Consider the following 72,089-nt stretch of genomic DNA (forward strand, 5'->3'; position numbering starts at 1 on the left):
CTACTAGAAATAAACTAAACAGACCGTCTGCTTGGGACTAGCAATCCCATATGCGTCGCACCTTTACTTACCACCGCTTCGGCACAAATACATACGGTCGTTCCTGAATATATGCCAGAGGACTGTCTGATTTAGAAACAGAGTGGAAGTATCAACGGAGATCTTGTGTGACATGCCGGAGGATCTCCTGGAAAATCAATAATAAATGTGTTTGACGATATTCAGATCTCCACACTGTTCCCTATCCCAGCCAAAGATCGATCTTGCGTTCTTTCAGACACGGGGGATGGGAGAGAGAGAGAGAGAGAGAACCAAGTTAATGAGAAATAATGTGAGAGAGGATAAAAGTAAGAGAACGAGAAAGAATGTGAGAGTGAGAGAGGAAGTATGTGTGAGAGCGGACCAAAGTTTGATTGGACCCACTACAATTATGAAGCAAGCGCGCACGCACACACACACACACACACACACACACACACACACACACACACACACACACACACACACACACACACACACACACACACACATACACTTTTCTCATACTGCTTTGTCCCACATCCTCAATCTCAGGTTGGAGATCCCGGTGGTCAGATCGGTAGTGTGTACGTCTGCCAATCCTCCTGACATGGGTTAAATTCCACTCGGGGGCAAACTAAAGAGGTTGCAGTAGTATGTCCTATCGTATGTTCTCCTGTGTATGCTCCCTGTCGAGGTTCTCCTAAGACTGGCCCTCATTTTCGTCGATTAAGGAAGCTCAGTAACACCTCCTCCTAAACGATTTGTTTTGCTTATTATACGTTACTGTTGTCATTTGTTTTGCTTAAATAATTGTAATATCGTCATATTCTGTATAGGTAAAGTACAAAATTATTTCAACAAGGCGGATCCAAAAATAAATCGCGGAGGAAGTGGTGCTAGGGAGCCTCCTTAACCGATAAGAATAAGGACCTCGACTCCCAGGCTTGTATTATCGTTCCTGAAAGAGGTTTCCCATCACCCCTTCATTAGCGATTTCTTCCTAGATACTGCCGGTAAATATCCTTTGGTACGTTATGTATGCAGAGTATGGTGATATTGGAAAGATTTATATAAAACAGAAGAGGACAGTAAGGTGTAATAAGCAAAATAAATCGCTTAAGAAAATGTGACTATGGGCCACAAACTTAGCCGCTCCTACACAGTTTTCTCATGCACTGCTTATTTTACACTCTAGAAGCCTTCACCTATACCCATGCATGAACCAGTGGGTGGGGGCGAGTTAGTTCTCCACTGATAGAAAGTGGTGTTCCCCGATCGTGTGGATTAGTTGCCCTTCAGGATCCATAACACAAGGTTTGAACGTGTATGGTGGAGATTCCTGCTCTTCCGAAGCGTGTGCAATTCGCCAGCTACATACATACATACATACGAGTACACACACACATACTGTCATACATACATACATTCATATATTTATTTCCAATCACTTTTTATTTTTGCCCACCAGTATCTCCCCGTGATGACAGGAGAGAGAGAGAAAGAGAGAGAGAGAGAGAGAGGGGGGGGGTTCTCTACCTTATTCTTTCATGTTATGTAAGACGATTTGAAAGGGTGGAGGTGGGAGCGTAGGGATACTGTAGTTCTCACACCTAAACTTGGCAGAGATTATAGTTCTTTTGCAACGTATTTCCCGTAGCTCAGTGGAAGAAAATGACAGTACTAAAGTTCTACATTCTTCCTATAACACCATATCATATTAATCCTACATTACAGCTCACCGTTCTAGATGTAGAGACGGCAGTTTTAGGCCAAAGTGGACAGAGCATAGTGTACCCAATGTCTTATGACTTACGGTAAAAGAGTCTCTCAGGTCACACAGCGTGCCCGAGAGAGATGGAAGCGTCGTGATTTAGGCCACCCTTCACCTTGTACACTCAGTATCTCTAGTTTCTCTACCCTCAGCTGGTGAGAGGGATGAGGAGGACAAGGTTGGAGAAAGGCCAGGGGAACAGATAATGGCGTTTCATCAGGTACATATATATAAGCAGAACTGAACCGCTAGTATCCATTCCCCTGGCCTTACACCAATTTCTTCTTACCCCTTTCTCTCGCCAGGGGTGTAAAGATACTGGTGAACATGACTGTACAGGTATGAAATATAAATGATATATGGATAATAATTTCAGAAAGATTGCAGGAGAGAGTTTTATATACTGTCCGCGAGTTTATTTGAGCTGAAGTCCTTCCCCCGCAGTCCCTCATAAACAGCACATAAAGAGTCGTGTTGACGTTAACATTAGTGGCATCGTAGCCCCTTTTTATTTGCAGTTTATTATTCATATTACTCCCTGATATTCTCTTTTATCTAATTTATATGTTCTTCATAACGACATAGTTTGCCTTAGTAACGCACAAGAGAGTAAAAAGGTGTAGCATGCAGTAAAAAATCGCTGAGGAAGAAGTGTTGCAAAGCCGCCTGTGTCACCTATATTACGGTCAAGACAGAAAAACCAGGACACCAAATTATGCTGGTGTTTAACCATTTTGGCGAGTAGGAAACCATTTAGGCGTGTTGGAAACCATTTTGGGCGTGTTGTAGGAAACCAGTTTAGGCGTGTAGGAAACCAGTTCGAAGTACTCGTATGTGAGAAACCATTTTATGCATGTAAGAAACTTCTGTAGGCTTGAACTAGACCATTTTTAGGCGCCTGGAAAACGGTTTTATTTATTATTTATTTATGTATTTTTTTTTTTTAGCCATACATGAAACTGCTGTAGGCGAGTGGTCTCTGTGAGGATGGGCGACTCCATTTTAAGACTTGGTTTCAAATATCTCCATCAATTTCGTGTCGCGACCAAGAATCGTTTTGTAGGAAAGAGAGGGCAAGGTGGGGACACAATCTTACCATGTATCTTGTTGAAAATCCCTGTGAAAATTAATATATATTGTAGGATGGAAAAGGGAGAGAGTGTACAGAAGCTACCCCATGCCTCTTGTTCTTCCTCTAAACAAAAATCTAAGTTACAGCAGGAAGTAATCGTAACTACCTTGTGAATCTGGGACGAGGACAACGAAGCTTTAGGATAGTGTTTTTTCGGCTTACACTTTTCTCCTCATTTATTGCTCTCTCTCTCTCTCTCTCTCTCTCTCTCTCTCTCTCTCTCTCTCTCTCTCTCTCTCTCTCTCGGTCGTTAGTAAAGAGGCATCCACTTTTACTGTAAGATGCAATATCACCCTCTACCATACCGTTTGAAATGTAGATGTAATACCGGGTACATCTTGAGAGAGAGAGAGAGAGAGAGAATTTTTGCTTTTTGTAGTTGCGGACAAGAAGTCTGATTCACTTCATTGAGAGAGAGAGAGAGAGAGAGAGAGAGAGAGAGAGAGAGAGAGAGAGTCTGTCTCGTTGTCAATTGCGGACATAAATTCTGATTCACTTCATTGCTTCATTGAGAGAGAGAGAGAGAGAGAGAGAGAGAGAATTTTTTACTTCTTGTACAGTCGCAGACATAAATTCTGATCATTTCCTCACGATATATAAACAGAGAGCTATGAATTTTGAAACCCAGCGATACAGTCACTGGAGATCATCTAACTTTCCACAATAATATGTACGAGTTTCATAATATTCCGAGTTAACCGTGGAGCGATATTTCTGCCAGTAATTGTACAGTCGGAGACAAAAGTTAGACAATTATTTTCCTGCGCCAACTTTAACTCATAGCTTATCCGACACTTTCCTCCCCGGTGTATTTGTGACATGAAAGATAATTAGGTGTGGACAGTGAAACAGACGCAGCCGCTCTCAGCTTGTGAATGTGATCCAGTTGAGGGGAGCGATAAGTGGAACAGGTGAAATATTGTCAGTTTTTGCCCTCAATTGTACCTCCCATCGCAAACAATTGGTCGGCAGGAAAACTGTGAGAAGTAGAAAGATTACGTGGAAAAAAGCCTGTAAGATGTGAAAAATATCTCAAACTGATAGGAATTAGGAACGTCGTATTTGGCTAGTTGGTTTGTAATTTTTTTTTTTTTTTAATAATTGGTTTTAGTTACTTCTTTGTTATTTTTTCTTGCCACTTCCTCTTTCCTTGTGTTTTATTGTATCATTTCGTTACCCCTTTCATTCCCCTTTCCTCTTCTCTTACTCTGGGCCCCTGTCTCCTTTTCTTTCCCTTCCTTATCCTTCCTCATTCGTTTCTCTCTTTCTTTTCCTCCTCCTCCTCCTCTCCTCTCCACTCCACTCCACTCCACTCCTCTCCTCCCCACTCCTCTCGTCTCTACTCTCCTCCTCCTCCTCCTCCTCCTCCTCCTCCTCTCTCCTCACCTCCTCCTCCTCCTCCTCCTCCTCCTCCTCCTCCTCAACTGCATTGCCGACCATTGGGTTATAGCGCCTCTCTGGAGACCGCATTACGACCACACTAAATGAACTTTTCTCTCACTCACTTGCGCCTGTTACCTCCCCCCGCCCCCCTCCTCTCTCTCTCTCTCTCTCTCTCTCTCTCTCTCTCTCTCACATTTCACCGTCACCAGCGCCTACTCACTCAGCCCTCCCTATCACTTCCACAAACGCTCACTCTTTTTATCATTCTCTCCTGTTCCTCCTCCTTGTATTTTCTTTGTTATTACCTTCACTGTGATGACACCCCTTTTTACAAACTTTTCTCGTTCCCTCGATATTATTCAGTTCACGGGAGACATTTTGTGATGAAAGGGTTAATTTAGGCAATATCTAACCTTATGAAGCAGGTAAGATATTTTCAGTGGTTCATTGTCGTTACCTGAAGACGATTTGACGCAGGTTAAATGGAGACTATTCGACACGTAGCAGGTTAAATGGAAACTGTTCGACACATACCAGGTTAAATGGAGACTATTCGACACGTACCAGGTTAAATGGAGACTATTCGACACGTTCCAGGTTAAATGGAGATTATTCGACACATAGCAGGTTTAATGGAGACTATTCGACACGTTCCAGGTTAAATGGAGACTATTCGACACATAGCAGGTTTAATGGAGACTATTCGACACACAAATGGCTGGTTATAGCCCTCATGAACCCAGCTCCTGTATCTTTTTTTTTTTTTTTTTTTTTTTTTTTTACCCTAACCTGCCCCAAAATTGTTATCGCTCTGTCTTGAATGTTGAGTTGTAACAAAAGATTAACTCAAGGATATGCTGCTAATCACGAAGAAGTGCAATGGATACTGTGTCGCTCAGCAGAAGTGTCTTTGCCACTGAACAACGAAAGATAAGGTGAATATGATGCCAGTCACGTGGAAGTGCTATAAAAAGGATTTTGGGATACAGTAATATCTTTTTCTGCCACTGAGTTACGCGAAATGAAGTTCAACAAGGATTGAAATCTAGGTCAAGTTAAGTGAAGAAATTATAGCTTATTTTCCTTCCTCCAGCGATATGGGGAGAAAAGATCGCACCCTCATTTCGCCTGTACTCTGTTCACTTTAACTAGGCATGAAATTGCCGTCTCTCCATCCTGAATATTGAGCTATAGCAAGAGGCATAATAGAACATGGTGCAGATTACGAAAATGTGCTATGGAAAGGATATCGAGCCGTAGTATTGTCTAAGCCTGCCATTGAGCTAGGGGAAATAAGCTACATAACAACAATAATCTCCGCCTGGTTGTAATAAGTGAACTATTGATTATTGTCTTGTAAGGGAAGAAAGAATCACACCTTCCTTCCACCACTGTATCTTAAACCCTTTCACCTTGAGGACAGATTTTTTTCATTTTATCATCCAGTTTACAGTCGATTCAGATTACGAATAGTTCAATATAGATTTCTCAAAGTGCACGACGGATTAGAAACAGCCTTCATTTAGTTCTTCTTTTGTAATTAATTTAATCTCCAGATCTGATGATAAATCGGGTGTTAGCAAAAAGAGTGAAATGTTATGATGTTGTCGAGGTGAAGTGGTTAATAAATCCGAAGTCTGAAAGCATAATCATCTCCTCCTCCTCCTCCTCCTCCTCCTCCTCCTCCTCCTTATCAGAGATCATAATGATTGTAATAATAAAGATTCGTCTCCTTGGGCTGCCCGTAACAGTTAGTTGGGGTCGCTGATAAGAGAGAGAGAGAGAGAGAGAGAGAGAGAGAGAGAGAGAGAGGTTGTGAACATAAGGCAGTAAGAAGGGAGAAATAAGAAGAGAGAAAGAAGAGAAAATGTAGAAATTAAAGGAGAGATATGAGGTGAAAAATATAGGAAAAATAAAGAATGTGGGAAGTAAGAGGGGAAGAGAAGGAAGAAAAGAGAAGAGGGGAGAAAGGGGAGCAAGAGAGAAGAAACGAGAGTGAGAGAAAATGTAATGGTAAGAGGAGAGAAAGGTGGGGTAGAGAGAATGTTAATGAAGAAGAGAACCAAAGACCCAGAGAGAGAGGAAAGGAAAGATGAGAAGAGGCGAAGAGGAGAAAATGGAGAAGGGAGATAAGAACCATAGAAAGAAGAAGAGATACGAGAGGCAGTTAGAAGAAGGGAGAGATAAGAGAAAAGAAAGAAGATGGAAGACAAGAAGATGATGATGATGATGATAATTTTGATGATGGGAGACACAGGCAAAGAAGAAGAAGTATATGATAATGATGATGATGATGATGATGGTTATGACTGATGATGAAAAGAAGATACGAAAGAGAGGAGGATGAAGAAAGAGATATATAAATGGAAAAAAAAGAAAAAGAGGAGTTGTGAACGAGAGACAGAGGAAAACGAAATAGGAGAAAAGAATTTGAGGGAGAGAGCAAAATGAGAAGAGGAAAAAAGAAGATGGAGAGAAGAGGACAGATAAGGGGAGAGAAAGGAGGAGGACAGGAGAGGAAGGGAGAGGTGTATAAGAAATAGAAGAGAGAGAGAAAGAGAGAGAGAGAGAGAGAGAGAGGCAGTGAAGGCGAGTGGGTAAGGTTCTCTGGAAGGTCCAATTGCCCATAACAGTTAAGACAAAAGTTGGGTATTAGAAGAGTTTGCTGTTGTGGCTCTGTGCTGAGAGAGAGAGAGAGAGAGAGAGAGGGGGGGGGAGGATGGGTGCCGGGAGAGGAGCAGGAGAAAAGATGGGCATGTGGAGGGCAAAAGGATGGAGAGAGGTGTAAGAAAGTTAGAGGAGGGATGGTTAGAGTGGTAGATGGGAGGAAGGGTGGAGAGATGGGAGAGGAGAGGAGGAAGAGTGGTGAGATGGAAGAGATTGGGGAAAGACTGAGGAAGAGAGAAATTAGAGATGCGGATATGAGATGGGAAATAATGGAGGAGGGATTTCGATAAGGGGAGATGGGGAATACAGGCAAATGAGAGAGAGAGAGAGAGAGAAAGCTATTGAGAGAAAGTGAGGCAGCAATTTAAAGGATTGGGAAGGTATTAAAGTTTAAGAGAGCGCTTAAGGAACTCAAAAGAGGGAACAAAACCCGGTCAACTTTCCACCGCATTTTATGGTTAATGAACAAATGAAATGCCACGCACGACTGCAACCCCTATTTAAAACATGCTCTAAGATGACAGATTTAGTTTCGATTTTTTTTTAACACGACTGATTTATTTATTTATTTATTTTTACATGGTTGCGTCTTGTCCAGTGTTCTGTTGCTGCTGATTCAAGACGATGCAGCTGAAATGAATATAGTAGCCTGAGGGTGGTATTTTTGGGGACTGTTAACCCGCTTATGGACGGGGAAACTCATATTTTTTTTTATTCTTCCCACCGCCAGGCAGTTTTATTAAGCTTGAGAGAAACGCATTTAAGAAGTGGTTTAGTGTACCCTTTATCCACCTTTTCAGTCCAGTGGCGTATCATCATTTTATTCCTGGTACCTCCGGACAGTTTTACTTAATTCTGGAAAGACTTTACGAACTTAGGCGGTTTAATACAGCTTTCACTGATCCGTGCAATACAGAAAGCCTCCCGTAAGATGAGTAAAATCGTCTGGAGATAGCAGGACTAAGCCAGCATTACGCCACCCTTCAACACGAGTGATCTCAGTAGGCATCTGGTAGTAGCAAGAATAAAATATAGAACGTGTTGATAATGAAGTGATCCATATTTACTCCCACTCTCTTCTTTGCTGTAGCCTTAACCCTTTTACTACGAAGACGTCATCTGCATTCTACTTTTGTTACCTTCAAGCAATTTTGATAAGGAAAGGTCTCAAGGACTTAATGGGCTATGAAGAGGATGACCCATATTTTATTCCTTTTACCCTCAGACGATTTTGCTTGCCTTAGGGCACATCTGCAGGACAAATCAGTCTTCAGTAACTCCTTTTTTCTCCCCGTACGCTCCCCTTGACTCCTGCGATTCCCTTTTTCCTCCACACCCTTCCCTCCCTCTTCCGCACTTTCTCCTCTCTCCTCCCCGCATCCCCACACCTTCTCCTCTCTCCTCCCCACAGTCTACGCATCCCCCCCCCACATCCCCACCGTCTCCCCACATCCCCACCGCCTCCCCACATCCCCGCACTTCTCCCACATCCCCCCACTCCCACACATCCCTACACTCCTCTTGCATCCCCACATTCCTCTTGCATCCCCAGTACCCACTCATCTCAGCAGTTCTTCCAGTCACCTCTTTGCACACTCCCTTTCTCTCCTCCACCTAACCCCCCTCCCCATTTTGTCCAATCAACCCCCTTCTTTTCATGTCACAGACCCATCCACTCGCTCATTAACTCCCCACATTTCTCCCCCTCTCTGTCCACCTACTCAGAATCTCCTCCACGCACTCGCCCCATCGATACCTCCCTCCTCTCTCCCCACGCACCCCAAACCCGTGTCCCATTCCACCTGTTCCTCACCCCGTCCTCAGCATTTCTCCTTTCCTGAAGCTCCCCAGACCCCCTCCACGCATTCCTATCCCCACCATCACCCCAGACCCCCTCCACGCACTCCTCTCCCCACCATCCCCCCCCCACGGCTACAAAACTACTGACTGTACTCTCCCAGGTTGAGTCCAAACGTGGGGAGAAAAAATCCGAAAGCACCGCGATCCTTTTATTAGTAACTTCACCACAAACACTCCGCTATCTGCCGCAAGAGACACTCCAGTTTTTATTTTCTGAGTTTTTCTTATCCCGCAGCGCTTATTGGGTTTACTGACTTGGGCGTGTTCATTTTTGTGTGTGTGTGTGGGGGGGGGTGTTTTATTAAATTTGCTGATTATGCTTGGTATGTAAGGTTATGAAATCTGAGTTGGCCATTAATTGAAGTTTTCATGCGCCACTTATTATACTTTTACATACCACTCAACTTTTCCATACCACTTACGTTCCCTCGTCACTCTTCATTTCAATACCATTGCTCTCTCTGTCTCGCCAAGCACCTCCCCTCTCCATTCAGACTTCCACACCTTTCTCCCTCCCACACGTCACCCCTCCTCACCACTCACCCTCCCACACCACTCGCTTTCCCTCACCATTCGCCCTTCTGCTCCGCTCACCCTCCCTCACCACTCACCCTCCCACACCACTCGCTTTCCTTCATCATTCATCCTTCTGCTCCGCTCACCCTCCCTCACCATTCACCTTTCTGCTCCGCTAACCCTCCGTCACCACTCACCCAGTCTCACCACACGAGAATCAAAGGCCTCTCTTAAATTCGATGCTCTGAAAACACTCACAGGCACCACCATTGAACAAGAGAAAGAGTTAGTGAGAACGGGTTTGCGAAGAGTTCGTTCACACACCACAAAATTACATGGAAGCTGGACTCCCACTAAGCCAGAAACATGGAAGAACTTTAGAATGGGAGAGTCAAGCCTGAGGAAAGGTAACAGGAATCACAAGGGTCATAATATATTCAGGTCACATTCAACAGGAAACAGGAAGTTCGTTATAGGACAACATACACTGTAAAATCACTAAGGCATACAGTTCATGGCTTCATCACGGAATGCATCCCAACCTTGCCACTGTATGATACGCCACCTCCGACCTCACAGAAAAAAAAAGACAACAACTCTGCACAGAATACCTTGAAAACATCTTCTCTCCACCACCCAGCACTAAACTGCACAAAAATGTACATAAATACATAGCCTCGACTGCCATTCAAACCCTTATATCACTTCAGTGAATCTCCCCAGCGATTCATTCCACCAAAATCGATCTTTCCAGAGAGGCAAGTTCCCCCAGAAAGAGTACGATATAGCCATCGCTTCTCTTTTGTATCAGTCCAAAGTATAGTTCACAGATACCCCACTCTGCTCTAACTGTAATGCCACCATCACACTGCAGTACCCTTGCTTCATGCAAGTCACACTCAAAATGTAGAGAAATCTTCACCATCTCCCCCAGAAATGATGTTTGGGAACTTCTCACTGAAGTGGACGGATTTTTTTTCTTTTTTTCAGTCCGTAGGATTTAGGTCCAGTTGAGCATGGGACAACAACAAGAATACCAACAACGAGATGAAGCGCTTAAAGTGTTGTATTATTAGTTTAAATGTCCGTCCACACGGTCATTGGTTACCTGTGATATTGTTGTATTGTCATAAAGATATGTTGGGATATCATCATGTAGACGTGATAAATTGAAGCAACTTCCTCTTCTCTGATTTACAATAAATTATAATATATAAGATGATTCAACACCCTAATATGAAACTATTGAGCAACGTGCTGGGACTCAGGTCCTCATATATCGTGTGGAAAGGCAAGCCCACTCCCGTGAACCCACCCTGCGTCGTTGACCTTTGACTGATTGCTCACAGAATCGAATTACTTCATCCTGACCAGACCTTCAGTGTGTTCAGGTTCAGTTGTAATCGGATCAGAAGAGGTTAAAGTAACCTTACCCCGTGACCTTGAACTTTGACTTAATGTTCTGAAATCATTGTTTTTATCATCTGCTATACTTAAAGCCTACCACCAGGTTTGTTCTAATTCGAGTAAACCGTATTTGAGTTAAAGGGCCGAACTTTTGACTTTTTTCCATGACCTTTATCTTTGACTTATTGCCTTGGAAATTGAATCACTAAACCCTTCTCTGTTTCTAAACTCTTCCATCAAGTTTCGTTAAAATTGGATCAGAATTGTTGAGTTGAATTTGCCCCTAAGTTTGACTTTTTTTTTTTTCTGACAAAAATTTGTTATGTTTGACGATCTTGCTGGACTTGTGAACTATTACATTCTCCTTCCAAAAGATTAATCACCTATTCCTTTGATGGTTCACAGTTTAATGCCAAACTCGACACAGCTTGAGTCATAAGCCTTTTTCATAATCAAATTAACAGACAGGCAGGCAGACAGATAGACAGGCAAACCGGATCAGGCACAATACCCCCCTTGCTCTTGGCGCACTTGTGTAACTACCCACCCTCCCTTAACACACACCCTCTAACATCTTCCCCCTGCCTCTCACCATTCTTCCTTCCTCACCACACACCTTCCCTCACCACTCACCCTCCCTCACCAATCACCCTCCCTCACCACTGGCTCCTTCACCACTCTCACTCCCTCACCAGTCACACCTCCTCACCACTCTCACTCCCTCACCGCACACCCTCCCTCACCACACAACCTCCCTTATATTCTCCTGGCCTCTTAGAACCTAACAAATATCTGATTGGATCGTGATGTATGTAACTTCTGAATCGTAGAAAAGTATTACAGAAGAAGTAAAAAAAAAAAAAAAGAAAAAGGAATCTCTCTCTCTCTCTCTCTCTCTCTCTCTCTCTCTCTCTCATTGGGATGCAGGAGGGAGTGTAAGGAGGTTAAGATTGACCCCATTTCCTTCTCCCTTTCCTCCATCACTTCCTCCACCATACAGTAACCCAATATTATCCTTCTCTTTGCTTCTTCTATTGTTATTTTTATTATTAGAATTTCTCCTCGTATCTCAACATTTTTGCATCTCTTCATATATATTTTTCATTCTCGTTTAACACGTGTCGATGGATGGAAGGCTTAAGAGAGCATCAAGCGACTAATTTCTTATGTTTTTTATTGATTTCGCTGGTTGAAGTTTGGTGTAACCTCTTCCAGCCATTGACTTATTTCTCTCTCTCTCTCTCTCTCACACACACACACACACACACACACACACACACACACACACACACACACACACACACACACACACACACACACACACACACACACACACACACACACACACACACACACACACACACACACACCATGCACCCTTCCTCGACACTCACCCTCCCACACAACACATCCTCCCTCACCACCACTCACCCCCCCCTCACCACTCACGCCTCTCACCATTCGCATCCCTCACCACTCACACTTTCTCCCTACTCACCCTCCCTCACCACTCACACTCTTTCCCTGCTCACCTTCCTTCACCAGTCCCCAACCTTCACCACCCGCAGTCCTTCAACATTCCGCTCACCCTTCATCATCACTTTTTTTCATCACCATTTACCCTCCCACGCCACGCTTCTTACCTCACCCCTTACTTCTCCTCAGCACTGCCACACCTTTGTCTGTATCAGGCTAACATTATTTCACATAGATTGACCTGAATGTGTGTGACGGACGTGAATTGACCTAAATGGAAGGGAAATCAGTCAAATATGGTACAGCAAATCGGTCTTATCACAACTAAATGCAATAACCTTTTCGTGGCCGCGTCTTCTCTAGTATTCAGCTGACGCCAGACGATATTATTTGGCTAAGTGCGACCCATTCGAGCCTGAGCGTGTTCATACTGGCGCCATCAACCCTTTCGTGGTCGGAACAACTCTAGTATTCTCTTCCAGGTAGCGCCAGGTGATTATATTCTGATGACTCGTACAGATAATTGAGTTCAGCTCGCCTGATTTGGTTCTGTAAATAGGGAACAAATTTACTGTATTTAACTGAACCTGAACTGACAGAATTGGGTTCTGAACAGGATCTAAGCGTGCCTTAATGGAGCTAAAAACACAATATCGGCCCATTGAGTGATGTGAATGGTTTTGAAAGGAGGTGAACGGACCTGACTGGACATGTCTTTGCCTCAGTGGACGTGAAATGACTATAGTTGTCTTACCTTAACGTGGCCTAAATTTTCGTCCTTTTGCAGTTCATGTAATTCAGTGGCAGAAAAAGACAATGTTACAGCTTTGCATAATTTCTATAGCACTTGTGACTTGCATCACATCTCACTGTTAATCTTTCGTTACAACTCAGCAGAGAGGATGGTGAGATGTCATTTTTTCGGACAGGCTAGAATAAACGAGGCGAAGAATGAACCTGAAGGGAGATAAATGGACTCGGAAGTAGTCTGAACAAATTAAAATGGCGTGACTGGCGCTGGAGGGTATTGTTGGAACGTGTGTGTGTGTGTGTGTGTGTGTGTGTGTGTGTGTGTGTGTGTGTGTGTGCAAAAAAAGAAAGAGGCCAAATTTTAATGCTTGCAAACCATGTCCTTCCCGTAACTGTACAGACTGTTTTCTGAGATTCCCGCGTGCCATATACAGCCTTACACAGAAATATAAAATGGCTGGGACGTGATTGATTTTAGGATCCGACGAGACAAGAACGAAACGAATTATCCTGCTCGGATTTAAATAAATGTAAGGTATAAAGAGACCAAGGATGAGATGGAGGGATAGAGCAGAGAGATATATGAGAGAAGGGTGTGTGGCTGAGTTCGGGGGAGGGCAGTGAAATGACAGGGGACAGGGCGACATGGAGACGATTTGTTTGTGGCTATAGATAGATATAAGGATCTGAAAATACTTGATTGTACAGAAATATGCATAATTGGGCCTAAGTGGATGTGAAGAGACCTGATGGACCGTAAATGGCGTGAAATGACCTCTTGACCAACTTATTGCTAATGGGGTCACACAGGAAAGAAAACAGATCATCTCAGGTGTTGGTCTAATGGGCATGCCGTGTCGTCTTGACGTGTACATCCTATCGTTCATGTTGCTCTCTCTCTCTCTCTCTCTCTCTCTCTCTCTCTCTCTCTCAGCAGGATGATGGCTTTATATTTATACTCTTGTCATCTCCAAACGATTTTATTCTACTCCAAATAGATAACTGAATTAGAGGGATTGGAAATGGCCCTTCACGAAATTACATATCGCTTCACTACTTTGTTCTGTCCAAAGCTGAATAAAAGACATTAGTGAAGCATGAATAATATGTAAATAAAAATACATGAAAAAGATCTTGGGGCTGAAAGAATTAAATATGTAGGATTGCGTGAAACGCCATGTTAAAAATTAATGTAGTAATCAGCAAGTATATTATCTGTGCAAATTGTGGTTCTGATTTTAGGAAGTTTGCATGATGAAATGAATAAAAGAGCAAATGTAACAAAACTATCTGTTCAAGTTTTTTTTTGTGTTTATGAAGGAGAGTGGTGAGGAGTGGAGGGAGGAAGTATTATCACCCTCAGACTCCTATTACTCACTCACGACTGAACAAAATCGTCTGGTTTTAGCTGGAATAGAACAGATTTTTTTCCGAGCACTAGAGGGGTTAATGGTCCCACTGTCACTAACCCCAGCCTCTTGTGACTCATACCCAACTGAATGAAATCGTCTGGCGTTAGCTGGAGTAGAATGCTAGAGTTGTCAGGATCATGAGAGGGTTCAATTTCACACGCCACTGATATTCTCCCGAGAACAAAGAAAGCCAGTTGAGATATTGGAAAGATGTCATTCGTCTTAGTTAGCGAGGATGAAAGTTAGGAGGTTGAGAAGTGCCTGAGGTGGAAGGGGAAGGTCAGGGCGTATACCTGAACTTTCTTGAGCTTAATCTGCTTTTGTTTTGGCCTTTACTTTGAACCCTTTCAGCCCTGGTACGTCAAGACTGCTTCTGTACGATTTTCTCAGTTTAGAAGAGCATTAGTCAAAGAGTTACAGAAGGCTGCATCTAAACTAATCTGTTAGAAAAGTGTTATAAAGTTAAAGTAATGGTCAGGAGGCACTTAGATCAAATAAAAGATACGTCATTTAATTTTTATATTTAACTGGTACTACCTTGAAATACCCCAAAGCCGAACTACAGTGCAGGGTACCGTGAAAACACTATATAATGAGATTTATTGTGGCAAAATTTCGCGACTCTGGAGACGTGTTCATGATGGGGATTTGGCTAAGATCCTTTGTGAATACGAGACTAGGCTTTATCATTAGCGAAACTCACACAGGGCGAATGTTTGTGTGTGTGTGTGTGTGTGTGTGTGTGTGTGGTTAACAGTGAAATACTATGAAAAAAATGGTAAAACTTTGAGGTGATCATTAATTGTTACGTGTGTGTGTGTAAGAGAGAGAGAGAGAGAGAGAAAGCAGGATAAAAATAATGAAGGAATAATAAAGTTTTGCGGAAGAGGAAAAGAAGAGAGGAAAGAAGACATTGGGATAATACTGACGGAATTCTTGGCAGGGAAGGAAGGTGGTAGAAAAGACATGACGATGACTGTGATGATGATGATGGCCGGAATTATTATAGTGAAGATGAGAAGTCTTGTGATAGTGATGAAGATGATGGCAGGGATTGTGATGTTGGTGAAGATGATGAGGATTGTGATAATGATAATGATGAGGATGAAGATGATATGAGGAGGAGGAGATGTTGATGATGATGATGATGAGGGGGAGATGGAGGAGAAGGAGGACGAGTTTGATGATGTTGATGATGATGGCCCTAATTAAGATGAACATAAGGACTGCGATGATAATGATGAAGATACTTGATAATGACGATGATGATGATAATTATTAAAAGAGGGAGGAGGGTAGGAACGGAAGAAGTGATGAGAGTAAGAGAAGACGAATACAGAAGTGATAGTGAGCAGAGAATGTGAGAGAAAACGAGAGAAAATGAGGAGGCAAGGAGAAAAGGAAGAAGTGCTAAGGAAGGAGAGAGGAGGACAGGAGGAGAAGAGGAAATGAGGAAGGGGAGAGAGGAGACGAAAAAGAGGCAAAGGGGAAAGTGCGGTGGGAAAGAAGGAAGTAGTAGTATTTGGGGAGAATGAAGGAGACAGGGAGGGACTGAAGAAAGAAGAACATAGGAAGTAGGAAGGAGATACAGAAGGGAAGTGAAGGAAAGGAAGAGGAGGCATGAAGGGAAGGAGGAAAGAACTGGAGACTGGGTGGGAGGAAATAATGAAGAGAAGAAAATATAGTGTGGAGAGACGAAAGGAGAGTATGAAAGAAGGGAAAAGGTACAAAATAGGACAAAGGAGAGCAGAGAACAACAGACTTAAAGGTAATTCCGTAGCCGTTTGTTATAAAGCAAAAACTAAGGTATTTGCTCTTGGACAAGGACACAAAGCCTAGAGGTCTAAGGCGGAAGCAGATGTGAGGAAGAAGAAAGGAGGAAAGAGTACATGAGACAGGGAACAAGAAAATACGGAGCGAGAGAGGAAAGCCGAAAGGAAAAGGAAAGAGGAGAGAGTCGAAGGGACGGAACAAAGGGGAAGGGAGGAAAGGAATGAAACGAGGAGGTGCGGAGGGAGGGATGAGGAGGTGGATCTGTAGGTAAGGATAGAATGATAGAACAGGTAGGGAGGAAGGAAAGAAAAGGAGGAAATAAGGGGAGAGAGGGGGAAAATAGAAGAGAGGGAGAAAGCAAGGAGTAAAGGGAAGGGAAGGAGGGAGTGATCAGAGAGGAGAGATGGGAGGGAATGAGGTGTGGAGTGAGTGTGGAAAGGAGAGGAGGTGAACTTGTAGGGAAAGAGAATCTAATATGACAGGGAGGGAGGAAAGAAAGCAGAGGAAAAAAGGAAAGAGAGACAAAAAGGAGGGAGAAAGAGGGGAACGACGGAGGAGAGGGGAAAGAGGGAGGAGAGATGGAGGGGAATGAGGAGGGAGTGAGGAGAGGAGAGCAGGTGATGGTCTTGAACCGTGCCAAATGCCGTCCCTTGGGAGACTCGCTTCATCATAACGAAGCCAATGTGCTGGATAGTTGGCCGAGAGAGAGAGGGGGGGGGGAAGAGAACAGCTAGGACGGCGTAGTGAGAGAGAGAAAAGGGACTGAGAGAAAGTGGAGAGAGAGAGAGAGAGAAAGAATGAGGGAATGATGGAAGAGGGAGGGAGGAGTGGGAAACTGATGCGTATAAAAAGTCCGGGTTGCTGGGAAATTGGAGAGAGAGAGAGAGAGAGAGAAAGAGAGAGAGAGAGAGAGAGAGGAATTAAGGTGTGAAAAAGTGGAGAGGAGGAGATGGATGGGCGAAAGGATCGGTGATGACGGAGGAGAGGAAAGTATAAGACAAGGAAGGAAAGTGAGAGTGGAGGGATTGGAGAGAGGATTGGAGAGACGAGGAAAAGGAATGGTAGATGATGATTAATGGGGGGGTAGACGAGGAAGGGAGGGAGGGATGGAAGAGGAGGAAGAGAGGGGTGGAAGAGGAGGAAAGGGGGTATAGAAGAAAAAGAAGGAAGTTAAAAGAGGATGGAGGGAGGGGTAGAGGAGGAGGAAGAGAATGATGAAAGAAGAGGAAAGAAGTAGAAGAGGAGGAAGGAAATAGAAGAGGAAGAAGGAGAATACGAGAGGAGGGAGGGAGGGAGGGAGGGGTAGAAAAGGAGGAAACAAGGGGTAGAGGACGAGGAGGAGAGGAGGAGTCTCTTCATTATAACGAAGGTAATGTGGCTATTTGACGCGGCGGGAGGAGAGGAGAGTACGAGGAAGTGGAGGGAAGGAGGGGAGAGGAGAGGAGGAAATGAACGGAAGGAGGGGGGAGTGAAAATGATGAAGAAATGGAGGGTAGGAGAGAGAGTGGAGAGGAGGAGGAAACGGAGGGAAGGAGGGAGAATGAAGAAGAGAAAATGAAAGGAAGGAAGGAGAGTGAAGAGGGGGAGGAAATAGAGGGAAGGAGGGGGAGTGAAGAACAGTAGGAAGTGTTAGGGGGAAGAGAAAGAGGAGGCACATGAGACGAAGCTGAAGGGAAGGAGGGAAAGGGAAGAGGGGAGGAGGCAAAATGAAGGTTGGGGAGAGAGATGAAGGGAAGAGGGGAGAGGAGAGGGAAAAAAGGAAGGAAGGAAAGGAGTACGGTGGAAGTAACTGGAGGGATGGACAGAAAAGGAGAATGGAAAGTACGAGGAAATGAAGGATGGAGGGAGAGAGAAGAGACAACGAGGAAATGGAGGGATGGAGGGGAATAGGAGGGACGAGAATAAGAAAATGGGGAAGCCGGTGGGGGGGGGGGAAGGGAAGAGAAGGAACTGAAAGGAAGGAGAGGAAGGGGTAAGGAACGAGAGGAGAGAACTAGGATATGGAGGGGTGGAGAGTGAAATGGGAGAAGATGAGGAGGTGGAAGGGTGGAGGGGAGAGGAGAAGAAAAAATAGGAAAGTGATGGGATAGTGGGGGAGAGAATGAGGAATAGGAAGGGTGGATAGGAAGAGGGGATAGAGGAAACGAGTAACTGGTGAGGTGGAGGGAGAGAGAGGAGAGAACAAGGAAATTGAGGAGTGGAGGGAGAGAGGAGAGGAGACGAGAGGAGAGGAAAGGAAAGGAAAGGAGAAAGAGAGAAGAGGAGACAGGAGTAGAATAGGAAGAGGGGAGAGAGGAAACGAGTTACTGGTGAGGTGGAGGGAGAGAGAGGAGAGAACAAGGAAATGGATGGGTGGAGGGAGAGAGGAGAGGGAACGAGAGGAAAGGAAAGGAAAGGAGAGGAGAGGAGACGGAACGAGAGGAAAGGAGAGGAGAGAGAGAGAGAGAGAGAGAGAGAGAGAGAGAGAGAAGAGGAGACAGGATTAGAAACAGAAGGAATGGAAGGGAGAGGAAAATCACATGAAGAACTGGAGAGAAAGAAGGAAGGGAGAAGGAACGAGAGATTAGGTAGAAAGCCAGGATGAACGGGAGGGAAGGAGTAAGGATTGGGGAACTGGAAGGAAGGATGGATGAAGGAAGAGAGGATGCACCGGAAGGAAAGGAGGAGAGGAGAGGGGGAAACGAATGGACGGAAGAAAGAGAAGAAACCGGAGAAAAGGGAAATAAGGCGAGATGAGAAACTTGAGGGAAGGAGGAGAAAAGGAGAAGGCGGGAAGAGGGAAAGAAGAGCTGGAGGGAAGAAAAGAAGGAACAGAGGAGGGAAGGAATGGTGATAGAAAGGACTAGAGGAAGGAAAGAAGGAATGAGGAGAAGAGAAACGAGAGAAGGAAGATAAGAAGGGGGGAGGATGTAGAGGACATGGAAGAGAAGAAAAGGTGGATTTAAGGAAAGAGAGGAAGAAGAACTGGAGGAAAGGAGAGAAAAAGAAGAATAGAAAGGAGATCAAAGGAAAGCAAACAGCCATACACCTGTCGAGCCCTCCGAGGTTGTTTGTCATTGTTAGAATACAACTAAGGTAACTATAGCCTCTGTAACTTGGCCTAAAATTACTATATCTCCATTTTAGTTACCGAGGTGTAGCAAGAGTTTAACACTGGATGCGATGCCAGTCATGAAGAAGTGCCATGGAAAGGATGTAGAACTGTAGTGTTGTCATTTTCCTCCACCAGCTTAAACTTAAAAAAAAAAAAATGTCTACTGCTGAACTATATATATGGAAGGAGAGGAAGAATTGGAGGGAAAAGAGAAGAGGAACGGAGGGGAGGAGGAAAAAAGAGAAGATGGATGGAAAGGAAGGAAGGGAAGAGAATAGGAAATGGAAGAGAAGGAGTAAAAAACAAAGGGTACGAAGAAAATGAAGAGGAAATGGAAGAGAGGAGTAAGAAACGAAGGGATAAGATGAAAAAAAGAGTAAGAGAAGTACATTAACGAATCGATACGAGAGAAGGAAGACACTGAGGACTTCTACGAATGAGAGGGGGGGAAACAGGAAGGGGGGGAGGGGTGAGAGGGAAGAAAGGAGAGGAGACTTGAAAAGGAAGATAGAAAACAAAGTATGAGGAGAAAAAGTGAAGGGTAAAAGGAGAGAAAGACGATGGTGGCTGCATGGAAGAAAAGAGAGGAGAAGGATGAAAGGACAGAAAGGAAAGGAGACAGGTTAGAAGATGATGAAGATGCGAGCGAAGAAATATTGGGATGATAGAAAGGAAAGGAGACAGGCGAGAGGAAAGGAGGAGGAGATGTTGGGATGGAGGAGAAGAAGGAGGAAGAGAGCAAAGAGAGGAGGAAGCGTGATAGGGAAAAGACAAGAGAAAGAACCAGGGGGAAGGAAGAGGGAGCGGAGAGAGAAGAAGGGAGAGGAGGAAGGAATGATCGGAATGGAGGACCGGGGTGGGAGGAGGGAAGAGAGAAGAGAAAGGAGGAATATTTAGGGAGTAAAGAGTTAATGTAGATAATATGAGCTAATATCCCGTAACGAGCATCAGTTCTAGGGTAAGTTATAATGGATGTGTTTTCATCAGACGGAACTAGACCAATCCAACATAGTGCTAAGTCGTCATGAAATAATGTTAATGAGCTTGAGTTATGAGCTAGGAATGAGTCTCCTTAGTTACAAGCCACATTGACCCTCCCATTCTGATTACACTTTGCCATCGAGTGAGCTGGAAATGGTAGGAATTTTCGTCAGGTTATTAAAAAAAAAAAAAAAAAAAACTTATTGCACAAAGGATCTAAACTACATATATGGAAAAGCCTATTAAATAAAGTGCTGTCTGTCATTCATCATTCCCTTTAGTAAATTTTTAGCCAGCAGAAAAAAAGAGGGCGTTCATTTCTACAGTCTGCATGCATGGATTATTTAACTAGAAAAAATTTGATCTGCCATTTCTACATAATATTATTTCCGAAAAAAAAGCTCGTGGGATACACCATAATAAGTCATATATATCTCAGCCATCAGAATGTGTGTTGACTTAATAAACAAATGTACAGATCAGTCAATGAATAGTTAGTTAGTTGATAAGGCCTGTTGTAAGGAAATAGTATTATGAACATATTTTGATTACATCGATACTTGTAACTAATGGTAGCATGTTTCCTGACGTTTTATATGAGTCTTAAGTTTGTTTTTCCCAGTATTTATGTATTGATTTTCATTGTGTTACTTCCGTATGCTAAATCAAATATATTTTTACTCACCGTATTAACCGAAATATATATGTAAGTATAGATGAGAGAGAGAGAGAGAGAGAGAGAGAGAGAGCAAAAATGGGTAGTAATGAGAGTGAGTAGGACAGCAAAAAAAGAGAGGAAATAATGAAGGGAGACGATACGGGAAGGAGGAGAGGGGAGGAAATGAAGAGGGATTGAGATGAAGGCAGAGGGGAAGTAGAGAGGAGGAAATAGGAGGAACGTAGGGGATCGGGAAAGGAGAGGAGGAAAGAAACAGAAGGAAGGAGAGAAAACGAGGTAACTTATGGAGAGAGAGAGAGAGACTGTGGAGTATAGCGTAAAGTTTCATTACCAAGGGAAATAATGTAGAGTTAAGGAAGCCTTTCTCCAACCTTCCCCTTTTTCTCGCTACTCTTTCTCCCCCTCATTTACCTCCTAACTAACGCATGCATTATTTAGGCTTTTGTTTTATTGCCTGGAAAGTCTAGCTGTGTGTGTGTGTGTGTGTGTGTGTGTGTGTGTGTGTGTGTGTGTGTGTGTGTGTGTGTGTGTGTGTGTGTGTGTGTGAGAGAGAGAGAGAGAGAGAGAGAGAGAGAGAGAGAGAGAGAGAGAGAGAGAGAGAGGATCGAAGTATGACTTAAAGATTGCCAACATTCCCAAGGAGGTAAACTGACACACTTAAAATTGCCATAATGATCAGTGAACGTACAAGAGCATAGGATTCCAAATTTTGCGTCATTGCAATTTGATCTCTGTCCTCATAAATTGCTTTGAAACTCCCAAAGTAAAAACAAAAAGGTATCTGGAGCTGTTTACCCGAGGAACAATTTTTCCAGGTTTGAAGCGAACTGATTAAAAAAAAAAAAGAATGGCATTAAATTAAAAAGTGTATGGATGAGAGAAAGCGATGACGACGAAGAAGAATCTGAGCAGTTAAAGCAAGTCTCCAAAGTGTGATGTGTAGAGTTACAGATAGAAAATACAACTTTTGGATATCGAGGATGAATACTCACACACACACACACACACACACACACACACACACACACACACACACACACACGGAGAGAGAGAGAGAGCGAGAGAGAGAGAGCGCAGGGTCCTCCGCACAGGCCCTGTGGTCCTACTGAGGTAGTATGACTTTAATATTAATAGAGAAACTTATTCCCTAGTCATAAAAATAAGAGAGTGGGAGTATACCAGAAAACCTCCGCCCCCCCTCCCCTCCACACCCCATCCTCAGTCTCACCTTCCTTAGCCGTGGACCGTACAAGGTAATGGGAATGGTAGGGTCAGACGCCATGAGGTGCTTAGCCGTGGTGCTCATCTCCGTAACTTATGCCGTTGAGACTGTCGCAGGTTATTCATCCACTGTCCTGGAATACTAAGCCAATGCATCATCCAGGTTACCTCCTTCAGATACTCATTTTTACCCACCCATTCACATTGGATGGATGGTCACCTGAATCGTGTGACGCCTGATTGCCACGCCAGACTTTGAACCCTGTTGCTAAGAGGCCTGCAGCTTTGTGAATAGCAACACTAACCTCTCAGCTACCTCTGTGGTAAGAACCTTACAGTAATAATAATAATAATAATAATAATAATAATAATAATACCACTTTTCTCCCAAAAATGTTGGATAAAATATAGTTAAGGTAAAAAAAAAAAAAAAAAAAAAAAGCGATCGAGGGAGAATTAGTCATTAGCATTCCCAGTGAAATGGGCTACACTCACATTCACTCACCATTCAAGCCCTCGGAGTAACTTCACCTCACAGGCATAACCATCCGCATATTTGTGCTTTATATTACCTTTGATGTGGAGCCAGTCTGATGACTCTCAGGTTAAAAAGTGGATGCCAGACCCTTGTTTTACGTTCCTTTGTATAAAATTCATCTAACCACGTTGAACCCTTGTTAGTTCCGTAGCCTCCTCAACCTCGATGCCTCGTATTCTCACACACCCATGTACCATACCTATCCATCATCTTCATCTATCACGCCTCCTCCCATCGTCAAACTCGCTTACATATATCGTTTTCTTCACCCTGTTAGTACCCATTTTCTCAATATGACAATACCATCTAAGCACTGTCTTAAACTCTGTTATCCACAGACTTCATTACTCCTTATCTTTCACGAATCACATTATTTCTTTTCCTATCCACTCTACACACACACACACACACACACACACACACACACACACACACACACACACACACACACACACACACACACTTTTCTCAATAACACCATCACCACTATTCTAACTCTTGACTTTTCGTTTTCGTTCCTCACCAGAATCTAACACTCATATGTTAATGCGGGCAGTAGAGCTCCTTCATGAAATTCCCCTGCAGCCACGACGCACGAACCTGTTTCGTATCAAGATCTTCGTGGCCCCAGCCACTTTCCTTCCTTCCCTTTGTCACTGTTATTTCCACCTTCTTTGCACATTTAATTTTGCTTCTGTCACTGCACCCAGGTACATAAAGCCCCTCACCTATTCAAGTCTCATTCCATTCACCAGCACATAACACTGAGGATCACCTTCCCTCTCAAGTCTCAGCAGCCATCATTTAAAGCACGGCACTCACAAACATGAACAAAACTCGGGACCAGTCTGCAGAGGTCTTTACAATTAGCATGCAGCCAAAGCATCATCTGCATACATCGAAAGAAACGTCGTACCTGAAATACCTAAAATGAATGTTGGTACTACTACTACTACTACTAAATAACGTTGTAAAAAAAAAATGCTGGCCTGCGGGATTGTCGGTGCCTTGTAACGAATGGTTTGCACATGATCATAGTCGTCGTCGTCTTCGTCATATCCTTTTTACCCACCTGAGAATGAGGTCAGGTACGATCCAGAAAACGAGGAAAAGAGAAAGTATGGAGGTGGGAAAACTGTGACCAGCATACCAGCTAAACATTATGAAAAAAAGCAATGGACAAAAGTAGAGGCCTCCCCAAGGGGGTAATCACACCAGCCGCGAGCCGATACATGTCTAGCGCGGCACGGAATATGACCTTGACCTTCACCTACTTTCACCATTTCTAACTCGGAGATTCATCCCTCCTACACTTCTGTAAAATTTTGTAATTATCTTGAGCGGTTGCGAACTTATCGTGCCAATAGGCACACAGACCTTGACCTACTTTTACCAATTTCGAACTCGTAGGAGATTTTCATCCCTGTTACACGCCTGTAAAATTGTGTGATGATATCTTGAGCGGTTGCGAAGTTATCGTGCCAACAGACACGCGGACCGTGACCTACTTTCACCAGTTTCGAACTCGTAGATTTTCATCCCTACTACACACCTGTAAAATTTTGTGATGATATCTCCAGCGGTTGCGAAGTTATCGTGCTAACAGATACACAGAGAGAGAGAAAATAATACCAGCTTCGCTATCGCGGCTGGTAAAGTTGGTGTTTTGGGAAATGATTTTGCGTGTTACCGCCGTCAGTACATCAACGTCCGCATCAACCTCGATTGACTGAAAAGGGAAAACAGACACAGCACAGCGTTGTCATATTATTTTATGAAGCGGAGAGAGAGAGAGAGAGAGAGAGAGAGAGAGAGAGAGAGAGAGAGAGAGAGAGAGAGAGACGTGAAAACAAATAAAGAATATAATATGAATGAGGGAGAAAAATACGGGGAGTGAGATGGGGAGGATAGTGTGAAGAATTTGTGAGAGCATAGTCTCACACACACACACACACACACACACACACACACACACACACACACACACACACACACACACACACACACAAACACACACACACACACTTGCCGGTCATTTTATAAACCTCTTCAATCCGATAATGTATTTTTTATTTTATTACTCCTACCTGCAGACAGTTTTACTCTGATTTAGGAAGACTTGTTTGGTGAAAGGATAAATGAAGGTTACATCTAACCTTTCCAGTTTGAAAAATCTCTCCAAAACTGAATTGAATTGTCTGGAGATAGAAAAAAATAATAAAAAATAAAATAGATATGAAAGATTGTCATCGGATAAAAGGGTTTAAAGTGAATCTGGGAAGGTTTACGCAGACCTCGTAGTTTAGGGCAATCACACACACACACACACACACACACACACACACACACACACACACACACACACACACACGAAACTAATGATAGGAATCGGTTAGACTGAATTCCACATCATATAACATCATCAGAAACGAGGCACAAATGTCACTCCTCTTTTGTTTTTTCCCGTCGAATATTTTAATAGTGATGTACGAGATTGGGGATCTGCCTTCCTTTTTCCAATCTCAGGTTAGATAATGCAGTCCTAAGTCCCAAGAGTGGGCAGAGGAAAGCTTGCGGATATAATGATACGAACAGTAATCAACAAACAGAAGAAAGTACGCGTTCATAATATACTCTTTGTACTCTTAACTTGGCCTAAAATTGCGGTCTCTCCACCTTGAAGACTGAGCTGTAACAGGAGACTGACACTAGAATAGGTTGCTAGTTACGAAGAAGCGCTTTGGAAGGATGCAGAGTTGTAGCATTTTCTTCCTGTACAATTATCCAGTGTCGTATATGCTACATAAGGACGAAAATCTGGGCCCAGCTAGAGGAAATGCGGTTTAGTGCCACTTTTTCATCGCATCTCCCACGTCTTCACCTCGTATTGCCACGACCACTATCTCTCTCTCTCTCTCTCTCTCTCTCTCTCTCTCTCTCTCTCTCTTAATCCTTCCTTCTTCCCCGTCCTTCTCCTCCAGTCCTTCCCTCCCCCTCCCCCTTTAATTTCCCTCTCCTTTCAAAATTTAATCACATCATGAAGTTTGCCCCTTTGAAGTTAAGTTGATGGTGGTGTTACTTGAGCCAGGAGAGAGAGAGAGAGAGAGAGAGAGAGAGAGAGAGAGAGAGAGAGAGATTATTAGTCTCCTTGATATTGCTTAAAACCTCCCACATATTTTCTTTTTGTGTCTTATCATCTTGTATTATATCCCCAGTTCCTCGTTTGCCTCACTCCTCGTCACTTTATCCTCTTTCTCTCGTCATTACTGCACTTTTCTTAACCTTCTCATCTCATTAGGGTTGCCGCTCCTTCCATTTCCCTCTTCTCTTTTCCATCACCTTTTCATCTTTCCGTTGCTGTCTTCTCCTTCCTTCCTTTCACCAATTCTTCCCGTCATCTCTTCAGCTTTCCTTTCTCATCTTATCTTTCATTCCATTCACTTCTCACTTCACCCGGTCCCCCCCCCCCTCTCTCTCTCTCTCTCTCTCTCTCATTTTTTCCCCTTATCCATCCATTCCTGTGCTTTCTCCTCTCTCTTTTTATCTTGTCATGATTATTTGTCCCCTTTCCTTTTCTCCTTATCTCTATCGTTATGCCTCCCATTCCCTCCTCATCCCTGTCTTCCCTTTTATATGTCCTTTCCATAGCGTTCTCATCTCTCTTATTGCCATTCCATCCCTTCACCTCTCTCTTGCCGTTCACTCGCCCTTTTTCCCTTTTCTTGCTCCCTGTTGCTTATTTTCCTCTTCTTTCTTCTTGTTTTCCTTCCATTGCATCTTTCCAGTTCTAAATTTAAAGTTCACTGCTCAAATCATCGTTTCATTGACTGATCTAGGGAAGTATTTATAAATTCTCCCAAGCTTATTACATTTCCCAGTTTTTGTTTTTCTTTTCACTTTTCTTCTTTCTTGTTTATCTCTTTCTGCTCGGTGTTGTTCTCATTCTTCTTACTAATGTTCGTTGCCACGGCTTCGCGCCATTATTTTTGGGTCGATAGACCTGAAAACTATTATGCATGGACCTGGGGCGAGTCGACTTTCTCAGATTTTGGATTTAGGCCTCCAAAATCATTTTATAGCCACAAAAAAAATATGGGCGAGGAGGCACCGAAATACGGGAAAGAAGCCACGAGACGCCAAAGCAACAGCCTCAGTGGAAATACGTGTTCTGGTTGACTTGAGACACGGAACATGCCCTCTAGCCAGATTGTTCTGTGATTCATTTCATATGAGTTTGATGCATGTATTTACATACATGAAGTAACTTCGGGAGGCGTCATGGACTTATTCATCTATAATTTTCGCCTAAGATTTATTGTACGAAATTGCACGTATATACAGTTCCTCGCATGCAGCTACCAAACACCACTTCCAACTTGAGTGAATGTTAAAGTTAAATAAAAATGTCATAAGTTAACTTATTTATGGTAAAACTTTAGTCAGGAGTTTGTATAAACACGACCTCTGGGCTCCCATAACTGAGAATGCAGAATAAACTAGTCTAGAAACGGGGAAAAAAATTTAAGAATTTTAGTTTATTTTTCCTCTTCCGGCCCTTGTGTGGCTGCTTCCCTGTCCCTTCTCTCCCCTCACTTCCCCTTCCCTCCCTTATATCTTTTCCTCTTTCCTTTCTAATTTTCTTTCCTTTCCCATCAGCTCTCCCCTCTCTCATTTCCCTTCCTTATTTCTCACTTCCTTTCTTGTCCCAACACTTCCTTCCGTCGCCCCTTAGTTTCCTTATTGTTTCTCACTTCCATTATTGTTCTTCCCATCACCCTTCCTCATGTCCCTCTGTACCTCTCCCTTTCTCACTTCTCCCATCAGCTTCCCTCTCTTATCTCTTCTTTCTCCTCCATCCATTCCACCCCGCTTTTCACCTTTCCATCCCACGCTTCACCTATCCCCCTCTCACCTCACCTTTCCATCCCACCCTTCTTTACCCCCTCTCACTTTCCGCCTCTCACATCTTCTCTGCTCTTCAGTCCCCTAACTTTTACCTCCTCATCAACCTTCATTTCCCCCCTCCCACTTCCCCATCCTCCTCTCATCTATTCTTCCCCCCTCAGCACCTTTCCATCCCTCCTTCACCTTTCCTCTCACCGTCCCCTTCAACTCCTGTTTTCTTACCCATCCTTCCCCTTTCTCCTTCCCCTCGTCCGACCCCCGTCAGCCCCCCTCTTCCTATTTTTCGTCTGCTGGCTTCATTAACGTTGAAGATAACATTGCAACGTCATTATTTGCATTTTTGCCAATACTCTTTTCTCATAGCGTATCCTGTTTCTGTGTTTGTAATTTGCAGTATTTTATTTTCGTAGATTTTTCTTTTCTTCATAAAACTTATCAACTGTATATTATAGTTTTTATATTTGCCATTCTTTATTTACAACTTTCTTTATAACCAGCTTCTTTGCGTTTTATTATTTTTTGATATATGGAGTTTTTTCCTTTCATTGAAGTGTCTATGTTTTGCAGATTATTTCTTTTATTAACAATATATATTTTGCCTAATCGCTCTTCAGTATTCCCTTGTATGTTAATTTATCTTTTTTTATTGATCTAAGCTGCATAAAACAAGATACATGAAAATAACATAACAGACACAGAATTAAGCTAATAAGAGGTGGTAGGCAGGGTTTTTTAACTTTTTTTTTTTTTTTTACCACTGCATTAATTTTTTTACTAAGATCCCCCCCTCTTCCCGTTCCCATAAACGCAGGAAATTACAAGGTTTTATTCACAAATTATTTTCATAACTTATAAAAGTTAGGTAACAGAATCAGTACATTTTTTTTGGTCCACACGACTGTTCATAATTATCAGTGGTGGTTCAGGGAAGCATATCGGAGGAAAGAGGAAAAATTCTTCTCATTTTCAGGAAACGTTCAGATTACGTTGTCCTTTCCAGTTGTTGGTATACAGCATTTTTTTTTGTAGTGTCGTGATAGTCGACAGAAAAATATTTGTACAGCTGGGAAAGATGAATATGGAAATACTACGGGTCATATTCAGTATCCAAGTGTCTGGTTCCATATTCATCAACTTTCTTGAGTCTGCATTGCGTGTTGTGTGCTTGTACACTTTACTCATACACCACACAACACTTGACGGCCAAACTAGAGTGTATATGAAAGTGAAATAATACATAAACATTCACGATTATAACTTACTGCTGTGTGAGAAATATCGTAAAAACCCCAGTGGAAGGGGATAACACTCTCTCCCTCATGCTGAAGCCATACTGAAGGGCTATGTGTGTGCTGCTCATCCTTGTGTAATTTACTCGTGATTACCAGAAATCTTGACTATTTACCGTCACAAAGAGGAATGTTAGCATTTGTTTTTTCTAGCTTCATATGTCTGGCTGTTAGATGCTTAGCAAGTTCGGAAGAATATTTTTATGTTTGTATGTATTGAAAATTCTCTCTCTCTCTCTCTCTCTCTCTCTCTCTCTCTCTCTCTCTCTCTCTCTCTCTCTCTCTTTCTGTGTGTGTGTGTGTGTGTGTGTGTGTGTGTGAGCAGGAACTGTTGCAATGCATGTTGATAATGTTGATGGACGACAGAAATAGTCTGAGATACATGCATACTCTACCAAATATCTCCATCATCAAAATAAAAGAATGAAATGGATGAAAATTGTAAGCAAGAGAAACAGTGGAAAATACAGACATCAGAATACAAATAGAACAGGTATTAAAGCAACGGAAATTATTGCTAGAAAGGTTGCTAATAATTAAAGGGGGAGGCGGTAGCTCAGTTGGTAGAGAGGTGCCCTGTGGTCCTACCGGACCCAAGTTCAAATCCCCGGTGGGGCAGGGAACAGTTTAAGGATTTGAATTTCATAAAATCAGACTTTACTGATCTACCAGAAAACCTGCCGACGTGTCGTAAAAATACCCCGTTAATACCAATACACCAGTCCAGTATGAGACAGCCCTAGCATGTATTCAATATGGACGGTGAGTGTTAGCGCCGAAGCTGTGACTTGTAGAGGTGTATGGTATGTAGGAGGACTACTGGGCCATGATAGCAGGCTGTGAAGCCTATGCCTAGAGTCGGACACATAAAACAAATAATAATAATAATAATAATCAAACAGGGTGTCAAAGCGAAGGATTAATTTTCATGAAAGGTGGAATTAGAATTAGTTCTGATTTTAGACACTGGGTTCCAAAGAGGATATGTATCAAGGCGAAAGATAATACACATGAAAAATGCTAAAAAGATAAATGCTGGTTAATAAAGATAATGCTAGTTACAGACAACGAAATATAAATGGTGTACTGATAAAAACAAGAAGGATAAGATTCTGGGGTGCAGGGAGGAAAAAAAAAATAATAATAATAAGTAATGGTGGTGGTAGTAGTAGTAGTAGTAGTGTTAGTAGTAGTAAGTAGTAGTAGTAGTAGTAGAAAAATAATTATAATAATATTAATAGTAATCATCATCATCATCGTCATCATCATCATCATCATCCGGACCTCCTTTCCCACCCAAGGCCAGGGTGAGGATAATAATAATAATAATAATAATAATAATAATAATTATAATAATAATAACTCGCGTAGGACGAGATGCTAGAAACGCTCCTACGTTGACTAGAACAGAGGCCCCCTAAATCTTATTATTATGGTCTTGGGTGAATGTCTAGCACTTCTTCCTTACTAGTATTCCTCTACATATGACTTACTGATATTCCCTGGTGTGATATTTATGGCAGGCGATAACTAGATGGAGAGATGAAGTGGGAGAGTATTTAAGGAAGGATGGTGTACCTGGAGAAGAGGGGTCGTTACTGAGTAGGGACAGAAACGGTTGAAGGTCATTTTATCAAGGCCACTCCTCAAAGGATGCGTTGTTTGGTGATAGACAGACAGATAGATGAAATTGCTGGATAAACAGGTAGATATATAGATAGGTGGATGGATAGATAGATACAGTCGATAGATAGAAATAGATAGGAGTCCATTTTTGCACATGGCGTGTTTATATTCTGTTGTATGTATTAGTGCAGTCCATGTCAGTATTTAAACACTGAAGTAGCACAACAGAAAACACAGAAATGCACTTCACACACTAAATCCCTAATGAAGAGAGGTGTATGCTGGCCTCCTGAGGTCAGCCACATACGATTACGGCTTTATCTGTTCACGTGGTCGCTGATAAGTTAGGTTAGATTGGGTTAAGGTGGAGTAAAAAAAAAAAGAGAGAGAAAAATGGAAGGGTGATGATCCTGGAAGAAAATCTAAGCGGCAAAAATTATATATAGAACGGAAATCTGCCACCTGGTAATATTCAGTATAACCACTACCATTCATTGCATTATATCACGTCTTTTTATAATGGGTAAATACATAACTCATGAATCGACAGGTGTTTGCCGATTTTATTTAGAAGATGAACTTTAATATGTCACCTCCGTCTCAGACCATATATACAGGTAGGTGACAGGGAAGGTGAGGTTGATGCTGAGATGGTGATGTGGAGGAGTCTGAGAGAGAGAGAGAGAGAGAGAGAGAATCGCCATTGATCTCCACTAAGCAAGACCTTTCCGAAATTGAATAAAATCGTCAGGTGTGGGCAGGAATAAAAAAAAAAAAATGTCGCCTGCCTGAGGGGTTTTGTTGAATATTTTTGCAACCTGTTAATCTACCGGATGATACTGTGTAGAAAAATTACTTCCTTTATCTTTGTCTACCTTTGGCGATTTCTATCCTGTTATTTGCATTTCACATCACTTCTCTTTACTGCATCACGTCCCTTTCTCTTCTCATCTCTTATCTTTCCTCCCGTATCATCATCATCATTGTCATCGTCACCATAATCATCATAATCAACATTATCATAATTGTCATAAGTTGTATATGATAATAATAGTAATAATGATAATAATAATGATGATGATGAAATCATCATCAAACGTCGTGTCATGTAATAATAAAATAGTAATGATTATGATGATAATAACAGTTATAATAATAATAATAATCATGATGATAATAATAATAATTTTAATAATAACAATTAAAAATATCATCATCATCATCTACCCACCTTTTTCACCCCCTATATAATGCCTTAATAGTCCTTTCGCCTCCCTAAGACTAATTACTCCTTCAAAAATAACGCAAATTGCCCAGAGGAAAATTACCCTAATTATATCAAGTATATTTCCTTTCCAACAGTAATTTTAAAAGTTTTCAAGTTTTTTTTTCGCATTCTCTCTCTCTCTCTCTCTCTCTCTCTCTCTCTCTCTCTCTCTCTCTCTCTCTCTCTCTCGTTTGATGAGTGGGGTGTTTCCTTTTGTCCGTTATTAGGTCTTGTTTTTCTTTCTCATCCTTTTTTCGTATTAATAATATTCCTCTTTTTGTTTTTATTTTTATTTTTCCTACTTTTTTCAGGGTGTCACGCTTTGTCTTATCTCCGTTCACTTCTAGGATTTTTTAATAATCTTTTCCCCAGCATTACTCATTTTTCCCATCCTCATATTTTCCCCCCGTCATCCCCTACACCTCACATCCTTTCATTTTCCAATCTTTTCCGACCCCTTTCCCTCTCTCATATCCCACCCTCTCGTGCCATATTCTTTCTCTTTTTCTCATCGCTTCGTACTCTTTTGTTTCTCTTTTTTGCCTTCCTTTCATGTCCATTTTTCGTTTTCTTTTTCCAGCCTCTTCTGCCTTTTTATTGCCTTTTTGTGGACGTCGTATATCCCTTCCTTTCTCATCGTTTTTTGTCTATTTTTGTACCCATTTCCGTCCTATTCTTTTGTCATTTTTCCTTTTCGTCCTCCCGTTTCAGTACCCATTTTTCCAGTTCTTTTGCCATTTTTCCTTCTCGTCCTCCAATTTCCATCTCCATTTTCCATACTTTGCCTTTTCTTATTTTTCTTCACTTTCCATCATCCATGAAAATGAACTTATTAACACCTTCAGTACGATAACGTTATTCCATTTACTCTTGCTGACACTTGGCTATTGTATTCAGCTCAGAGATACTTTGAACTAGAGGAGTTAGATTTTGCAGATATCATCCCCTGCACTGGTAGGATGATCTGCTGGAGAAAATCGTGTGACAGGAGCTGAGTTTAATTTTGGTGACACCCCAGTGCTGGATAAAATGGCTAAGGAAGGAGTGCATGAGGCAGGGCGGCTTGGAATGTCGTGGCGAGTCTAGATAGAGAGTTTTGGAGGCGGCCTGTAATGGCATAGGAAAGTTTAGATAGTCTTGGAGGCGTTTGTTTTTTCGAGGTTTCCGTGAATGAACTCTGGGACTAGATGTTTGACCGTATATTGTTGAAGGGTGATTCAGAAGAGAAAGGTGATAATTGAGTCTGAGAAATATTTGTCATAATTTGTATACATAGTTGAAATAATATGCCTAAAATGCAATGCTAAACAATATATGATCATTTATATGCAGGTTTGGAATGATATACCCGAAATGGTATACTCAGCATAATATAAAGAAAATGACAGTATAATATGGTACAGGTGGTCTGACCGTGCCTTGAGGTGCCGCTGTGAATGCCTTGAAGTATTAGAGTCCTATGGTCGAGTACTGCATAATTATTTTAAGGCAGAGGTGGTTATAGTGTTGTTATAGTAGGTCGAAGTCTGCCGCTTTGGAGAGGTTTCCCAGGCCATGCTTAATACAGAATAATGTGTAATGAGTGAAAAAGGGCAAAAAGTCAAAGTCCTCCAAATGTTCCGAATCACAAAATTGACGAAAAAATGATGTAGAGTCGAGGATTAATAGAAAGAAGGGATATCAGGTTCTGTTAATTTCGACGAAAGCAGACTTGAGAAGAAAATTTTTAGAATTGATTTCTGAAGAGGAAAAAATGAGTCATATACTTGTATGCCCATAAAATCAGAATTGTGAGAAAAGATATAAAAAGGAAAAATGAGCAGAGGGAAAAAGTATCTGTCTCACATATCCACGAAAAACAAAAAAACTGATTTGGCAGAAAATAATGAAGAAATGTTTTGTGGAGACAGCCGCCCTTACCTCCCCCCCCAAAAAAAAAAAAAAAAAAAATCAGTCCCTGTAAATATCCACAAAAACCAAATTGCCGGCATAATCGGCTTTGTGGCCACAGGAGCTCGAGATCCAAATGATAAAATGGGTCAGTTTCTCGCTGGATCATTGACAGGCGTAATGTGTAAAGGTCACATTGTTGAGAGTCTTTATGTCATTTGTGTTTGTTTGTTTTTGCGTTGGTTTTGTGTGTGTGTGTGTGTGTGTGTGTGTGTGTGTGTGTGTGTGTACTGCTAATTTTGTATGCCAAAAGATTCCTGATCACATTTTCTGCTTGCATTTTTCGATTTACCAGAGAGAGAGAGAGAGAGAGAATGTCCATTGTTTTTTTTCTCAGAAATTTTTGTGTGTCAGGGAGTTAGATGCATAGAGAGAGGGAGGGAGGGAGGGTGGGGGGAGAAGAGGGAGGAATGCAAGCGAGAAGGAGAGAGAAAAAGACCGAACCATGTGACATATTTCAACCAGGCCTCAGGTGATAATAGACCAGAGGAGATTCAGGCAATGCGATAATTTACTGAGAAACTGTCAAGCCTGAAGGTCACCTGTTGGGGAAAATGCAGGACCCGACACTCACCTTGACGTGGCCCTTGAAAATTCTCTCTCTCTCTCTCTCTCTCTCTCTCTCTCTCTCTCTCTCACTCTACTTGAATTCATGATTGGTGTGAATTAGTTGAGGGAGAGGAGTAACTGTTTCTCTCTCTCTCTCTCTCTCTCTCTCTTTCTCTCTCTCTCTCTCTCTCTCGCGCGCGCGCGCGCCAGAAATTCATGATGGGTTTAAGTTGTTTGAGGGAGAGGAATAAAAATATGCTTTCATCTTTCTGTCATTCGTCCTTTACTACTAAGATAATTATTGTCAAAAGATTCCACGTAATTTTCCTAGTGTATAATTTTCTCACAGTTCTTTTTCCGAATTCATTGTTGGTTTAAGTTCGGGGCGCCAGGGGGATAGGAGTAAATACCAGTTTTCATCTTTCTCCCACTTATCGTCATTATCGTTCTTTACATCTGCAATTTACTGCTCCTGGCTGGTTCCAGATACTTTTCGAATATAATCCATTCTAAAGTTTTGCCTGGAATTCATTGTTGGGTTAAGTTAGCATTGGTAGATGGAGAAGAGTTGCTATCTGTTTCCAGCCTTCTTTCATCCGTACACTGTCATTATCGTCATTTACATATGCAAAAAACAGTACCGATCAATTCCAGATAGCTTTGGCAGTCAGTAACCTTACTTGCCTAGAATTTCTGTTGATTTAAGTTGATTGTGCGAGAGGGAGAGGAATAGCTGTCCGCTTTCATCTTTCCTATTTGTTATACGTCGTTGTTATCCTCCTTTGCATATGTAAATAAATTGTCAGCTGATTTTGGATACATATGGTAGATATACAACCTTTTTAAACTCTTCCTGAATTCACTAATGCTTGATGTGGTGTTGCTAAAGGGAGAGGATTAATTATTTTTCATCATTTAATCGTCCTTTGCATCTACAGTATAAATAACTAATACCAGCTAATTCCAAAAGACATATCCTTTCTCAAACTCGTGCCCTTAATCTATTGTGGCTCAAGTTGGTAGTTGGTAGAAGGAGATGGGTAACTATCTACCTTCATCATTGTTTCTGCCAGTCATCGCTATGGTCATAGAGTACATCTGCGAAAAACAACTATTTGCTGATTCCGGGAAACTTTAATGATATATCATTGTCTTGCAACCATACTCAGAATTCATGGCTATTTGGTATTACTTGTTACTGTTGTGGTGAGAGAATAAGTCTATACTCCCATTATTCCTACTCTATTTTGTCATTATTATTTTCCAGTACATACACAGATTACATGCCAGCTGAATTAAAAAAAAAAAAAGTTTGTAACACATAATTCCTTTACTCTTGCCTAGAATTCAAAGGTGGTTTAAATTTAATGACCCTAAAGAGAAATGGGTAACCCTGCTCTTATCACTCCAAAAAAACGCTTTTGGTGGTTCGGTGAGACTGGAGAACGATATTCGCGTTTGTGCTTATCCATACTATTGAAGGTACTGACTGTCTGGTGAATATTCACGTTAATGTTTATCCTCACTGTCTGGGATATTGACATGATGTTGAATATTCACATTATTTTTTATCCGCGCTGTTTACGATATTGATAGTCTGTCGAATATTCACGTAGATACTTATCCTCGCTGTGTTTACGATAATGACAGGATGCGGAGTATTCATATTTATATTTATCCTTCACTGTTTACGATACTGAATATTCATGGTTATAGTTATCCTCACTGTTTGTGATATGTACAGCGTGTCGAGTGGTGAGATCAGAATAACTGATAAAATGATGCTAAAGAGGGAATGACGGCAAGTGGGTTTGGTAAAAAAATACCGTATCTTTTCTCAAACTCCTATTAAACGTACTTGTTGATGTCAGTTGATATTGCCACAGGGAGGAAAGTACTTGTTTCATCTTTCAGTCGGGCGTTATGATCATCATCTTACAACTACACATCCAGTAGTTGTTTCCAGTAATTTCTTATAACTTGCGTAAAACCTAATTCTTTTTTTCAATATCCTGCGACGTAATTTTTTGTGAAATAAGGAAATGTTAGCAAAAAAAAAAAAAAAAAATTACATTATTGGTATTTCCAAGTAGCAGTTTTTTTTTTTTTTTTTCCATCACTGATTTTTTTTCCCATCCATCAACATTTCGTTTACACAATAATCAGTTCATTACGAGGTCACCTATTTAGAGTTAATCGAACTTTCCCTAGACGATTTAATTTAACACGGAGGAGGCTTTGCGAACGACAAGTGTTATATTCCTTGTTAGACTCCACCCTGAGTTGAATAAAATACTCCGGCAATAGCTTGATTATAACGAAAAAAAAAAAAAGTGGCATCGCGTTGTGAAGGTTAAAGGTACAGAGTGACAGTGATGCCAAGAATAAGACTTCACAGTAAATAAATCTCCCTGAGCTTCTACTCAGATCTCACTGTTGGGCTCGTATTCTCGTTTAGTTAGGAGTCTGTAACATCTCTTCCTTACCTATTTATTTTTCTTATTGCACGTTTATATTCTCTTGTATGGTGCTTATATTTTTCATTATTATCATAGCCGAGAATAATCAGAATTTTCACGTGCCCTAGGCAGGAATAAACCGCTAAGAAAGAGGTGTTATGGAGGCTGCCAAACCTTCAAGCATACGGCACTTGAGCTGTATTTGGTCAGCTGAGGAGATATTCAAGCACCTCTTCCCTAGCGATTTATTTAACATTTTACATTCATTTATAAACTTTGAATCCATCAAATACCGAAACTAACTGCAAACCAGATATACCAGTGAACGCTAAAATACCATATACAGAAATAAATCGATAATGAGGAGGCACTAAGGCTCGAATTGTCGTCGATTAAGGAAGCTCCCTAACACCTTTCCCTTGGCGCTTTATTTTTGGATATGGGTGGTCACTATCATTTTGTACCCTAATTTTGCAGAGGATGGCAATATTAGGATGATTTAAGCAACGCAAAAGACTGTAGTAACGTATGATAAGTAAAATATTAACTAGTGAAGAGACTGTCCTTGGTCTTTAACTTGGGAGGACGAAGAGCAGCTGTTGCCTTCCTTAACCCCTTCTGTACAACGACGCCCTTTGTGTTTACTTCTCGCTGCTGCCAGACGATTTTGTGCAGCTGAGAGAAAGAGATTGGTGGGTTTTTATTTTTTTATTTTATTTTTTTAACTACCAGACGTCCCTCCTTAACTAATTTCGGTACCATAGAAAAAAGATCTGTGTAACAAGTGGGCAATTTTTTTTCTGTCAGTCATTGTCCGTTACTAATAAAAATTACATAAACTGCCAACTATTTCCAGGTGGCTGTAGTGATAAGTAATTCTCATGCTTTTACCCCAACCTCATCTTGTTGAAAATTAGTCGTGCCGTTCGAGGTAAAGGAGCCGTTGGTAACTTTCGTCATTCCAGCTACTATATGTCAGCATTGTCCTCTCTTATAGCTAAAAATAAATAAGTAAATAAATAAATTAAATGATGCTAGATGAGTCCAGAGAGCAAAAGTAATACAATAACCTTTCACAGACACGTATCCAAACCTTATTGTTATTGAAAGTAATCGTATTAGGGGAGTATTTACCAACTTCCAACAAGCCCACTTCTTGTGCCATTAGCCATGCTTAATTTAGATCCAAGCATTATCGTTGGAGAAAGTTGGAATTACTAGCTATGAAGGAGAATTTACGTCCTTCCAATAAGCGTACCTCCTCCGTCATTAACCTTTCTTAGATCATCCAGACTTTGTCATTAGGTTAAGTTGGAAATACCAGCGGAAGAAAAGTGACCTACTTATTTGTGCAGTACTTCCATTAGAGTTACATCTATTTTCGAACATTGTCATCTCCTCCACCTACAGAAAGCAATATTACCTTGTCCCAGACCGTATTGTCTCTGCAGGCTCGTAACGCAGCTAAAGGAAGAACGTTTAGTGGATATTCCCACCATTCCTATCACTATTAGCTTTGTACGTAAAGAAAGTTGTGCCTGCTGATTCCATGTAACTTAAAACCCTTGAGTACTGTGGCATATTTTGTGTTTTGCGTTTACTGTTTCCAGACGATTTTATTCAGCGTATGAGGTACATTAGTGTACGTACATTAGTGAAGGGGTTAGGTGTATTATTTTTGATTCCCTTCAGCACAAGAGAACAGTCGAAAGTTGAATAACAACGTCTGAAAGATACAAGAATAAAGCTGAGAAGAACATTACCTCAGTTGAAGGATTAAACATACTCATCAAACGCCTACCCAGATCGAATGGTTTATGAAAGAAGGAAGTGTTACAGGAAGAAGAATTTGTATACAGTTGACATACCCTCTGTTTATTGTTATCATTTACAAGTAGGCAACACAAAGTAAAGCAAGATTATTTCAGGTTGTTTTATGGTCTTATTACACTTCATTTTACATTTACACTTTTTCTTACGACCACCACACTTTCTACTCAGCTTAGAAGTGTGCCCTGCTGTAGCGTGAAGTAATTAACGAAGCCTGTACATAATCCCTTCAGTAAAAGAAGAAAAGTCCCCCTTTAGCTAGGGAAAAAAAATCAATTGGAGGTGAAAAAAAGGGTCAGAATCATGATGGATGATGATGATGATGATGAAAAAGGCATCAGTTCATTATCTCTGCTCAAGCTCTTACGCAGACCATGTTGTTGGGAAAAGTTGGAAGTGCTAGAGATAGTTATATGTGCTGTCGTGTTGTCATAATATTTTTAAGCTACAAACATTAATGCCTTGTGACCAATCTAGATAGCTTTGGTCAGTCATAGTTCTTTCTCAGACTGGATCATATCTTTTGTACGAGTTTATAGGGCAATAGAGCAGTAAGAGAAGGAAGAAGATTGATTATACTGTAATTTCGTAATTCCTATCTTTATCATATTTAACAACAATACTCTTTCTGCTCTAACTTGGCCCAAAATTACCATCCTTTCATCCTGAATGCCAGCTTGTAATAATAGATTGCTAACACTAGAACACGATGCTAGTGACAAAGAAATAATATGGAAGGGATGTAGAGCCACAGCACTGTCTCTTGCTTCCATTGAGGTACGTGAAAAAGAAAAAACTGGGCCAAGTCAAGAAGAAAAGAGTATAGGTCAGCGGGTATTTATACTAGCTTACAACACACAGCTTTAACTTTTTCAGTCCCATGATGTATTATGCATTTTATTTCTAGGTATCCGATTCACCTTATACGTAACTTTGCAAAGAGAAGGTAGACATATGCCCAATAGATTCTCTACTTAAGGCTCTTCTGCTTTGAATAAGACTGTCTAGAGGTAGTCACTCGTAAAGAACAAAATGTCGTCATCGGATAGGAGATAAAAGTTCATAACCCATTCTCAGACTTCCAAACCCTACTGTCGGTGAGAGTTGGGTGTTAGAGAGAGAAGAGGATGAATTATTTACTTTTGTCATTCCTACTTCTGTTATCTTCCACAAGTGCAAAATTTAATGCAAGCTAATTCTATATGCCTTTAATAATCGTAATCTTTCCCTTAACCCTTACTGCTTTGTTAGTGAAAGCTGATGATAAAATAATATAAAGATGATTGATTGTACTTCCATCATTCCCACCTTTATCATCATTCACAACTACGAAAATTTATGCTGAATCCAGATAACGTTTTATAATGCGTAGTTCTTTCTCAAGCTCCGACCCATACCGTATTGTTAGAGAAAGCTGGAAGTGCAACAAGAGGTTTCATAATGTACTTGCATAATTCCTATCATCTTTTACGACCAAAAAATTAATGCTAACTGGTTCCAGATAATTTAAATAATACATAATCCCTTGTCAAACTTCCTCCCACACTATATCATTGGAGAAACTTGGAAGTGCCGGAGCGAGAGGATAAAATTTAAGCTTCCATCATTCCTTCTGCCAGTCGGCATCATTATTCTCCCTTACATACAAGATTGGATTTTTTTTTTTTTATCTAACCCACTTTTTTTTTTTTTTTCTTTGAGGCATTAGTAGGCTTTTTTGGATTTTATTGTTATTCCTCATAATTTTATGTAAATTACTTAAAATAACCAATTACAAAGCGTTTTAGATTGAAATAAAAGGTCTGGAGCATTATCCGGAGAACAGACTCTTGTTTTAGACATGTCGATACAGGATGGTCCGGTTGGTCCCAAGCTTTGACAACTTGTTCTGTATTGTGCTATAGGAAATGGACAGGTGAGGCTTGACTACTGCTGACTCAGTACTCAGTGTTTCAGTTTCTCCTTGGTAATTAGAAGACCATAACAACAAAATGCCTGCTGGTAGTGGCAGAAAAAAGACAACAGAGTGGGATGAAGAAAACCCATGTTTGAGGGTTGCTTTGAGATTTTAATGGGTTTTAATGAATATTACATGTACCTGGACCTCATTTATCAGTATGATATAAAACTACATTTTTATAAGCAAAAGGTAACAATGTTTAAATAAAAAAAAATAATTAACAAAATTAAAACAATTTTTTTTTTTTTTTTTTTTTTGGGGGGGGGCTAATACCAACACTGCTTAAATAGTCTTGCATGCCAAGTCCTTGTAAATTTGAACATGTATAACTCAGTGTGAAAGTCTCGTCCAACCTTCATTATTATTGAACGTTTGACGTTGTCTGAAGGAATAGATTATGTGCTAGCTCAGTTTCGAGCAGTCAGTCCATATTTTATATATATATATATATATATATATATATATATATATATATAATCACGCATACACACAGATACACACAAGACGACAGACAGACATCTTGTAGCTGCATACTCGTACAATATATTAAGGCGAACTGATGTCAAGTAGCTTTCATAATATACAGTTCCTAATTTGACTCCTATTTATTCTTTACTGTTTCCGTAAATTTGAGGCAGTGAAGGTAGAAAAGCTGCAACGAGTGTATTTCTGTCCTTGAGTTGTTTATTTATCATCCCAGCCTTTCGTTTATCAATTGTTTTCATTATTCTTGCCTTACAGAGTTAATGCATGCTGATTCCAAGTAAGTTTTGAGTATGTGTATTATTTTCTGAAACTCTTATGCAGACGGCCTCGTTACTAGTGGAAGTTGGAGATGTTATAGGGAGTCAGAGGGAGGGTTTCAGAGGGATGGAGTCTTAGTTAGAAGGAGGGAGTTAGAGAAATGGAGTTGGGGGAGTTGGTTAAAGTTGTCAGAGGAAGATTAGTTAGAGGGAGAGAGTTAGACTTAGAGGGGCGAGCACCGGTATTAGGAGTGTTATAGGGAGTTAGAAAAATGGAGCTGGGGGAGTTTGTTGGAGTTGTTAGAAGAAGGTTGGTTAGAGGGAAGGAATTGGACTTGTAAGGGGGAGAAGAGTAGCGGTATGTGTGTGCTTTATTCCCACTCCTGTCTGCCCATTTTTAGTCCGTATTTTCATCGTACAACAACAACAGCAACAACACCAAACAGCTGAACCCCAGAAAATTAGCTACTTATTCAGGCCGAGGGCTTCATTTTCACATTCTTTCGTTTTAGCCCAAGATATGTTTAGAAGAGCGCCCTGTTAGCGAAGGGGTAAATGTGGGATCGTCAAACCCCACAAGTTAGAATATTGTCTGCTTAGCGCTATAACTATGGATGGAGGTAGTTAAAACTATGTATAATTTAAAAATGTCATCGTGGCCATCGTAGTGGAGGAGAAAAAATAAAATGAAAAAGGTCATCTTAGTGGAGGGGAAAAAATATACGGTAATGGAAAAAAGTAATCTTAGTGGAGGAGAAAAAGTATAATGAAAAAGGTCTTCGTAGTGGAGGAAAAAAAGCAATGAAAAAAGTTGATCGTAGTGGAGGAGAAGATATATGATGAAAAAAGGTCAGTGTGGTGGAGGAGATTGTTTAATGCATCTCGTCGTTGTAAACCAGATATTCGCAGCAAAAAAACTAAAGGTTACCTTAAATTGCCACGTGCTTTAAAATTTCCATCCTACTCCGAAATACCAAACCTTAAAGGCTAAATACCAAGCAGGAATATATCTCACAGTGGAGCGCACTTTCTTAAGGTCACGGAGCTGCGGATTTGGACGGCTTGAGCGCAACGGAAGGAGAGAAAAAGGGAGACAGAATAAAGAAAAGAATTGGGTTATTGATGAGGAAGATGCTTGATGGAAGAGCGCGGAGAAGTTTTGTATGTATGTTTGATGGAGTGTGGAAGCTGCGTTTTATTATTATCTTTGTAGCGGTTGATTTTGCCGCATTTTCAATATTCCATCGTCTGCCTTTAAAAGTTTTGGTGGTATTCTTTGCTAGTGGTTTCTTGGCACGAAAGTTTTCTGGTTTGACCTTATATTTTCATGCATACAGATATTCCCTAATTTCATCCGGTTAACAGTTTAAAGGAGTATATGAGTGTCTTTTTTCTGCATCTGATTTTAGGCATTGATTTAGAAGCCAGTTTCCTAGGTACCATAGTTCACCAGCACGCCGACTGGGGGGTTCCACAACAGCCTCACATATCTTCACTTTGGCACTAATTAACACGGTAATGGCCATTAAGCCACACTATAAGAAAAAAAAAACTAATTAACACCGCAATACACTGAGTCACCTTTTCTCTCAGCAACCATCTCCTTACTCAGTCAGTATTTGCATCCAATCTAGGGTCTTCACAAACACTGCATCGTTCTGGAGAGTTATTATTTGTACTCAGACATATTTAATGATCATCACTCTTACTTTCCACATCTTTTTTTTTTTTTTTTTTATGAATCGCGCTCTTTGTTATTGCACCCTTTCTGATGTATTCCTAATCTCCCACACACTACCTGTCCAACTCGCACATAGTTCGTTCTTTTGTTTCATTTTTTCCTACATTCTTTACATGGAAGGCCAGTCTTTCCTTACTTGCCTCACTCATTCTCTTATATATTCTTATTCTTTCACGCATCCAGTTTCACATAATCCACATTTTATCTCAAACGTTATCTATTACTCTCTTTACACTGAATGCCTGTCTTTCTCTGATTATTTTATTCAGTCTGTCATGTACTCCAGGTAACTCTTGTCCATCTCACGGATTTCCTTTTCCTCATTACATACGAGTACTCTTAATTTCCCATCCTCTGTCCTCTCTCAGTGTCTTCTGCTCTCTCTTTCAGTATTTTTTCTGTAAATTTAATATTATGTTCCTCTCTTTCTTTCCTCTCCCTTCTATTCTTTCACATATACGCTGTGAATCTCTTAAACAACAGGCCTTATCATTCCTTTGTTAACTTGTGTTTCCTTTGTACTCTTCCATCCTTTCCCATTCATTTGATCTGTCAGTCCTTATTCTCTTATACCTTTTCATTCTGTACCTCTTTCCTTCCTTCTTGATGTTTCTATCCTCCCATGACACACGCCTCTCCACTCTTCTTTTCTCTTTTCAACTATTAATTTACCTTTTCATTCCCCTTTTTCTTAGTATTACTGCTTTTTCCCTCCTCCCATTCCTCTCTCTATCCTTCTTTCCATCCTGTCCCCTCATTTAATTTTACTCATACCCCTATTCATTCTCTTTGTAATCTACATTCCTCCTGTATTTTTTCATTCCTTTCTTTGTCACATACTCCTGTACTTACTTTTGTCCTCTTTTTTTTGCTCCATATTCCTTCACTCCCTTTATTCTGTCCCTTTATTCTCTCCCCCTTTCCTCGCATCCTTCCTCCCAATTTGCCACTCGATTCGATACAGAACGGTTTCGGCTCTTCCCTACAATTTCGACACACTTCTGAAGCCGAATACACTTCTCCCTTTCCCCCCAGGCAGAGAGAGAGAGAGAGAGAGAGATTCATATTGAACACACACACACACACACACACACACACACACACACACACACACACACACACACACACAGCCTCCCGTATTGACATTAATATCCAGAACGGCGTAATTTGGAAGATAGATGATGATGGGCAGTCTCTCTCTCTCTCTCTCTCTCTCTCTCTCTCTCTCTCTCTCATCATTAGTTTCGTCGATACAGAATCTTTCATCACTCCCTCCTTCCCCACTCCTCTTGTCTCTTCACTTGTCCTCTCTTCTCTTCGTTTTTCTCCGTTTTATCCTTCATTTCTTTCCACTTCCATTTTGTCTTCTCCCATCCTCTTCATCATTTCCTCGGCCTCCTCCTTTCTCTCCTCACCTCTCCTTGTGTGACTTTATCTCTTCACCCCTCTTCTCTTTACCTCCTTCGTCTTCATCTCTTCTCATGTCTCCTCTCCTCTCCATTTCACTCCTCTCTTCTCACCGCTCTGCTCTGAAATATTTGGTATCAATTATGCAAGAGTATTATTCACGGAAATTCTCAACGAGGCTGTCAAGTTTAGTGTTCCAGTGCGTAATAGACGGCCTGCAAAAATATTGAATGTAAATGGTGGAATACTGATATTAAACACTGAATATTGGAGAGAGAGAGAGAGAGAGAGAGAGAGAGAGAGAGAGAGAGAGAGAGAGACCGACCAAACACCACAGTCGTAAGGTGGTAAAAAAATTATTATGCCCTAGTCTGACTGTGGAAAGTTAATAAACCAAGGAAGGAAAATCATGAAACACACATTTCTGTCAGCAAAGGAAATCTCGAAGCAGTTGATTTGCCACACCAGAAAACGAAAAGTTAATAGCACCTGCAGTAGTCCCAGTAGTTTTAAAAAACGGTGAGTATATTGACGAAAAAACTAAGATGACTATAAGCCGTAATATTCTCCTTACTCCAGTACTTCTTGTAGAAGATATAAATATCTGCATCTTCGCCATTTTTTTCTTTTTAAGAAGTGCGTCCTGGAGTTCAATGACGGTTAGGGGGAGAGAGAGAGAGAGATGAGTGGCCTGCAGTCACCGATCTCGAGTACACTTGGGCCAGATGAAATACGTTACGATATACTGTACATATATTAAAGGAAGTTAAGAATAATACCGGTATCAAAGCCCTGCGCTGAGCTTTTCGTCGTATCATTAAGGAGTGGCAACGTGCCTCATAAATGGAAGCTAGCAAACATAACTACGACACTAAAAAAGAAAATAGCAATCAGGAAATTACCATTCAGTTAACCGAACATCAGTGGTTTGCTGCCTGTCAGAGACAAAGTTTGTCGAACACATAAGCAATCTCCTGTTCTCGAAATAATGGCTTTTTACATACGAATCACTTACATTTATCAAACATTTATTGAATATGTATGACAAGACCAGGTTCATTAACAGCGTCTTGTCAGTTTTCAAAAGAGTTCAGTAAAGTACTCCTTCATAACGCAAAGGCACATAGTTCCAGCGACAGAATGCTAAAAAGTGGTTTGTTATTTGTCTTACAGGACATAAGGAAGGGTCGTTAAAAATGGGGAAAAAAATCAGACTGGAAGGATAATATATGTGTGGTCAGGGCTCAGTGTTAGGTCGTATCATGTTCTTTATCATACATAAATGTTATATGCGATTGCTTTTGTTACAAAATATACATATTTGCTGTAAATGCAAAAACTGCTTAACTGAGCAGGTACATCGCCACAAAGAAGGAAGATTCAGAGGTCATACAAAACTGCTAAATTGAGCTTAAATATAGCAGGTGGATTTCAGTTGTGGTAAATGCAAAGTCTTAAAAGTACTAAATAGATGCATGATCTTCAGGGTCCTGACGTGGGGCTTTACTAAAGTCGTAGAGTGTATTGGCGTGAAGTGGTAACTTTAAGACACAAATATGGGACTTGGCTAAAGCCGCTAAAGTCTTTGAGAGCGAGGCACTTTGTTTCCGAAAACGTAAGTGAATGACAGATGGACAGGGCCACTCTCAAAAGTTCTTCCATATTTAGAAATGAAGAACATCGCCGTACTCTATATAATATTCAACTTGATGTAACCCACAAGATAAAGTAAAGGATTATAATAACACATAACATGAAGTTGAACACTGTACATAGATGGTTAGTCATCAAATTAATGGAAATAATAGGTACAGTTTTCTAACATACTCATACATCATGAAGCAACAATCTCACCTTGTATCTCTCCCTGATATGCCTGATATTGTTTATCCTTCCCTTACCATCCACTCCCCAAGCCTTCCCATCCCTTCATACCCACTTAACACCCTCCCCTTTTCCCTCTTCCACTCCTTTCTTTTCTCTTCCCACACACTGTCCTCCTTCTCCTTCCCTCCCTACACATTTCCTTGCATCCATTGCCTCCCCACCCTTCACCTTCCTTCTCTCCCACTCCCCTTCCTCTCATTTCCTCCCCAACCAACGCCGTCCTCCTCCCACTCCCCTTTCTCTCCTTCCCTTCCTACGCCTTTCATCCCTTCCCTTCTCCCTCCACCCATTCCTCTTTCATCCCTTCCCTTCCCACCCACTCCGCACCCTCCCCTCCTCCTCCTTTCTCCTAATTGGGCCATGATAGAAAGAACACATGGCTTGTGGGTAGAAACTTTTTCCCTCCCTTTCCATTTTCTTCTTTCTTATTTTCCCCTTTTCCATTTCTTCTTTCTTATTTTCCCCCTCTCCCATATCCTTCTTTCCCATTTCTCCTTCTGTTTCCCCCCTTCTCGCTTTTCTCCTCACATCTTCCTTTCCTTGCACTAATTTTCTCGCATATTATCCTTTCCTCATATTTCCCTGCTTTCCATATCCCCTTTTTCCATTTTCCTTGTCTTCCTGTCCATTTTCTTTCCATCCAGTTTTCTTTCCTCCCATATCTTTCACTCCCATTTCCTGCCCTCGTGTTTCCTTCCCTCCCATATCCTCCCCTTGTGTTTCTACCCTTCCTGTTTCTTTCGCTACCATTTTCCCTCATTCCAAGTTTCCCTCTAGTTTCCTCCCCTCCCATTTTCTTCTCATTTATTTTCCACGTTTTCCTTCTTTCCGTCTCACCATCATTTTCCCCCCTCCTATTTTCTTTTCCCTACATTCTCCGTGTAGCGTCCTTGTTTTCATGACACTGATATTTTTCCCATCCATTTTCTTTACCCCTCCCCCTTCCATTTCTCTACATTCTTAATTTTCTTTGCATCATCTCATTCTATTACTTTTATTTCGTTGCCTTCCATTTTCTGTACACCCTTCTCTTCCATTTTCTTTACAACCTTCCTTCATCCTTGTCCATCCATTCAGTTCAAACCTCCCTCCATTTTCCTTCCACTTTTCCTATCCGCTACCTATTCTCCCTTCTTCCATCCCATCCACCCACCCGTTACCCCAAAACAGGAATCCACTCCCTCCCTCCCTGCTTCTCGCTCTCCCAGTCAGTTTCCCTCCCTGTTTTCTCTCCCTCCCTCCCTCCTTCTCTCCTTCCCTTCTTTCCTCCCTCCTTTCATCCCTGCTTCCGTCCTTTCCTTCCTTCTTCCCTCCCTTTCTCTCTCACACCCACGCTGCTCCTCTCCTTCCCTTCTCTCCCTCCCTCCCTCCCTTAGCACACTCATGGTACACTACAACCTCTTGAAGCACCTCCCTTTTTGAAGTACATCCTCCTCATGTACACTTCTCTCTCTTGTACACCCCCTTACTTGTACACCCCCTCATTTTTACACCCCCTCACTTGTACACCATCTTACTTGCACATTCCATCACTTGTACATCCCTCACATGTACACCCCTCACTTGTACACCCCTCACTTGTATGCCCCTCACTTGTACACCCCTCACTTGTACACCTCTCACTTGTACACCCCCTCACTTGTACACCCCCTCACTTGTACACCTCTCACTTGTACACCCCCTCACTTGTACACACTCACTTGTACACCCCTTCACTAGTACACCCCCCTCACTAGTACACCCCCCTCACTTGTACACCCCCTCACTTGTACACCCCCTCACTTGTACACCCCCTCACTTGTACACCCCCTCACTTGTACACCCCCTCACTTGTACACCCCCTCACTTGTACACCCCCTCACTTGTACACCCCCTCACTTGTACACCCCCTCACTTGTGCACCCCCTAACTTGTACACCCCCTCACTTATACACCTCACTTTTACACCCCTTCACTTGTACAGCCCCTCACTGTACACCCCCTCACCAGTACACCCCCATTTGTACATTCTCTCACTTGCACTCCCCCTTAGTAGTACACCCCTCACTTGTACACCCCTCACTAGTACACTCCCTCACTAGTACACCCCCCTCACCTATGCACCCCCTCGCTTGTACACTCCTTCACATGTAGCCTACGCCTCCTCGCAAGTACACCCTCTCACTTGTACACCCTCTCACTGGTACACCCCACACTTGTACACTCCTTACTTTTACATCCCTCATTTGTACACTCCTTACTTGTACACCCCCCATTTTCACTTGTACACCTCCTTCGTTTTACACTTCCTCCATCCTCACTTTTGTTCACTATCCCTCTCTTTCCTACACTCCTACCCCCTCACTTTTACACTCTCCCTTCCTCACTTGCGTACTTTCTTTCCCCCACTTGTACATTTCCTTTCGTTCATTTGTACATTTCACCTCTCTCACTTCTCCCCTCTTTCTAACTTCAACACTCCCCTCTTTTCCCCTTTTCCCACAACTTATTTTCCTTACCCTCGCATCCTTCACCTTTTCCCCTCCCCTGTTTCTTCATATGCGTTTTCCCTCCATACCCCTCTTCTTGTAGTTCCCCTCTTTTTCTCCACTTTCCCCTCCTTATTTCCTCTCCCCTCCACCTCTCTCTCTCTCCACATTTTTCCTTCCTACTCCCTCTCCCCATCCTTCCCTACCTCTTGTTTATTACCTCATTCTCTCAGCTTTTTCCCCCTCCTTTTCCCCCTCTCTCCTTTCCTCGTCTCTTGATATTTTTCCTGCTTCCCCTTCACTCCTACCGTCCCTCTTCCACTCCTCGTATTTTTCCTCCTCCTCCACTCCCTCCCTCGTCTCCCCCACTCCCTCTTGTACAGCCCGTCTTTCCACTCATTCTCCATACGCTCTCTTTTCTCCACCCTCTCTTCCACCTTACGCATTTTTCCTCTCTCTCTCTCTCTCTCTCTCTCTCGCTCTCGCTTATATACCCTACCCCCTCCATCTCTCCACTTATTTCCTTTCATTCTATCTCTTCGTTCCAACTATCCCCTTTTCCTCTCTTGGCATTTTTCCTTCCCCCCCTGTCTCTCCTTTCCTTCCCCCTTTTCCCTCCCTTCTTCATTCACTTAGTTTCCCTCTTTACGTCTCCACTCCACGCCTTTTTCCTTCTTACCCCCTCTCTCCTTCCCTCCCCCTCCAATTGTACTCCCCTCGTTTGCTTCACATTTCCGTCCTTACTCCCTCTGTCTCTTTCTTCTCCCACCCCTTCCTCCTCTCTACGCATTTTTCTTCTTTACCTCCCCCACTCACTTGTTCACCCCCTCTCACTCTCCACTTATTTCCCCTCTGTCCTCCCTTTCCCCTCCCTCTCCCTCTTTCACCCTACGTATTTTTCCTCCTTATCCCCCTTTGTCCACCCCCCTTCCTTGTAAACCTACCTTTCTCTCTACTTATTTTGTCTCCTTACTTCCTCTCTCCTCCCACCCCCACCTCCTCCTCTCCGCGCGTTTTTCCTCCCTTCCCTCCTCTCCTCATCCCTCCCCCCACAGGCACACCTCCTCTTTCCACTTATTTTCCTTCCTCACCCTCTTTCTACCTTTCCTTCCCACCCTTCTTCCACGCTGCTTATTTTTCCTCCTTACCTACTCTCTCTCTCTCTCTCTCTCTCTCTCTCTCTCTCCTACGCGTTTTTCCTCCTTGCCCACTTCCTTCCCACCGATGTTCCCTATTTGTACATCCCTCCTTCTCTCCACTTATTTCCGCCCCTCACTCCCTCTTTCCTCTCCCTCTCTTCCCCACCCTCTCTTCCCCTCCCTCTCACTCTCCTTCTCTCCCCTCTCCATCTCCCTCTCCTCACCCCCTCCCCCTTCCTCTCCCTCTTCCCTCTCCCTGCCCCCCACTCGTCCAGCCTCTCATCGTGTTCGTGGAAGCTGTCTCCAGGAACATAGTGGGGAGGCTCTTTTCCCTCCTTACAAAAACGTGAAGTGTTGTGCAAGATTATTTTTTCAATCCTGGTTTTCAAAGTGTTCATAATCTACTTTGCTACCTGCTGTGTTCTCCCGCAGGCCTGGCCTTTATGATAATAGTTTGGGTAATGAAGTCTTTAATCCATTTCGGCATTTTCTCTTTTTTTTTTTTTTATCTTCAGAACTTCACGTTAAATTAGTCGTTTTACTCTGATTATTTAATTTTTTGTTTGTTGTTATTATCGCCAGACTGTTTCCTTCAGTTCTGGCTTGTTTTTTTTTTTTTTTTTTCTTTTGGCTGGAGAGGTTGAATATTTCGTAGTCTTTATTATTTTTTTATCATTACAGTTGATGCCAAAAATAAAACGAAGAATGTCGTTTGGACGAGAATCACAATTTTTACAGTCTTTCAGTCCTGAATTTAGAGTAATCGTTTATACTAACAATAATGTGCATTTGTAGTAACAATAATGTGCGCGGTGCCTACAGAAGATGTCGTTGTCAGGGTGATTGCACACGTCTCGTTAGGTAAATAAATGTTTTATTTTTATTTTATGCATAGTTTCAGGCAGCAGGCATATACATGAATAATGAATAAGTGAGAAATGTTTCAAAACTTCATCCATTGTTTCAAAATATGAAAACGAAAGTAGTAAAGATACTTTTCAAGCAATATATACAAAGTAAGTTGGAAGCCTGACGTGTGTGTTCTGGGCGTACCGTAGGCCTTGCATCTTTTATTCTCTCTGATGCAGTGTGTCGTGGAATTTTCGTCCTCGTGGAGCACACTGGAAAATTATCCCCGTGTCTGAAGGGATTCTCTTCAGTATGATGATGATTTATATTATTTAGACCTAGAAACTCCTGTAGCATTGTTACTCCAACTTGACCTATAAATGCCTTCTCTTTATCATAAACGCAGCGCTGCAACAATTAATTGACACTAGTGTATGTTGGTAGCCTCCAGTACGTGCTATGGAAGGACGTTGAACCGTATTGTCTTTTTCTGCCCCTGAACTACATAAAATTACCTTACAAAAATACGAAAATCAGGTCCAGGTTAAAATGATGTGAAATTGCACAACCTCTGCTCATATTTCTCCTGTCATCATCACTCACTTCCTTTCCTTTCCTCTCCCTCATCCCCTCACGTCTTCCCCCCCTTTTCTTATCATCTCTCTCCACCTTTTTTTTACCTCTACCTTCATATCCTTAATTCTTCTTCCTCTCCTAACATCTTCCGTCCTCTCCTTAGTTCTCCCTCTCCTCGCTTTACCTCTCCCCCACCTCTCTATGCCTTTGTCCTTTTCTCTGCCTCGTACCTCCACGTCCCGTCTCCTCCTGTCTCGGCTTTCTTGTCTTTAGAATCAGTTACGTTTATAATAGCATGTAACAATAAACATATCTGTTACACGAGTGCAAACAAGTTATACTTACCATTATATAAAAAGAGAAAAGCATACAAAGGCTCTCATTAACTTTTGCACCAACCTATATTTGTTTTAGAGTCTGCCGCTGCTACAAATCACGATATATATATATATATATATATATATATATATATATATATATATATATATATATATATATATACTGTATATGTTATAAATTCTAGCATTGCCTGTATATGTTATAAATTCTAGCATTGCTGTAAATCATGAGCAGGAAAAACATTTGTGTTTATTGATGATATAGATTCTGGCTCTGTTGTTAATCATGATACAGGGCTGATAATTGCATGACCCCGCCAGGCAAATCATTCCGAGCTGGCTGTAAACTGTGTTCATTGATTGGCCTTCCGGATTTATTAGTGCATTAGAGAAATCAGGGGAGAAGCTAGTTAGTGTAGGATATAATTAAGAGGATATATTTTAGTTTATTTATATAATTGTTTAATTATTTATGCTTTATGGTGTTGGTTATCACTCGTTTTCTTATTCTTCCTTCGCTTTTTATTTCCGTCCCCCCTTTTTTCACCAAAGTGCTTCCTACCTTCCTTTCATTCACTCACTCGCTCGCTTACTCAGTCACACATTCATTCATTCAATCATTCGTTCGTAATTTCTTTCTCTCCCTTTCCCTCCGTTTTTGTCTTTTTCTTTCTTTCTCTTTCCTTCCACCGTAATCTTCTTCGGTCTTTTTTTTTTTCTCTCAAGTTGTGTCAGTTTTCTTGCTATCTTTCTTGCCATATATCCTCTTCCATAATTGCAGACAGATTTTTAAATGTGCCAGTCTTGCTTTCCTCATTAATTCCTTCCGTCTTTTTATATTTTCTGTCCACCCCTTGAGAATATAAGAATCGCAGAGAGAGAGCCATGTCTGTCAGTTTTTTCCTTTACTGTCTTTATTTCTTATTTACCATGCTTTTTACCTCATTCCCTTTTTTTATTTTTATTTTCCATTATATTTTCATTATTTTCCTATCCTATTTCCTCCTCTCCTATATTTCCATTTGTTACTTTTCCATTTTCACTGTTTCCTTACTTTTGTTTCAGTTCTTCTCCTTTCATTGATTACGCTTCCTTACCTTTTTTTTTACTTTTCCTTGTCTTTTATTTTTTCCTTTCAGTTTTGTGTCTCCAATACTAGACTTTTTTTTCCTTTACTTCCGTCTCATTTCCTTTCCGTTACCGTCCTTCAATTTTTCTTTTATATTTTTCGTGTTATCATTTCGTTTTCCGTTCTTTCTTTTCCTCTCCTTTCCTCATTTGCCTTTTTTTTTGGGGGGGGGGTCTTTTTCCATTCGTTTCATTCCCTTTCTTTTCGTATTTTTTTAATATTCTTTCCTCTCCTGTCCTGCAATGTTCTGTCCTGCCCTATCATGTCGTGTCCCTTTCGTTGTTTTCCATTTTTCTCATTTTATTTCATTTCTTTATCTTTCATTTTCCACAGACTTTTTTCCCCTGACTAACGTTGTTATAAGAGGGAATTACGGCCATATTGTTTTACTGGCAATATTGGTCCTCCGATTTTTTCCTTCGTACTCTCCTTTCATCTCTTTCTTTTCATCTTCTTACTTTTCCTTGCGTCTTTCCTCTCCTTTCCTCTTCTGTCTTTTCCTTTCACTTCCTTTCATCTCCTTCCTTTTCCTTTCATCTTTCATTTCCATTCATCTCCTTCCTTTTCCATTCATCTTTCATGTCCTTTCATCTCCTGTCTTTTCCTTTCATCTCCTTTCTTTTCCTTTCATCTCCTTTCTTTTCCTTTCATCTCCTTTCTTTTCCTGTCATCTTCTGCCTTTTCCTTTCATCTTCTTTTTCTTTCATTTTCTGTTTTTTCCTTTCATCTTCTGTCTTTTCCTTCCGTCTAATTTCTTTTTCTTTCATCTCCTTCCTTTTTCTTTCATCTTTTATTTCCTTTCATCTTCTTTATTTTCATCTCCCTCCCTTTCCTTTCATTTTTCGTTTCCTTTTACCTTCTGTATTTTTTTACCTTCTGTCTTTTCCTTTCTTCTCCTATCCTTTCATCTCCTTCCTTTTACTTTCATCTTTCATTTTTGTTTTCCTCCCATCCCCATTCATCTTCTTTCCTTTTATGTCCATCCCTTTCCTTTCAGCTTTCATGTCCTTTTATCTACATTCTTTTCCTTTCATCTCCTTCCTTTTCGTTTTAATTTCTCTTCGTACTATTAATTCCTCACGTTTCCTTCACTTTCATTCCGTTCATTTTCCTGTCTTTTCCTTTCCTTCTTTTCCATTCCTTTTTTCCTTGCTTTTCCTTTCCTTCATTTTCATTCTTTTTCTTTTTTTGTCTTTTCCTTTCCTTCATTTTCATTCCTTTTCATTTCCTGTTGTTTCCTTTCCTTTATTTTAATTCCTTTTCTTTTCCTGCCTTTTCCTCTCCTTCCCTTTTCCACACCATTTACCCTGATTGTGCTTATCTCAACAAGGATTTGCAGCCATATTGCATAAGTGTTTCTGTCAGTCTTCTTAATCTCCTTCCTTTCTTCCGTAGTTCCTTCCTTCGCTTCTTTCTTCCTTCTTGCGTTGTTTACCTCCATTTAATTTCCATCCATCCAATTCCTTCATATATTTGAGTTGTCGTAGAGTGTTCATCAAACATTATTTTATAGGTTGTCCCTCTTTTATTATTTCCATACTCTCATTTCTTTTGCCGCCTGCTATGCTATAATTTGAAGGTCATCTGTAAACCTGTGTGTGAGTGTGTGTGTGTGTGTGTGTGTGTGTGTGTGTGTGTGTGTGTGTGTATCGATAGTTCGTTCTCGTTCGCGGTTCCACGTAATATCTTTCATGCACTGAATCTCTGTCACATATAAACACATGCCGGTGAGATGCGTGAGGCCAGTAATAATCATGATAGTGCCCAATTACTGATTTTGGCGCATCATCTGTTATGGTCTACAGTACATATGAGAACGGAGTACTAAAACATTTTACGTGTGTATACCCAGAGTGTGCCATATGACCGTGTGGCCTAATGGATAAGGCGTCGGACTTCGGATCCGAAGATTGCAGGTTCGAGTCCTGTCACGGTCGATGATGTTTTAACTGCCCGTGGCCGACTCAGGTTTACTGTATCTACACAGCGGCAATCCACGGCACCAGACTAGAGGATTTTCCACTTGTTTATATAGATACCCGATGGTCAGTTGTTAGAGAACTCAAACAGAGACGGCCGTCCCTTACACGTAGTGGCTCGAATCCAAGAGGAGCTTGGTGATATTTTAGCTGTGTAAAATTCTGCCAGAAGTGAAAAGGTCTTACTACTTAAATATTTTAGCCTACGGTAGGTTATAAAGAATTAACTATTATGAAGGATTTTGCCTTTTTTTTTTTTCACGTTTATTCCTCAGAGATCAAAGATGCCTGCCGTAGATTATGACACCTTTTGTAGTCATAGGAAATTGGGTTACGTAGATACTAATGGTGATGATAATGGCAACGATGACGAAGATGACGATGACGACGATGGTGGTGGTGAGATAATGATAATAATTAATGATGGCAGACCATACTTCGACCTAAGGAGGCCTTGTGGTATATGAGAGAGGTTTAAGGAGCGTTCGTTCCTATGAAAGAACTGTATCTGCATAATTTGTCCTGTGTGGATATAATGTCAAATGTCTGACACATTTAGTTCGATGACGTGTTTCTGCTGCTGTAATCATGCTGTCTCCAGACGATTTTAATTGGCTGAGGAGATACTTTTCGAACTGGAGCAGTAACCCCTTCAGTACCTGATAATTCTTCTGAAGTTTGAATAAAATCGATTTGTAGTAGGGTTAATAAAATGATAAGTAGGTCATAGGACTTACGAGGTTAATAAAGGTTATAACTAATTACACCGGTTCGAAAAGACCCTCCAAGCTGAATATAATGGCTTTAAAGTAGCAAGAATAACTTAACTATACCGGATTGAAGGGCTCTAAAAAATACACCCCAGGAGTTGCTGATAGATATTATTTTTTTCTTGACAGGTACTGGACTAAAGGAAAGGAATGGGAGCAAACGAAGACAGTGGATGGAGAGACGACTAAGCACATGGCCTCCTAGCTCGACCAGACACCCACCAGTGCTACCCATCCAGCAGTGATTGGAGTCCCTGGATGAAGGTAAGAGCAACTGCGAAAACTGTACCTGTCTGTGGTTGCTGCAGGACTGGACCTTAATGCCAGAGGAAATGAGAATGGGGAAGGTGATGTTTTATGAAAGTCAGGATGTTGTAGTGACTGTGTGTGTGTGTGTGTGTGTGTGTGTGTGTGTGTGTGTGTGTGTGTGCGTGCGTGAGCGCGCGCGCGCTATTTGTTAAGAGTAAGAAATAACCACCCAGAGAAAAAGAAAAAAATTCCTTCACTATAATTGGTCCCTCCTTTATTTAATTCTAGCCACTGTCAGACCATTATATTCATGCAAGGGGACAACTCACACAGCACTGACGATCATGAGTCTGTTCCTGTTCCCTCCACTACCAGACGCTGCCCCTAAAGTGAATACAGTCGTCTGGTGGTAGGAAAAAATAACGTCATCGTATACAAGTAATTTCATTATCGAGACAGTTTTAATCGTGCTACTACCTTACGGTTTATTTATCTTATCGGATGCCCTAGTACAGGAATTATAGTCAGTCTGTTTTCATGGGACAGAACTGATCTACTGCCAGAACTTATATACTCTTTTGTGGTTACATGAAATTAAATGAGCCTTACTTTCGAAACAGGAATGAGTCTCCTTAGTTACTAGTCAAATTTGCCCCTCCAATCTGACTGCACGTGTGTGTGATCCATGCTGTAAAAGGTTAAGGATCTTTGTCATGTCGGAGTAAACCAGCTATAGTAATGATTGTTTGTTATCATTTCCATCTGACAAGTTTTTCCTAAGCCAAGAAGAAGCGCCTGAATTTTGCAAGAATTAATAAAACGTCGCACAGTAGGTGGTAGAACATAAGGACAATAATTTTTTGTCCGAGAGAGAGAGAGAGAGAGAGAGAGAGAGAGAGAGAGAGAGAGAGAGAGAGAGAGAGAGAGAGAGAGAGAGAGAATTCAGAAACTCAAACCGAGCAGAGGCGAAGTTGAAAGATGGAATGAAGGATTACATTTAAGCCAAGTTTTTTTTTTTATGACGCGATCACCCCGGAAGTAATACCGGGAATCGATGTCTGGCAATAGAGATAGATATCCAGACCGATAGGTATTTCAATAAAGTAGACGTCATATCATCCCGACTTTGATATTAGCGGTGATGAGGGAGGGAGGGAGGATATAGGGAGGGAAGAAGGGAGGGAGGAAGGGAGAGAAGGAGGTGAATCATTGGAGCGATGGAGTCTCAGGATTAAGGAGACGGGAGACGGGAAGGGAATGTGTGTGTGTGTGTGTGTGTGTGTGTGAGAGAGAGAGAGAGAGAGAGAGAGAGAGAAGGGGGGACGTGGAAAGGGCATGGATAAAAGGAAACGGAAATTAACATACAGGGGAAAGGGAGAAGAGGTAAAGAGGTGAGGGGGAAAAGATGGGTTAGAGGAAAGAAGGAAAGGGAAAACGGGAAGGAGAGAGGTATAGTGAAGGTGGGGAAGAGGAAGTAGAAAGAAGAATAACGGAAAAAAAAAAAATGTATAAGGCAGACGAAGCAGGGTAGGGAAAGAATAAGGGGAAGGAGAAGGAAGAGGGGAAGTGGAAGAAGGAAAGGAAGGGTAGGGTAGAGAGAAGGGAAAGCAGGAAAGGAGAAACAGAAAGGATGAGGATGGGGGGAGAAGGATAAAAAAGAAATGATTGAATAGAGGTAAACCGGAGCGGAGAGTGGGTAACAGGAAGTAAAAAAAAATGAGAAGAAGAAGAAGAAGAAGGATGGATGGGCAGGGGGAGAAGATTAAGAGTGAGAAATAAGTAGAGAAAAAGAAAGAAGTGCTGGAAGACTGAGAGAATTGAAAAAGAAATCTGGTAAAATTTGGGAGGAAGAGAGGAGAAAGGAGGAGGAAAGTTAAATGAGAGAAATGGAAGAGGATCTTAGTCAAGTGAGAGGAAGAAATTATTAAAAATTAAGAACGGGTGATAGACGGAGCAGTGAGGAAGTGGAGAGGGGAGCAAAAGAAGAGGAGAGACGAGGAGAAGAAGAGGGAGCAGTGGTACAAGAAGAAATGGAGGGAGAAGGAAGGAAAAGAGAGGTATTGACGTGAGGGAGAAAGGGGAATGAAGGATAGAAAGAGGAAAAGAGGAGTAGAGAGAGAGAGAAAGAGAGGGCTTTGGAAGAATCAGAGGAGGGAGAGAGGGATGATGGAGAAGGAAGAGAAAGAGGAAGATGGAGAAGGAAAAGGACGGAGACGGATAGGAGACGTAAATGAGAGAGAGAGAGAGAGAGAGAGAGAGCGACGGGAGGAGGTTGAAGATAGAAAAAGAATCTGTGGTTTTAATTTTCCCGTTCCGCTGGTTGATATAAGACTAATTGCTCGGTCCTCGCTCACTGAGAGAGAGAGAGAGAGAGAGAGAGAGAGAGAGAGAGAGAGAATCGGGAAGGCGAATTTAGAGACGGAAAAAACGAGAGAGAGAGAGAGAGAGAGATGAATAAATAATACGAGCATGGAGGTATAAGCATAAGATTGGGGTGGGAGTCGGTAGGGTGGAAGGAGAGGAGGGGAAACATTGCTAATAATTCTCTCTCTCTCTCTCTCTCTCTCTCTGTTTAACCATCTTTCTACTCTTCATTTACATGCCTTATTCAGCCTTATTTATTTTATTTTTCTCTTCTTTCTCTCAGTTCTTTCTCTCTCTCTTCTCTATTTACTCTCTTGTCTGTCTCTCTTTTCTCTTGTATTTTCCTCAGTTGTCTTTATTTTTTTTTTTACCTACCTTTTTTTCAGTATCTTTTTCTTTTCTGATGTTATCCTTAATTCTTCTCTCTTTACTTTTCTCTCTCTTTGCTGTTGTATTTCTCTCGCTTATTTTTCTACCTGCTTGTATTTTTTTATCACAGTACATGGTTGTTGCATCGTTGACCCAAGAAATTACTCATTTTCAGGATTTTAGGTTTCCAAGATGCATAAAAATGTTTGGAGATACATATGTTGGGCAATCATGTTTAGGAGGTATGTTGTCCGTGGTGTTGTGATTACAGCGGCTGTCTGTAACCTGGCTAACCTGAGCTGGGCCGCGCGTTTTTTTTTCTTCTTCTTCTTTTTACGCTGATCTAAAATTAAACTTGTTCTCTTTTTTCTTAACTCTTAACTAGTCTAAAATGGTCATCGCTCCATCTTGAATGTTAAGCTATTACTATAACTTAACACAAGAATATGCCAGTTACAAACAAGTACAATGGAAAGGATGTAAAACCGTATCATTTTCATAGTCACTACTCTACGCCAAGTAAGATGCAAGGGGAAAAATCTGGGCAAAGATAAAGTAAGAAAACAATGTTATGATTCTACATTTCCACACACGGGTATGTGACCGTGTGGCCTAATGGATAAGGCGTCGGACTTCGGATCCGAAGATTGCAGGTTCGAGTCCTGTCACGGTCGATGATGTTTTTCGCAGTTAGTCTTTAGATCTGGGTTTTAGGTCAGACTCACCTCCACAGCGCAGCCATCGGCGCGTGACAGCAGACTAGATTTTCTGCCAGGCTTGATGGATACCTCGTGGTGCAGTGGTCAACTCAAGAGACGGCCGTGCATTCTGTGTAGCGGTTCAGATCCAAGAGATCAAAGGGTATCTCTCTCTCTCTCTCTCAGTAACCATCATGCTCGTTGGGTGCGATAATATTCTAAATGACCAGTATAATCTGTGAAGGCCGAAGTAGATATACAGTAATCACTTATCATCTGAATGTATATATAATAGCAATAGCCACTAGGAATTTTTACGAGCAAGCCGTAAATACCATCCTTGAGAAAGCATGTTTACTAACGAGGAGAAAAAAAAGCATGAGGCTTTTTCCAATATCCATCGTCCGTGGTCTCATATTGTTTCGCGCCCAGTGTTCACAGGTAATTTTGTACCTTTGTAAGTGCAGTTAGATTATATGGCTTTTGGCTTGTGATGAGGTGGAAAGGGAGAGTTGGAACCAGTGCGCTTAGCAAGATATTACAAGTACTTAGCTTGGTGTGTGTGTGTGTGTGTGTGTGTGTGTGTGTGTGTGTGTTAACGTGTATACATGTCTGTGTACTCTGCGAAGGGCGTGGTGGCGTGGATACATAATATGCTTGCCACCGAACGCATAAGGTGTCTGCCCCCAGCTAATTTTATCTCCCTTCTCATGTTCCTAATTAACCTCCCTTCACTTTCGCCTCCCACCCTAACGCACCTCCTCCCTCGCTATCTGATGTTATATTAGTTACACTCTTATGTTCACCTCCTATTTGTGTATCGGGTGTCGTATATTGGTGGGGTGTATTGTGTGTAGCATATTGGTGGGTGGGTGTGTAGTGTATTGGTGGGGTGTATTTAGAAAGCTTAGTTTAAGTAAGGTTTTTGTTCTTTTTTATTTTAATGAGGAAGGGGGTCCATTTGAATAAGCTGTAATGTGTGTGTGTGTGTGTGTGTGTGTGTGTGTGTGTGTGTGTGTGTGTGTGTGTGTGTGAGAGAGAGAGAGAGAGAGAGAACAGTGTTTGGGAGAGAAAAGAAAAAATGTATCGCAAGATGAAGAGACCAAGGGGAGGAGGCGCTTACGAGAAGGCAAAGGAGGGAAAATGAAAACAAACGAACAAACGAGAGAGAGAGAGAGAGAGAGGAGAGAGAGAGAGAGAGAGAGAGATCAGATAACGTGAAGGGCGAGGTATAAGAGCGAATATCCAATTACTGATTAAAAATTCTTATGGAGAAATTGATCGTGGCGGAAAGAGAATAGGAAGAGGAGGAGGAGGAGGAGGAGAGGTGGATGAGGAGGATAAGGAGGAGGACAGCGTACGAAAGGAAATTGGTGCAACTAAGGAAGAGTAGAAGGAGAGGAGGATGAGGATGAAGATGTGGAGGAGAAGGATAGCGTATAAGAAAAAGAAAATTGGTACAGGCAAGGAAGATTGGAAGAAGAGAAACTGAAGGTGAGGGAGAGGGGGAAGAGAATTAAAGAAGGAAGAGGCGCTTAAACAAAAAAAGAAATGGGCGTAGGAGGGAGAGGAGGAGGAAGTTGATATAAGCAGGGAAGAACGGGAGAAGAGGATAAAAGGGAGGAAGAGAATCAGAGAAGGAAGAAGAGCCTAAAGGGAAAGAGAAAAGGAAGGAGGGAAGAAACAGAATGAGAGATAAGGTTGACCCAAGCTGCAAAGGGGAGAAGCAGAGGAAAAGAAAGAGGAAGAAGTAGTAATCAGAAGATGAAACGAGGAAATGAATGAAAAAAAAAATGGAATGAGTCAAAGAAGAGTGAGAAAAGCAGAGAGAGAGAGAAAAGCAGAGAGGGAGAGAGAGAGAAAAAAAACGAATAAAAGAATTAAGACAGCAAACGAAGGAAGGAATAGAATTATAGAGATAAGTAATGAAGGTGGATGGGGAAGAGGATGATGATGATGAGGAGGAGGAGAAGAAAGAAGTAAATAAAGGAGTAAATGAATGAATGAAGGAAGGAAGGAAGGAAGAGAGATTAGAGGACGAAAAAATAGAGAGGAAGAGAGTAAGAGGAAGGATGCTGAGGCGAGTTACAAAAAGTGATAAGCAGTAAATACAATGAGAGTATGAGGAAGAAGGAAAAAATTAGGAAGGGAAGAGCTAACGTGGAAAGAGGAGAGGAGAAAGTGAAATAACGTAGAGAGAAAAGAGAAGCGAAAATGAAGAAACAAGAAAAGAAAAGGGGAGGTAAAGGAATAGAGAGAGAATATGGGGGAAGAGGGGAAGTGACAAGACATAGGAAGCTGAGAAGAATTGGCGTAGAAAAAGGAGAGGAGCGCAGTAAGTAGTACAGAAATGGGAAGATACAACAAACAGGAAATTTAGAGTGCAATGGAAGAAAAAGGGACGTATAGAAGAGGAAAGATAAGAATACGATGAATTAGGTACAAGGACAGAGGAGGGAAGGTATAGCAAGAAATGAAATTGTACGAGGATTTAACAGAAGTGAATAAATGAGAGGAACCCCAAAAAGAAAATGCTTAGAAATAGAAGAGGAAAACAAAATAAAGAAGTAGGTATAAAGGAGAGAAGAGAATAGACCTCGAAAGAAAAGGTGAAAGACGTGAACAGAAAAGAAAGAAAAAAGAAGAAATGGAAAAGTGAAAGAATAAGAGGGAAGTAGAAGAAGAAAGGCGTAAAACTAGGAGAGAAAAGCACAAATGAAGAACAGTTATAATAAGAGGAGGAGGAGGAGGATATAGGAAGTGAATCTTTGAAAGACGAGAAGTGATAAGAAAAAGATGAGGAGTGGATAGATGCGGCAAGAGGAGAGAGAAAAACGAGAAAGAAGAAATATAATGAGTGAAGCCAGAGGATATAAAGCGAGAGAATGTGATTGAACAAAAAAAAAAAAAAAAAAGGAAAAGTGGAAAGTTTAAAGTAGGTAGAAAAAGACGTAGAAATAGAAGAGAGAAGCGAGAATGAAGAAATAGGGATAAGGAGAGAAGAGGGAGGCATGGATAATGAAGATAGACAGACGAAGGGGGAAACTGACTTGAGGAAGAAAGCTGGGATATGAGAGAATGAGAAATGACGGAGGAGGAGGAGGGGAAGGGAATAAGAGAGTGAGGGCAGGTAGGCGTATGAAGGAAGGAAGTAAAGAGGATGAGAGGAGAATTAAGGAGAAAGAGCAGAGAAGAGGATGGAGAACGTCGAGAGGATCGAAGAAGGAAAAAAAAGAGAATTAAGAGAGGGGGAGCAAGGGTGTATGTAAGAAGTAAAGGACATAAGAGGAGGATGAAGAGGAAAGGAGAGGAGGGAAGAAGAGAAAGAAGAAAACAGAATGAGGGACAAATATAATGGGAGGGAAAATGCATAAAGGAGAACATGGGCCGAGAGAGAAGAGGGAGGAGCAAGAGAGAAGTGAAAGATGAGAAGAAAGAGAGGATGAGTGCGATTAAACTCCATTAATCCGGTGGTATTATTATATTGTATTCCTTCTGTACTCAGACGGGTATATGCAGCTTTGGGGACACATTTTGTAGTGGATTTGTGCTGGAGGTTTTTCTTATCTTTAATAAAATTGTGTGATGATAGGAAAAATAAACTATGATGGAAGGGATGAAGGGAAGGGAGGGCACCAGTAATGGATATACTTGGTAAATAAAGCAAAAGAATGTCAACATACTTAGCTGATGTTTTTCTTCATCTCGGATCCTTATGTTCGATTCTCAATTATTCAAAGTCACAGTTCGTCAGTTATATAAGTATACAATGGAAAATGACTTAATAGTAAATGTCATATTAATATTAGTGAACCATAAGCTTTTGATTGTGTATATATAATTTAAATTCATGATTGTTTTCTTTTACCATTTTTATTCTCAAACCTCTAAAAAAAAAAAAAGTGATTAAAAGCCATATGGAGTTCTTGAGTTTTTACTGTACAGTCGCAGTAAACTTGCCCTTCTTCCGCCCGCAGGGAGATTTTACGGCTGGATGTAGGGCAGTGAGTTTATTTAAGGCCAGTTATGTGGTGTATACTGTTTTATCCACACTAGAATATATTGTGTAAGTTTGATCTCAGCCACAACACAGCACCTGGAATCACATAGCATTTTTTTTTTTCTTTTTTTTTTCTTTTTTTTCAATCTCTACAGCATCATCCACTAGACACGTTAGTATTTTAGTTTTGTGTGCATTTGGCTCCCAACGCTGGTGTAAACATGGGTCAGTGCACCGAGGGTTTCGATAAGTTTCAGTGACAACTCCCTTTTTTTTTTTGGGGGGGGGGGTGATTAAGATCATTTGGCTATATATTTGCTGCGAGCTAGGTATCGGAAGAAAGAAAAAAGCAGGCTATTTTATTTTTATTATTATTTTTTTTTATATTACTGGCTTCGGTATAGCTTAGATTTCACGCAGATTCTAAAATCAAGTACCTAAACTCGGTACTGGGCTCTGTTGTGTGATTTTGTCCGTATGCAGTTACCTTTTCGTACATCAGTACTTGGAAAAAGTTCCTGTACTAAAAGACCCGAAGGTATACTTGAGGATGCCGAAAATACAAGCTTCCCAGTGTAATACAGCCAGAGTAAAATATTACAGTAGGATCAAAAAGTCTTGAAGACTGGGGTGTGTGGGTAAGGTGTGTGGGCTGCAAGGTTAAAGAGTGTATGGATAAGAGTTGCGTGATAATAATTCTTTTACATATGTATTTTTAACAGTTGACAGAGGCTGAACGTTACTGTAAATTTACCTCCAAGGATATCATGACTTTGTCCTTCAAAATGTTACATTCTTTGTGATCAGAGTGCCATAAAAACGTATTACAGTGCTGTTTGGTGGATGTGTGAGGTGCCGTTTGTTAGTGACCCACAGTGCTCACTTTTCGCCGTCACACCCAGATGTAATAGGTTCATTTGAATAAGTCAGCTTGTAGTACAGTTAGTGTCCATCATCACTAAACAAAACTTAATGAAAAAAGTCGTCATTTCCAAAAGGTGAACGTGTGTTAATACGTGTCATAACAACTTCTATATAAAACATACCGTGCAAATTAATTCGTAAACGATATAAGTGAAAAGAAATACCAAAATTACCTCTACCGTACCTTAGTGTAATATAGCCAGTATCAAATACCCCTTATTGTATTTCAGATGTTCCTACGTGAATCCCAAGTAATCACAGTATGAATCTGTTGAATAGTATAATCATTGATTGGAAGGTATTTGCTTTAATAATTTTTGACATATACCGGAGCAACTCTTTCTAAATAGTAATGGTACAAAAAATAAGCTAAAAATAAGCTTTCTTGAAGTGTAATCCCACCTCTTAAACCCTTCTTTAAGAGGACGATTTTATTCCAGACGATTTTACTCACTCTAGGGGAGACTTTGAACTGAAAGGGTTAGATATTACTTTCTTTAACCCCTTCAGTCAAAGAGGATTTTCCTAAGTAAAAATTGTTTAGAAATAACAAGAATAAACTAACACATCATTGTAGTGAAAGGTTGAATAGCAGAATAATATAGAGATTAGACGAGGTGTATGAAAGTATAGATGGAGGTGGAGGGGAGAAAGTTAAACTACAACAGTCGTAGAAAAAAAAAAAATGAGACAAACAGAGAGAGAGAGAGAGAGAGAGAGAGAGAGAGGTAAAGTTAATACGTTTGGAGACTTATTAGCTTACAGAGAGAGAGAGAGAGAGAGAGAGAGAGAGAGAATTACTGATCAAATACTCACCCTGACACAGACGTTGTTTATAACTGTAAAAGGTTGCCATGTAGGAGCCGTTCTGCAAATGAATTCACAGACACTACACTACGCCTCAACACCTTACACCCGATCATGCCTGTTTGCTATTCATGCTTTCTCCAGACGATTATATACAGCTTCGGAGAGACTTGGTGAACCTGGGAGGGGGGGTTAGATGTAATTTTCACTGCCCTTTCATTTGGAGTGGGTCTCTCTTGAACGCTTACAAATACTAAGAAGTTTGGTTGAAATTCTAGCAATGGAAAAGTTGATGAAAGTTGAATCTAACCTGTAGAGCTCGAAAAATCCCTCCAAAAGCTAACAAGGATCACGTTCTCGGGCTGAAGGGATTAAGAGGACCAAAAGAGTCTGTAGGTGGCAATATGATGCGTGTGAAACCTCATAAAAATTCATCTCGGTTGAAATCTGTTTGTCAGTACGCACCTTCAGTAGGGGGTTACCTGGTACGCCTTTCATTCCAGCGAGGTTTTCTAAGGTGAATGAAACCGTGTGACGTTAGTAAAATCCCTCTAGCGTCAGTGCTGTCATTGATCACTACGATTTTTCATGGCTGAACAAAATCGTCTGGTACTAATCTAAATAGTATTCCTAGGTTGGTCTGTAGAAGAAAAAAATAGTTTCGGTAGACAGTATTTGCTAGCACAGACGGATACGATTTCTCCCAGCTGAATAGACTCTTATGGTGTTAGACTGAATTAAATTTCCAAGTATACCGACCGCAGGGAAAGGGTTCTAATCAGACCATCAAACGTAGATTAGAGTCACATCTACAAATACCAGTTAGATCTGAGCTCACGAAGATTACTTAAACCCCCCCACACAGAGACCTAAATAGACCTACAAAAGCCAGTTAAACCTACGCTCTCAAAGAGATATCAAACCCATAATGACCAGTTGGACCCACACCTTGTAAAGACCAGTTAGACACACACCCTTGAACACCAATTAAACTCACACCCATTAAAAGAAATTAGGCCAGCATTCATAAAGACCAATTAGACCCGCACCCATAAAGACCAGTTAGACTCGCACCCATAAAGACCAATTACACCCACACCCATAAAGACCAGTTACACCCACACCCATAAAGAGCAGTTACACCCACACCCATAAAGACCAATTACATAACATGCAGTTACACCCATACCCATCACGACCAGTTAGACAGGAAGATCAGTTTAACGCACACTCAAAGATTAGTAACATCCACACTCACAAAAATCAATTACAGCAGCTACACCCACACCCAATGTCCAGTTAGACCAGTTACACCCTCATCCAGAGACCAGTCCGAACTACAACCCACAAAACACATCTCTTAACCCTCAGCAAAACCGCCATTCCCATCCTCCCTTCCTGCGATCTCCCTCTTCCCCACGTCTCCCCGGCGAGGTGGATATTTTATCGTACACGTGGCCACAACACCTGGCCATCTTGCTGTACCTGTGTCTGACGCTGTACTGCTTAATATTGCCTCACCTGACACACCTCACCTCGCTCCTGTCCACACCTCACCTCTCCCAGCGCTCGTCGCTTTACCTCGCCTCCCTGATTGCTTCTCTTCACACCTGCCCTTCTCCCCCTACACCTGACATACCTCTCGCCTCACTTACCTCTCATTTCACACATCTTTCACCTCGTCCACATCTTACCTTACACACTGCTTGCCTCACATCTCATCCCACCTCCCTCATTGCCTCAACGCCTCACCTCCCCGACCCTCTCTCTCTCCTCATACCTCCCTTTCACTACCTCCCCCTCCATACCTAACACGTCACCTAGCTTACAGCTCTCCTCTTACCTCCCTCCCACTACCTCTCGCCGAATCTTTGTCTTACCCTGATCACCTCCACACCTCAACATCAGCCGCAACACCTTCTCCATCTCCTCACACATCCCTTCTTCCGTCCCTCTTTCTCTCTTCCTCACACATCCCATCTTCCGTCCCTCCTGCTCTCTTCCTCACTTCTCATATCTTCCATCCCCTGTTAATATATCCCTCACTCCTCTCAACACCTGACAACCTCGCCTTACCTTCCTCCAACCCCTCCTACCTTCCTCCAGCCCCCTCCTACCTTCCTCCCTCCACCATACCTGTATGTCGCACCCCTCACCTCCCTTCACACCTTCATAATATATCTTCCTGTCTCATTCCCCTCCACATCTCCAACTCGGCCTTCCATATGCCTCTCTCTCTAAAAGTGTTCATTTCAGCTTACGCGCGCGCGCGCACACACACGCGCGCACACACACACACACACACACACACACACACACACACACACACACACACACACACACACACACACACACACACACACACACACACACACACACACACACACACACACACACACACACACACACACACACACACACACACCATCGTTGTATTTGTTTCGATTTTGGTTCTTGCACTACGGCGACAGTGACCTTTGACATTACAGTATACTGTCAGGATTATGTGTCTTAGTCAACCAGTTAGTCAGTCTGTCTCTATCTCCGCACCTGCCTTTCTTCCCCCACACCTGCCTTTCCTCCTCCACACCTCCCTTTTTTCCTCCACACCTTATTTTCTTCCGCCACACCTGCCTTTCTTCCTCTACACCAGCCTTTCCTCCTCCACATCAGCCTTTCCTCCTCCACACCTGCCTTTCTTCCTCCACACCGGCCTTTCCTCCTCCACTCCTGGCTTTCCTCCTCCACATCAGTCTTCCTCCCTGAACACTTCTCCCTTCCAAGGCTGCTGTGTGCTATACTACCTTCATATTACCCATCCTCCACATTCTCTTCCTCCACACCTTGCCCTCACGCATTCCTTCCTCCACACCTTCCCTCCACACATTCCTTTCTCCACACCTTCCCCCGCAATTCAATTCCCCCGCTCTTTTCTTCCCCCACACTTTCCCTCCTCATTTCTCTTCCTCCATACCTTCCCTCCACCCTTCCCATCCTCCACGCTTCCCTCCGCATCTCTCCACACCTTCCATCCACTCTTCCACACTTTCCTTCTTTACATACCTTTTCACATATTCTTCCATACCTCTCCACACTGCTTTCCAAACCTTACTTCCACATTGTTACTCCCTCCCTCCACACCTTCCCTCCACAGTTCTCTTCCCAAGCACTCTCCCACCACACCCTGTCTTCACATTTTCTCCCTCCATACCCTCCCTTCCACCTCACAAGCCCTTAGAATGGAGTAACTCCCTCACTACAAGGACATACTTCTTCTGTATTTTCATGCATCCTCCAGACGATTTTATTCAGCTCGAAGGAAATCCTCTGTAAATATAAGGATTAATAAAGGCAATCTAACCCCACTATACTGGAAAAATCCCCCTTAATCTGAGGCAAATCGTCTGCAGATACCCAGAAAAAATAGTGACGTCCTTGAGCTGAATGGAGAGAAAAGGAAAAAACAGAACGTGGGAGAAAATACGAAAGGAGGAGCAGGACGAGAATAGGGGAGGCTGGTAATGTGGGTGAGGAGGGGGAGGTTTGGAACGAGGAATAGGAGTACAAAAATAGAACTCGAGAACAAGAGAACAGGGATAAACCAGAATGTAGAAGGAAACTAAGAACAACGTGAAGAAGAGAAAATACGAGAGTGAGAGAGGGAGAAAAAGGAGAAAGATAATGGGAATAAAGAGAGTAACGGAAGGATGAAGAAGACCACAAGAATAGCAGCAAAAAATGAACAGCAAATCGAGGTAAAGGAGAAACAGGAATGATAGCAAGGAGTGGGAAGGAATGATTGGAAAAGTCTGTATAAAAAGAAAGAAAACGTTTGATAAAGGTAACTAGGGTAAGTAAGGGAAAATGAAAACCAAAAAAAGCACAGGAACACGACGAACAAAAACTGAGGAAAATGCGAAGGGGGAAAATAAGGGACACCGATAGTAGAGAAACTTGATGGAGTAGCGCCAAGAGGAAGAAAACATGGGAGAAATAAGAGAGAAAGAAGTATGAGACAGAAGAAAGGAGAATCAGGTAATGATGATAGCTGAAGTAGTAACATAATTAGGATGAAAGCAGGGGAATAGAATAATACTGCAAAATTACGAGTGAAGGAAACTGGAGAAATAGGGATAAGAAAGGGAAAATAAAGTATGATAAAGGAGATAACGGAGGTGCTAACGTAGTAATAATAAAAGCAAAATAATAGAAAAAGATAACAGTGCTACAAATTGGAGGAAAACAGGAGAAGCAAGGATGATAAGACGGAAGGAAATGAGAGAAAGATGGTAATGAAGGTAAATTAGATGGAATAATACAATGAGAAACAAACAAACAAACAAACAAAACATTAGACAAAGACTTAAGGCTACGATTGGAGGAAAGTGGGATCAAGAAAATAATCATACTAGTGAATATATTGCGAGAAAAGAGAAAATTCAAGTTTTAAAAAAATCTTTAAATGAACAACACAAGATTAGACGAGAAACAAAGCAGCTACTAAAGGAAGTTGGGAATAAGAGCAAATATAATAGAAACGAATGTATGAAAGAGAAACACCGGAGTTAGGCAACAACAGAAAATACTGCGCAGAAAGAGAACACACAAAGATGAATTGCACAAGAATGGAAAATGATAACAATGATGATTAGAAGGAAGTGGTTCGAAAATTCTGTTATATAAATGAACACAATTCGTGAAAAGGAAAAAGAATTATCCGTCTATCTATCTTTCTATCTATGTATCTTTGCCAGACTCCTTAATCCCGTAAGGGGCGGCCACAAACAAATCGCCTGGATGTCGCCGTCCCCCGCCATTTCACTGTCCCGCTCCCAGCTCACACCCAACTCTCTCGTATACTAAGTCAACAATACATGCGACAACAATGAATACTGCAGAAAAAGAGAACTGGCGAAAGCTAAATAACACGACGAGAAAATTTAATCGTCAAAGCCAGAAGCGTAAAACACAAGCTTGTAAGAAAATTATCATGGGAGAGAAAGAAATTCAGTTGCACTTTGCCTTAAAACAAAGCCGCGCCTGTGTTTGTTCGTAGCCTTTTCTCTTTTCCGTTTCCGCATTGTGTTTTTTGTTCTTTCTGCCAGTATTAACTTTTCTTTGTTAATTCCTCTCTCTCTCTCTCTCTCTCTCTCTCTCTCTCTCTCTCTCTCTCTCTCTCTCTCTCTCTCTCTCTCTCTCTCGTTCAGCATGAAATTGGTTGTCAAGAGTTGCTTCTTTGTACTTGATGCTGCACATGCTCTTTGGTGTGTGTGTGTGTGTGTGTGTGTGTGTGTGTGTGTGTGTGTGTGTGTGTGTGTGTGTGTGTGTGACTAAGCATAAACCAGCCAGTCCCTACGAAGAGATCCAGCAGTTCATCCACTTATATTAACTAATCCCACTCACCTTCACAAATCACCGCTCTGGCGCTGATATCATCTATATTGAAACATGCTAGGGCTGCCTCACTCAGGACTGTTGTAAGGGTATTAGCGGATGCCAAGGGCTTTTTGGGGGGAGTGCTGTGATATATCAAGTGAGTGTTGTGAAAGATCTGTATCGAAATTGTCATCATCGAACTTTTCTTGGCTTTGTTGGGGGTTGAAGTAGCGACCTTAAGATAAGCAGTCTGTTCCTTTAGCACTAGGCCACTATATTCGCCTGTATCATCATCATTTTTACCCTAACCACTGTTTCCTTGTATATCATCATCATTATCTCCCTAACCATTATTTCCCCCTATATCATCATCATCATCATCATTACCCCAACCACTATTTTCCTCTATTATCATCATTGCCCTAACCACTGCTTCCCTCTTTATCATCATCATCATCACCCTAACCCAGTTGCACTCGTGTAGGGAGATTCCAACCCAGGCTCTTTGATCTCGGTGGGGACATAAATCAAAGGAGAAATGTAGCCCCGGGTACACACTTCCCCTTTTGTGCCCTAGGTGGTGCGATACAGGTGTTATTGGTACACACACACACACACACACACACTTTAATGTTCCCTGTTGAGTCTGTGTGTGATAAGTGTCAGTATGTGGGTTATGTATGTGCGGTATGTAGGTACGTATATGTGTTTATATGGACAGTGAAGACAAGTGTCAGATTTTGAGGTACTAATAGCCAGCTACTACAAACCATAGGGTGAGGACGAAGGACAGAGGTCAGGAACGGCAGGGAAGAAATGACGAATGAAAGGAAGAGGGAGAGTATAGGATGGCAGAAAATAAGAAAGGAAAGAAGGACCCAGGGAGGCAAGGAAGGAATAGGTGAGGTGAGGAAGGAAGAATGATAAGTGAGGAAAGGAAGCAAAGAATACGATTGCCAGCATTATCAGGGGAATGCAGGGAGGCCTCCACTGACATCAGACATGCTTCTAGGCGCATCACCATGATCATTAATAAACCTGCAAAAACATAGGACCATGGGAAGGGAGATAAAAAAAAAGGTTGAATGAAAAGGAACGAACAAACGTGCGATGGATGAACGGAGAGGCGGAACAAAGGTGGTAAAGGAATGGAGAGAAGGAAGAAACAAGAGAGAGAGGAAGGAAAGGAGAAAATGAAAGAAGGTGCTGTGAATGAAAGAAAGGGAGGTCAGGATAAGAAAAGTAAGGCATTGAAACAAAGGATGGAATGAAGAAGAGAAAGACAATGGGAAAGAAGAGGAGAAATGAGGAAAAGGAAGAAAGGTCATAAAGCAGAAAGAGGTGAGGTAAAAGAAAGAAAGAGGACAAAAACGGAAAGGAAGGAGATGAGGAAAAGAATAGAATGAAGACAATAAAACAGAAAGAAAAGAAATGAGGAAAAGAAATTAGAGCACCAATGAATAAGAAAGAAAGGAAGGAAGGGAGTTAACGAAGTCAGTAAAAAATGAAGGAAGTAAGGAAGACGAAGAGGGAAGAAATGGGTTTTGAGAAAAGGAAGGAGTTAAGAAAATGAAGGAAGGAGAAATGAGAGAGGGAAGGAAGTTAAGAGATTAAGGAAGTGTGTGTGTGTGTGTGTGTGTGTGTGTGTGTGAGAGAGAGAGAGAGAGAGAGAGTTAACGATGAATGAGGAGACTGTTTTAGTGCTTAGTCTTGTACCTGCTAGTTAGAACTTTCATACTTAATTTCTCTCTCTCTCTCTC

At 41.5% G+C, this 72,089-nt stretch overlaps 2 non-coding genes across 2 annotated transcripts; both read left to right on the forward strand.

The window, feature by feature from the left end:
* Positions 1-54,657: 54,657 nt before the first annotated feature.
* On the forward strand, positions 54,658-54,730 carry TRNAR-UCG (transfer RNA arginine (anticodon UCG)). Its single transcript has one exon. It is a non-coding gene; the product is annotated as a tRNA-Arg (tRNA).
* A 4,395-nt stretch (positions 54,731-59,125) lies between these two features.
* TRNAR-UCG (transfer RNA arginine (anticodon UCG)) lies at positions 59,126-59,198 on the forward strand. Its single transcript has one exon. It is a non-coding gene; the product is annotated as a tRNA-Arg (tRNA).
* Positions 59,199-72,089: the final 12,891 nt, after the last annotated feature.

This window comes from Coenobita brevimanus, chromosome 96 (assembly GCF_032717465.1).
Source record: "Coenobita brevimanus isolate Jiangsu-jjx chromosome 96, ASM3271746v2, whole genome shotgun sequence".
Taxonomy (NCBI): Eukaryota; Metazoa; Arthropoda; class Malacostraca; order Decapoda; family Coenobitidae; genus Coenobita; species Coenobita brevimanus.